We start from the raw sequence: 72089 nt of genomic DNA on the forward strand, positions 1-72089 counted from the left end.
ATTTAAATGATCATATCGCATTTTAGAGATATGATTACGGCAAGCATTTGATATGTTTTTTCTTTCATAGCGAACACACAGTTGTGCATAAAAAATAAATGTTTACAATGTCAGTATAACTACTCTAGCCTATGTATTGTTGAATATAATCTGATAATGGCAAATGTCTGATTTTACCTGTAAATAAAATTGTGTAATATGACAGATTGCAAGCATATATCTCAAACCTAATAGTTCAACATCAGAATTATAAGTAGAATAGAATTATTTATAAAAACCAGTAGACCTACACATAACATTATTATCGAAGTTGTGCCATATGTTTGTTTTTACTATACCTTTATTTTACATATACAGAATCGTGAGAAAATCGTGATCTTTATTTTAAGCAAATAAATCGCGATTCTCATTTTAGCCAGAATCGTGCAGCTCTACTCTAAACTTTAGAAGATTCAGTCCGATTGGTGGCACGGGTTAATCAAATTCACTAAAATAAACTACTAGTGAACTGTGTATGTGAAGTCTTCTCTGTAAACATTCGTGACATACTCAGTGTGAGTTTGAACTAGATCTTCATCCCTTCAGAACAAAAGCGTCTGTGTGTCTATATGGTCTGAAGAATGAAAAAAGGTCATCCGAGTCGAACTAGGCGCTCTTCGTCACGGTAAAATGTGTTTATGGAAATAAATAAATGATTGATGGTTTATTGTTCAAGCTGTCCCAAAGATGTTAAAGGAGTCGTCCGCCGAAAAAAAATTAATCCCTTATGTCATTTTCTTGCGTTACTTTTTCAGTTCTCCCTGTAAATCTACTAACTCCCAATGCATTTTCTCCCCGTCCTGCTCCTTGCATCTGTCAACCTTTGACCTTTGACCCTACAGGAGTGAAAAGAAGCATGTGTCGAGCGTGAAACCGATACCATCACTATTTTCTCTCTCTTATTTTCTCCTCCTATATAAAGGTCAACTGTTTTGACCTCTCCAGCTTCATCTTATCGCCTTCTCCATCTGCTTTCTATCTCTGCGCTGATGTTTATCTGTCTCGCTTTCTGTCGTTTCGTTCTTTTTTTCCTGGATGAACCCCCCCCTCCCCCCATATGTCTACATGACCGAGTGTCCTCAGTGTTTGCTTGTTTGTCACATCTCTTTTTGTCCTTGATTCATTCTGTGTCCTCGTGTCCATTCAGTGTAGTGATGTATGCACAGCTGTTCTTGACAGAGCGAGCTTGAACAAAAAAAAAAAAAACATGTGTTTTCTTTACAAACCCCCTGTTGACGGTGTCTCACCTCGCCTTTTCACTTTTTATGGGATCTGGAATTTTAACAGCCACGGTGTGTTTGACAAGGGCTCAGAATAATGCTGAAATGTGTGGTCAGATAAGGAGAAGACATCAAACACAATCAATTCTGTACTTGATGGTAGATCTAATTAGATTTCTGACTTTTTAATTGCGTATGTTTTTAAATTATACAAGTAAAATCATCTGCCAAAAGATCAAATGCAAAAATAAAAATAATAATAATTTAAATAAGATATTACATGAAATATACAGTAAATAGATACAGTGTATACAGTTCTGTCCGGTTCTCAAAGCTGACTGGCTGATAGCCATGCAATATTGCTGTAATAACAGCACTCATACAGCCTCATCACCCTTGTGTATTACTCCGCCCATATAGAGTGGCAGCAAATGAATAAACTCACTACCGTTTGACAAATATTGCAGCTGTTGGACAACATACTGTACTTTTGAGGCTTTTCAGATGAGCATGTTTAGATTGCAATTCTGCAGTTTATTTATATGGATAGTTTGGTTGGCTGTCTGTTTTGTTTCTAATGCGTGTTCTGTTTTTGCTACTGTAGACTACTTCAGTAGAAAGAAGAAATGCCCGCATGTGTTTAGTGTTTTTCCTTATCGCAAACACAACAGTAATCTGCTAGGGTTTGCAGTGATTTGACTTTTTCGAGGTCAATTACTGTGACCTCCCGGTTGTAACAGAGAAATACTGGGAAATCTCTGTAGACTGATTAGCCTTATAATCTTAAAATGTGAGCAAAATCCTCATTTTAGACATTACGCTAGAGAAGCAATTAAATACTAGCTCTGAAATGACGTTGGTGAATTAATAACGGCTTCTTCTGTTCAGACGTCAACTGCAGATGTAAATGAACAGCGGAAGAAAGTAGTTTCTCATACAAAAGGATTTTTAGACTACATATATATATATATATATATATATATATATATATATATATATATATATATATATATATATATATATGTATATGTGTGTGTGTGTGTGTGTGTGTGTGTGTGTGTGTGTGTGTGTGTGTGTATTATATAACATTTTAATATTTTATTGCTAAAATATACAAATAAAAACATTTACTAAATGTTTTAATAGAAAAATAATCCATTTTAATAAAATAAGAATAATATTATATTAATTACATATTAAAAACTATTAAAATAAAGTACTAATTTATTATATGTAACTTTTTATTTTATTTTATAGCAAAATTATTAATAAAATCTTTTATCAAATGAATAAATCCAACAAAAAACGGTTCTACAATAAAAAATGAACATTACACACACCCACATTATAAATTATATATAATTATTATAAATAATAACACATTTGTAAAGAAGGTCAGATAAATATGTTTAATATTATTAACATAGAAAATGCATAGGAGGGTAATAGAATTTGAAGGACAGATCAAGTATTTTATTTATTTATTATTTTATTTATTATTATTATTATTTTCTATTTATTTATTCTTCTTTTTCATTACAACCATTTCTCATGTCTACAGTTGTGAGCAGGTGAACTCGACTAAACGATTGTGGTTATTTTATCTTACACCATGGGAACAATATTAACCTCCTCATAGTGAGTTATGGGCTCACATCAGACGTCTGTCTGAGGTTACACCTTTACTCCATCAACAACTAAAATCCACATTTAACTCTCTGAGCTGACTGTTTGACAAAACACAAACAGCAATGCAGATCAGCCTATAAATAATTAAATGTATCTCGTCTCAGTGGGTCTCTTTACTAATTGTGAATTCAGCTCTCTGCTTCAGCATCTGATGAAGGTTTATCAGCGAACCCAGCTAAAAATAAAACAGATGCGCAGCTGAAACATAACTTCAGACTCGATGCTTCCAGATGTGATCCAAGACATTAGGAACAGACTGGAAACAGCGGCCAGATGCTGGTCAAGTTCCACGGGGAAGCATTATCCTGTATATTTGAGATGATGTAAAACTTACTTTCGCTAGACAGTGAATCAAGGGGGTGGTTGACACAAATGACAGAATGACGAACATGATATTCCCATTAAATCTGGTTACGCTTGCTCAGAATGTTTACTAGTGTGTGGATTGAGCTTCTGGTCTATTAAATACTCCTTAAGGGAAAGCCAGCAAAACACAGCTAATTATAATCCCTGATTCATATGTTTGATATTCACATTAACGCACCAATCATGCTGTTTTTTAATGTTGTTTTGGAGGACACCTAAACAATAGGTTTACATCTGTCCAAGGTTAATAGAAAACAAAACTTTCATTTTTCTCATCAAGTCTACTCTGCTCTGACAAAGTCCCTTTAAAGCAAGTAATTTCACTTGGCAGCCATTTTAGAAACGCCTCTTGGGCAGTATGCTCAAAGGTATCTCACAGCAATTTGTAACCTTTTGATTTAGTGGCTAATTTGTATTAATTTTAATCTTATTCGTACAAATCAGTTTGATTTGCTTATCCCCCAATGACGGTTTTGTTTAGGGGTGGGGTTTCAAAACATAGAAACATCAAAACATCAAAGTCTCCAAAATTGTTTGCCAAGCTTATGATTAAATTTCAGATTAGGAATCACCAATAAAATTAAACAACTGTCTCCTTAGTGTCATTTCTAAATGTTCAAATCCCACACAATCTGCAGAAACTCCTGTCAGAGCCCCTTCCTCGGAGAAGTCTTTTGTGATCGATGATTAGCTCCTGTATTAGTAGGCGGGGCTTCATTTGCCATATCCTCCTGAGACCCCGCCCATTGACTTGTGTCCTCTGTAGTGGACATTGTGTGTCAGTGAATTTTCCTTGAATTTATGAGCTACTCTGTCAAGTCAAGAGGACATCCTGGACTTTCTAGTGATATGTCAATTGATTGGCTGGCATGCTATGAACCACTTCTTACACTGCATCCAAAATGGCTGACATACACATTTTATGGGAAAGTGAGAGGTTTGTAAAATTTAGCTTTTTAAATGTTTTTTTTTAACTATTATTATTATTACATATAAATGTTGATTAAAGTGTCAGGAACAATACATTTAGCTTTCAAAGCTGTTAACTTGTTTGTGTTTCAAAATATCATCCTTTTTTCAATGTCCACTATAGTGGACACCAGGACCATCTTCATGTGATTAATGACTCCATGTTGTAGGGGCAGAACTGAAGCAGAGAAGATTCTTCATAAGATAGTTGAGGGAGACTCTGATTTAGAGTCTGACAATCAGAAAATTAGAGAGTTAAAGACAATTAGAGAATGACAATCAGTTTTAAATCACTTTTGTGTTCAATTTGTTTTGGCTTAACATCACTTCTTTTTTTCTTGAGTTGGGCTCTCTTTCAGACTGAACTGTTTCAGGAATTTCACTACAAAAGGAAAAAAATGCTTTTGTTCTGTTTTTGTTACATTAATATTGGATTATTATCCCTTTAAGCCACAGGTGTCAAACTCAGTTCCAAAAGGGCCGCAGCTCTGCACAGTTTAGTTCCAACCCTAGTTAAACACACCTGATCAAACTAATTGAGTCCTTCAGGCTTGTTTGAAACCTACAGGTAAGTGTGTTGGAGCAGGGTTGGAACTAAACTGTGCAGGGCTTCGACCCTGCAGGAATTGAGTTTGACACCCCTGCTTTAAGCCATTTCCTGTAGAGTTTTGTGATCGGAGTGGCGGTCATTTTGAAATAAAATGGTCCTGTGGTCCACTACAGTAGACATGCTGTAAAATTGAAAAATAACAACAAAATGTAAAAACTTTAAATTGTAGGATTTTTAACCCAAAGGATGTAGGAATTCACAGATCAAAAGAAAAAAAAAAGTCTTCGGGTCTCAGGAGGATAATGACCGTTACACTTTTCCCCATTCAAACGCAAACAAGTGACACGTCTTGTGTATTCTGTAGTCTTTGGTTCTGATTGGTCAGATGGACCACTCTGTTGTGATTGGTCCAAACATCCATAAAGGGTGTACTCACACTATCCTATCCGAACCAAGCCCAGGCGCGTTTCCCGGTTCGTTTGATAAGTGTGAGTGCTCCGAATCAAGCCCAGGCGTTGTTCAGTTGGCCGGCCCTGGCCTGAAAGATGTGTGCCAGAACACGCTTTGGTGCGGCATGTTTGTGGTGTGAGTGCAAAGCACGTATGAGCTTGAATCTAAACACGCAACATCACTTTTAAGAGACTGTTTCATATAGATTTATTAAGCATTCTTACTTTTCAATGAACGTGAACTGCCATAGTTTAATAAAAATGCAAACCAATCGTTGCACGTAAGTGTGATGTAGAAGTGTGGTTTCCACACCCACTAAACTGATTGTCAGATGCGTATTGACATGTCTAATATATCAATTAACAGTAAGGAGAGTTTTAGTAAGGGAGATCTGCTTCATTCTTGTCTGTCACTGTGCTGTTTATCTACATGAAGGCTACACACACTGACAAGCATGTGGGAATGGTGGGCGGGGAGAACCAGCTCATTTGCATTAAAGCCACAGGCAACAAAAACAGCTACAATGTCATAAGAGCTCAATTGTTCCAGGTTTATAAAGTTATAATAAATAATCTGATGTTGTGTTGAGCTGAAAGTTTACAGACACGTTCTTGAGGCACAAAAGACTTATATTAAATCTTGAAAATGGGTAAAATAGGTGCCTTTAAATGATTTTTAATGCCAAAAAGTGAAAAAACATTATAAACCCATGTCACCTAACATTTTACATTTACCTAAAAGTCACAGCGGCACATAAAATATCGATGGATTATAAAAAATATCAATAGATGAATATGAAATTGCTAAATGTGCTCGTTTAGGGTGACTTACTGTAAGACCCAAAGTAAAATACAAACCCAAAATAATCCCGCACAGAGAAGCAGACTTGAAATCAATGATTGATGCTTCATATGTGATCATAAAACCAAGGTTATTCCGGAGCCTGCAGCGTGTTTTAACATTCATGCTGTATCCAGACCATGCGTATAGCTCATTTTCAGATGTTTGAAATGGTTTATTCAGAGGAGAGAACACCTGGAAGGCTCCACACATGCTGGTATACCTGGACTTCTCTCGTACTATATGATCTAAAATTGATGATTAACCATGGGTCGCTTGTGTTGCAGAACCAAACAGGTGCTCTTTGAAAATGACTTTCATATGATGTGCCGTGTGGCTAATTCGCCAGCAATTAGTTGCTCAGATGTTCTTCTAATATTAGCGTGCAAGTCGTTATTGCATGAGATGAAGCGAGGAGAATTACTTTTGCACATACTCAGGCCTAGGAGTGAGAAGGTTCCTTTTAAATCGTTTTTTAATTTATTTATATTCCCTTTAATCCAGTTTGTAATATAATCTTTAACATTACTCGAGTGTAACTTTTAATACTTTGAAATAAGATAAGTAGGGTTTTCTAAATAAAAATGACATCCACAAAACTTTGGACTTTTAATTCATATATATATATATATATATATATATATATATATATATATATATATATATATATATATATATATATATATATATATATATATATAATATCTCGATTTTAGCATCCATCCTATTTCTATAAGGAAAAAATCCAGACAGTTTTCAATACTCAAAAAGACAATGAAATTAGCTTTTTGAGGTGAATGATCGGGGTACATTGTTCTAGTTTTTTGTGTCTTCCTGGAAACATGTATAAGCTGCTGATAAGCAGAATTAAATAATGCCTGTCATGATTTTGCCAAGTATGATACAATCCTAAATTAACATAATTTTTGTTCGAAAATGTAATCCATACCACTAAACCCAACCATAACTGTAAATTATTCCCAAAATCAGAGGGGAATAATTGTTGAATAACAACAATCATGTAGAAGTGCATAATCGTAAGCCTAAACTTAAAATAAACTGGAAACATATCCCTTAATTCTAATTGGCTGATTGGAATGTTGTTCCAGGACCAACATAAATGTTAATCCAGAATACTCTGAGAAATCAGGTTGGCGACTAAATAATAAAATGTCATCTTTAAACAGAATAGGGTAAATGTCATCTTTTTCAAAAGTTTACACCCCCTGCACTTAGTGCATCGTGTTTCTTCGCTGAGTATCTGTGAATGTTTTTACTTTTAGTAAATGTTATGTTTGAGTCCCTCAATTATCCTGTGTGTGAAAAAAATGGATGTCAAAATAACCATCATTGTTAGAAAATGGTCAAATATAGGCTGTAAACATCAAAATTTGCAAGAGCTGTGGACTTTCCTGAATTCAATTTTCACCTTGTCTTAATGGGTATATGTAAACATTTGTTATGTGAAATAGCTTATAGCAGATAGCGGAGTATTAATAAACAAAATAATATGCTTGTTACATTATTGAAGAGTATGTACTATTACGAGCAGAATTTTACTTACCTTATGATTTTTAACATTGAGACAGAGTCAAACTACTTCAATTGTACTTTAACTGGAGTTTCAAGAAGAAAGTCCTTAATTGGCAATACCGTTTACATTAATGTCTAAATTAAATAAATTAGTTTAAAATTGAGTGAAATACAGCTTCCCTTATAGGGTCACACTTTATGTTGATGTTTTGTTTATTGAATTTAAGTTGCATTGCATCTGTGTAACTGTCATTAGATTATAAGTAGACTGTTAGGTTAGGGTTAGGGTTTGTGTAAGTTGACGTACTTGTAAAGTTTCTCATAGTCAGTTAAATGTCTGTTGAAGCAGTATCAACAGATATTAAGCGGACTGTCTGATAATTCTCAAATGGACCATCAAAACAAAGTGTTCCCATAGTTTGTTTTTCCTCATAAAAATACTCTAATACAGTAGAAATACTTATAATAATAATAATAATAGTGGTGAGGTAAAAATAGTTACTGTCTTTCCACCATTGTTCAAAAAATCCTCACGTTGGGCATCTAAAATACTTTTCGAGTGTAACTATAATCTGATTCCTATCCATTTCAAATGTAACTGTAATGAGATAAATAAGGGACTAAGCCGAAAGAAAATGAATGAACTGTAATGAGATACACTTACTAATATATTGTATTTTAAATATGTTATTAAATGAACATATTCCGTTACTCTCCAAAACTGCTTGGCTAAATGCGAAATGTAGTGCAGATCTGACAAATGAAACATTTCAGTCGAGGTCAGCCACACTTAGCTTTGCTCAGACCGCTGAAAACCTGCCTGGGCAATGATCCTCAAAAGCTTGTATTTATCTGTGGGGATTTACTAATAGCGGGACAGATGGGATGGCTGTGAGGGAGGGTGAAGAGTTGAAACAGTTAAACATGGCTGTCCGGCACACGAGAGGATCCATATGGAGACAGGAGAGTATTAGTGTAGCGTTCGTGTATACAGAGTGGGGGGGTAGGGAGTCGGGTGAAGGCTTTACCTCTCAAATCCTCTTAGCAATGAAACGGGTTGATTTTGATCACCCTGCTTCCCGTTTCGTGTGGGATGAGGATCTGTCTGAAGTTAATAGCAATGCATTTTTTTAATGCGTTGTTTCCTGTTTGATGATTGCGGGAGGGTTTAAAATTTGAGATTTACTGCTTAAAAAGTATTTCAGGAAGGGTTTTCCATTGGGAGGTTATATGAGAGATAGTCTACTGTATGTTTAAGTTTTCATAATTTTAATTGGTTTATTTTTGATCCATTTCTGTATAGAGAACAATATTAATTTAACAAAAATAAAATAAATTTATTCATTCATTAATTTTCGTTGGGCTTGGTCCAACGCAATCTCATGGCAATTCGTAACTTTTTGATTTGGTGGCTAATTCGTATGAATTCGTACAATTTATTTTGTACAATGTAGAACGATTTGCTCATTACCCAATGATGGTTGGGGTTAGGGGTGGGCTTGGGTGCCACGCCTCCTTTTTAATATCGTACATTTTTGTACGACTGAACTCATACAAATTCGTACGAATTTGCCACTAATCCTGCAAAACGTAAAATACTTATGTTTCCTTGTGAGATTAGGCTGGCTTGGTCCCAGTGATAAGCACAGTTACTCAGCAAAATTAACGTTAAAGTGAGCGGCGTTCGTCTGACCAGTCCATTTGCGTTAGCACCCTCCCAATGAAGATTGGACGAAATAGCCAACCATCCAGCCCGAAATATACAACTATACTATACATTTATGCAACTAAATATACATCTCATTGAAACTTTAAGTGTTTTTACAAGAAAGAAGTTCTACATGTCTTTGGAGGCCAACACTTTTTCTGTGTGGTCATGTGCAAGTAATAATGTTCCATGATAACCAAAACTTTGCAGTGCTAAAAACTGAGGTTCTGCCTAGCCAAAGACAAGGAAAGAAGACGTATCTATACAAGGCCTGGGTAATTATCAACAAGCAAAACAACTACATTCTGACAGCGAACTGCACCTGTACGACAGGGTATGTGAACGACATGTTTACATTTCTTAGGATTCAGTGTCTGCAGTTTAATTCACCATATTTAACTGTTTTTGCCGAAATCATTGCTGTAATCAAAAACGAGTAATGAATAAGATTCAGCATAGTGTGAACTTACCTGATATGAAATGAGAACTGCAAAGTCGAGCATTTTTAGCACCCGGGCTTATTGTGGAAATGTAGCCCCGCGGACGTTTCTGCAGACTGTGAGATATGTCCCGGGAGGTACATATTCGAGCGTTTTTTGTTTTCGCGGATCTGCGAGAGGCCGCTGTGCGCGCTTTTTCGCGTCTCGGCCGCCTCTCGGGAGCGCGCGGTGTTCGCGTCCGCGCTGTTCTCGCGCGAAAAGCCGCTGGATCGGCCGACCCGGCCGCCCTCCTCTTCCTCCTCTTTTTCCTCCTTCCCTAAACCCGAGCGACGGTTTGCAAAAGCCGTCCAGAAAAAAAACTAAAAAGCAAAAGCCCTTGTCTTCGATTAAGACCGTGTTTTCGGATCCCGCCGCGTTCTCGCCCTTATTTTTCGGATTCTATTTTTCGTCTTACCTGATTTCTGGAACCGCTGTTCCCTGGACTCGATCCCGGTCGTCGTTCCCGTGGCCGGCTCCTCCTCCTCCGCTCCTTCGACGCAACGCTGTGAGCTAAGCGGACAAACTGGTTGCATCGGGAAAGCCCTCCACTCGGAGGCGAGCCGTCAGCTCCAACTCATCCATAATGAGTGTATGGATGTTTCCCAGTACTGGGTTGCAGCTGGAAGGGTATCTGCTGTGTAAAAAATATGCTGGATAAGTTGGCGGTTCATTCCGTTGTGGCTACCCCAGATGAATAAAAGGACTAAGCTGAAGGACAATGAATGAATTAATATTAATTTAGAAAACTTTACTGGCCATTAACAGTTTAGGCAAACATTACAATTTCTCACCCTCCTGTTATTTCAAACCTTTGAGACGAACCTTTGGGTGAATTGGGTGAACTACATTGGCTATAGTGTGTTCAGGGGTTTTGCAGTACTGAGTTGAGGCTGGTAGGGCACCCGCTGCGTAAAACAAATGCCGGAATAGTCGGTGGTTCATTCCGCTGTGGCAACCTCTGAATAACCAAAAACTGAACCAAAGGAAAAAAAATGAATGAATGATTTTAGGCACTCAAACCAAGAGCATTTTAGTTGACATGCTACAATAGTTTGAAATCAGTTTTGATGCGAATGTCTAAAGAAAACAATATTTAACATCTCTTGATTAAAACCCTATTTGTGTAATAGGGTTTTAGCCAATGTATACACATCTGTACATCACTATCCTTTTTATCTTTCGTTTTTTTTTTTTTTTAGAAACAAACAGTTCAACCGCTCTTTGATAGCATTTTTAGATCCATCCACACACTCCATGAAACTCAATCCTACAATTAGTCAATACACACTGCGGCGAGTGAAATCAAAATATGAGCCTGCCGTGGTCTTTACCCTACAATAACGGAGTATAACCACCGTCTAGCCCTCCCTTCTAGTCTAGTCAGCTAGAGGAGGGCGCAGATGGCAGCAACCAGGATATAGACCTTCAACAGCTGGTACGGGTCTAAGCTCATAACGAAACGGATCAACGGGTACGACCAGCCACCGCGACTACGGACACTTTACAAATATTCTAGTCTGTGGTGCTTTGGGGAAATGGCTGGTCTTATTAAATGAAAATCACTGAAGGTTAAGCAGCTGCAAAGCTTCTGAGGTATTTAAAAATCCCCCCCCCCCCTGACTGCGCATAAGACTTCCTGGTGCGGATTAGAGGCTGCAGCTACATGTGGTGTTGTGGCTACATACCTTCAGTCAGTCAAAACCCAATCTGGTGCTGAGTTTTCCCTCTCTTCCCAGCCTGAAGAAAAGTGGATGATGGAGAGTGGGAGGAAAGAGAAAGAAAGAGATCAACATGAAGATAGCAAAGAGAGAACTTTTGGAGAATGATGGGACAGATCAGCAGTTTAGATGAAAGCAGAGATGAAAGAAGGAGGAAATCAAGTTAGAAGACGCACAATCTTTAAGACGTATCACCCTGAGCTCTTATTGAGCATCACACACACAAAGGCAGCGATTTTACTGTAGGCAGAAAAGGTGTGAGTGTATGCTTGTGTTACTTACATTGTGGGGACCAAATTTCGGATCTTCTGAGGACATTTTTTCAACCCCCACAAAAAAAATGTACACAGAATAAAGTGTTTTAAATGTTTAAATAGACATTATCTTCTTTGAGGGATAGATTTAGGAGTAGGTAGATAGAATATACAGTTTCTATACAAATCATTATCATTACGTCTATAAAGATAGCTGTACAAGTATGTGTGTGAATGCTAAAGAGAGAGAGGTGACATTCTTTTCCATTTCTGTCACCAGAAACGTGAGCCAAAAGAGAAATCTGTGCTTTTAAAACTGAAATATTACTGCGACGTTACATTCCACCGGAGGAACACATTGGCTAACCCCTCCTTTGGCTCATAGTCTCTCAAAGGGTCTGTCTAAGCTGAAACATACCTAACCACTCCACTTTCTGGTTTCTAACCAATATGGCAGCAATTAAAGACATATGTGGATTTTCATATATGAAGCTCTCCGAAGCAGCATTTACCAATGTGCATATCTGCATTGCATCAAAACTCACATGGGCCTGTTTGGCTCATTTGAATTCTGACTAATATGATATTGAAAGTAAAATTGGGTCAGATAGCATGCATGTGAAATGAAAAGCGGTGATTTAGAAGCCTCATTAGTGCTCTGTCTAAAAGTGCTCAACTGTTTCGACCCAAATTTGGATAAATACGATTGGGTTAAAAGCTGACTTCAAAAATTTAAATCAACCACTGGGTTTGTCTATATTTTACTCGAGTTTGTGCTAAAATGACCTAGCGTGTTCTTAGGTTTGGAACCACTTAAGGGTGTGTAAACTGACGTCTGCTATACTAAATAAAGAGTGGGTTATATTAGCCCAACATAGGGTCAAATATTGACAAACTTAAAATCTGGGTTAAAAAATAGATATTTTTAATCGTATTGAAAAAACGCCTCACAGCAAGAAGGTTGCTGGTTCGAGTCCCGGCTGGTTGCCATTTCTGTGTGGAGTTTGCATGTTCTCCCTGTGTTCGCGTGGGTTTCCTCCGGGTGCTCTGGTTTTCCCCCACAGTCCAGATACATGTGGTATGGGTGAATTGGGTAGGCTAAATTGTCCGTTATGTATGTGTGTAAACGGGAGTGTATGGGTGTTTCCCAGTGATGGGTTGCAGCTGAAAGGGTATCCGCTCCATATAACATGATTGATAAGTTGGCGGTTCATTCTGCTGTGGCGACCCCAGATTAGTAAAGGGACTAAGCCAAAATGAATGAATGAATGAATGAACTAACCCAGTAATTGGGTTAAAAATTTCTTAATTGTAACCCAGAAGTTTGTCCATAATAAATTCAAAATACACTCTAATTAGAATGTTGGGTTGTATTATCTTAACAATGGCTTATATATTCACTAACCCAGCAGCTGGGTTAAAAATGCATATTTTTTTATTTAAACAAGTTGGATTTGTCTATGTTAAAACAACCCAGCAAGTTTTAAGGCTTGAAATAATTCAAGTAAAGTAAATCAAGAGTGAACCTGCAGTCTACACTCTAAAGAGAATATTGGGTTGTATTATCTTAACAATAGGTCTTATATTCACAAACCCAACAGCTGGGTTAAAAACAATTCATTTAAACCAATGGTTGGATTTGTCCATAATCGACCCAATGAGTTTTGAGAGAAATGTTTCGCTAATATTCTAATTACAGTTGACATCTAGTTGCAATGTTACAGTCATTATGATTTCTAAAGGGTAGCACCACAATAAAGTGTAACCCAACACTGTACAATTCTGAAATTCCTGATTCTGATTGGTTGGAAGGTGCACTTTAAAAATGCTGGGTTATTTCAACCAAATTTTGGGTGTACTGAACCAACGGCTGTGTCATTCATTCATTCATTCATTTTCCTTCGGCTTAGCCCCTTTTTACCCAAGCTTGGAACCACTTAAGAGTGTGTAAACCAACGTCTACCACACTCTGATAAAAGAGTTTGTTATATTAGCCCAACACTGGGTCAAATATGGACAAACAAATATTGAAAAAAACGCCTCACAGCAAGAAAGTTTCTGGTTCGAGTCCCTGGGCTGGTTGCCATTTCAGTGTGAAGTTTGCATGTTCTCCCTGTGTTCGCATGGGTTTCCTCTGGGTGCTCTGGTTTCCCCCCATAGTGCAAAGACATGTATAGGGGAATTTGATAATCTAAATAGTCCGTAGTGCATGTGTGTAAATGGGAGTTTATGGGTGATTCCCAGTGATAGGTTGCAGCTGGAAGGGCATCCGCTGTGTAAAACATGCTGGACAAGTTGGCGGTTCATTCCGCTGTGAAGACCCCAGAATAATAAAGGGACTAACCTGAAAACTTTTCACTGAGCTTGTCCATAATTTAGCAGAATGTGTGCAAAAACAACCCAGCATGTTTTGGGGTTTGAAACCATTTTAGTGTAAGTAAGCCATGAGTAAACCTACAGTCTCCACTCTAAAGAGAATGTTGGGTTGTATTATCTTAACAATGGGTCTTATATTCACTAATCCAAAAGCTGGGTTTAAAAATGTGTATTTTTCATTTAAACCAAGCGTTGGATTTGTCCATAATCGACCCAATGAGTTTTTAGAGTCGAATATTACACTAATATTCTAAATAAGGTTAGTTGACATCTAGTTGCAATGTTACTTACAGTCAGTAGAATTTCTGAATTATAGCATCACAATAAAGTGCAACCCAACACTGCACAATGCGGAAATTCCTGATTGTGATTGGATGGAAGGTGCACTGTAAAAATGCTGGGTTATTTCAACTAAACTGTGTTATTCATTCATTCATTCAATCATTTTCCTTCGGCTTAGTCCCTTATTTATCAGGGGTCACACAGCAGAATGAATCACCAACTATTCCAGCATTATGTTTTATGCAGCGGATGCCCTTACAGTGGCATTTCTGTGTGGAGTTTGCATGTTCTTCCATTGTTTGCATGAATTTCCTCCAGGTACTCCGGATTCCCTCACAAGTCCAAAGACATGTGCTATAGGTGAATTGGGGAAATAGTCTATAAAGTGTATAAGTGTGTGTATGTGTGTTTCCCAGTTATTGGTTGCAGCTGGAAGGTAAAACATATGTTGGATAAGTTGGCGGTTCATTCCGCTGTGGCGACCCTTGATTAATAAAAGGAAAAGAAAATTAATGAATGAATAACTCACTGGTTGGATTTGTCCATAACTGACCCAACGTTGGGTTAATACAACCCACAAACATCTAGTTGCAGTGTTGCTTCTGAAGAATAGCATCAACCCAATGCTTTTGTGATAAATATTATACATGGTCTGTTAAATTGTTTCATTCTGATTGGTTGGAAGGTGTGCAGTAGAGTATGTAATGCATGTGTCATTTTTGATCACAGTTCAAAATAACTGCGATTCCCTTTAACATTCGTAGTAACCACAGTAACTCAATGATAGCTATTAGAGGTAGCTACTGCATGTTACTATGAGTTATTAGTAGGGACATTTTTTGCTATTTCTGCACAGAATATTGTAAAATTAAAATCTGCAGATTTATACGGAATGATTTTGGGTGTATTGTAAGGCAGTTCAATAGCATCACAACATTAAAACAGCTGTCATAACATTGTTTATCAAAAAGGTGGGGGATTAGGATTCTCAGGAGCTATGGAAAATTAAAGTGTGAAACAGGAAACACAATAGGACCGTTGATTGTTTACATCCCTCAAAATGGTCTATAATTAAGGAGCTCAAATTGTGCAAAGAAAAATAATCTTAAATTCTACTACACCACAACTTTTTTGAACTGAACTAAGCCTAAACCATTACAATGTATTCAAACTGATACAAGACAGGACAGGCTCATGCTTTCATGTTGTTTCCTCCAAAATCTGACCAGCCCATAACTGTCAACCTTCCCGTTACAGTTCTATCCCGCTATCATCCCGTAAAGATATTTCCCCGTATTTCTCCTGTATTTTCAGTGAAAAGGGTGTCAAATAAAAATTAAAGAGCCGATCTTCCTTATACACAGCCCATACCGCCGAACCACCAGGGGCCGCCCCTTGCTCTTAAATAAGAGTCTGTTCTGTGCTTTCGCTTTGTTTAGGCGAGAAAACACTTTGAAATAAATATAAAACCAGTGCAATTCCCTTTCCTTTTCAGTACAGGTGCCGTCACCACTCCTATGTAATCCGGTTCAGTCATATAGCGGTGCGTGACAGTAAGCTGTCAAGCTGACGCACTCCATAGAGATAAATAGACGCTATTTCCCAAACAGATTCTGTACACGCAATGTGAAGCGGAGAGAAAGTCTGGATTTTGGGTGCGTGTTTAAAAGACATATACACATAATTAACAATAATAACATCTAAAGATGTCAATCTTGGTGGGTTTTTTTTTTTTTTTTTTTCAAACACAACTAATTTCGTCTTAAATGAGCATAAACAGTTAGGAAAGCAATCGAATGCTTTCATTATATAGTTAGATGTGTGCATTTTTAAAGTGAAACCTGTTAAATAATGTAATCACATGAAAAAAAATCTAAATAAATAAGAGATTAATTTGTCGCTCTAATCAAAATGTTTAAGTTATACAGTGAAGAAAAGGCTGAAGAGATTTGAGATTCTGTTTCATTATAAACTGTTTGCTAATGTATTTGTTGCTAATGTATGTATTTATTTTTTTTCTTTTGTAAATAATAATAAAACATATTACTGACCTTTTAACTGTTCATTCACAATGAAACAGCTCCAAATAAACATATATTTAGTAATTTCGGGATTTTTTTAAAAGGGTGAGGGGGTGAGGGGGGGGGGGGGTCCCTTATTATGGTGGGCATATCCCTTATTTTCCAATGTTGACAGGTATGGCAGCAGAAACAGAGACTCATCAGACTTTTGTTGTTCAATTCTGGTGAGCCTGAATGAATTGTGACCTCCTCTAGGGGGTTTAAGCTTTAAACATTTACATCGAGGTCTGATGGACATGGGCTCTCTGCTTAATGAAAATTTAACTAAAGTAATGGAAATCCCACATATAGTGTCGCTTTTTTTTTTTTTTTTTTTTCATAAATGACCTGAATTCCTTTGATAGTCAAATGTTTTGCTAAACCGGGGCATTTGCTATAGTCTAATAATCCACCTTGCAGGAGGACCAGCGTTCTCATGTTTCAATAAGATGCTGCCCCCTACTGATAAAAAAAAAAACAACAGCACACCTTAGTATATTATTTTAAGTGACATTAAGACTAGAATGGGATTCATTTTCAGAGAAGTATTATTTATTAGAATTATTTATCACCAGCAGGCGAAAGCCATCATTCTCTCCAGCCAAACTGCACTCTTTTAAAGCCATTCCAAGGGAAGCGCACGAGTCAAACTCTTAAAAAATAGTCTCTACAAAGCTTTAGTGTGAATTTGCATAAGGTGATTTATAATGTTGGGATTAGTGCACACATACACACACATTCGATGGCGTTAATATTGAGCCAAGCGGTGCACTTTCAATCTATTGCATTGAAGATTTCTGTTCTTCACTTATTTTAAGCTTTCAATATTTTCCTAGCATATGGGAATTCAAAACAACAGTTTGTGTAAGCTATACAGGTGAGTTTGTCTTAATAAATTACTCAAAGTAAAGTATCAACTGCAGCCTTAAAGCCACTTTTTTCAACAAATCAAAAATTCTTCCTAACCATCTAAGGCAAAGCAGCAGCGAGAAGCATTTGGTCTGGCATGAGACGCATGTTGAGTAAATATCTTTGTAAATGCTCCACTTGACAGCTGAAAGAGTTTGACAGATCTGTCCTGAAAGCACATGGCTAGAGGTTTAAAGAGCAGATGTTTACAATAGTATTGTGGGTTATAAAATTAGGCCTTGTATAACAGTCTGGAATTTCTGCTCTGTTTAGAGATTAATAAACAAAAATCACTTTAATACAAGGTATATTATATCACTATAATATACATCAAGTGGGAGGAATCTAGTATGAAAAAACTTTGAGGCACAATTTCCTACACTGGAACACAGATGTCACTGCTTATGAATTGGGAAATATATAATTTTGCATATAGTGTGTGTGTTTATATAAGTGAGTATGCTGTTTAAATAGTTTTCATGGGTATATACACTCGCCGGCCACTTTATTAGGTACACCTTATTAGTACCGGGTTGGACCCCCTTTTGCCTTCAGAACTGCCTAAATACTTCGTGGCATAGATTCAACACAGTACTGGAAATGTTCCTCGGAGATTTTGCTCCATATTGATATGATAGCATCACACAGTTGCTGCAGATTTGTCGGCTGCACATCTACTGTATGATGTGAATCTCCCATTCCCCTACATCCCAAAGGTGCTCTATTGGATTGAGGTCTAGTGACTGTGGAGGCCATTTCAGTACAGTTAGCTCTGTCATGTTCAAGAAGCCAGTCTGAGATGATTGACGTATTATGACATGGTGCATTATCCTGCTGGAAGAGCCGTCAAATGATGGGTACACTGTAGTCATAAAGCGAAGGACATGGTCAGCAACAATACTCAGGTAGGCTGTGTTATTGACACAATGCTCAATTGGTAATAATGGGCCCAAACTGTGCCAGGAAAATATCCCTCACACCATTAAACCACCACCACCAGCCTGAACTGTTGATGCAAGGCATGTTAGATCCATGCTTTCATGTTGTTGACACCATATTCTGACCCTACCATCCTTATGTATCACCTGAAATCGAAACTCATCAGACCAGGCAACATTTTTCCAATCTTCTATTGTCTAATTTTGGTGAGCCAGTGCAAATTGTAGCCTCGGTTTCCTGTTCTTAGCTGAAAGGAGTGGCACCCGGTGTTGTCTTCTGCTGCTGTAGCCCATCTGTCTCAAGGTTGGATGTGTTGTGCATTCAGAGATGCTCTTCTGCCTTTCTCTGTTGTAATGAGTTTTGAGCTACTGTTGTATTTCTATCAGCTGTAACCAGTCTGGCCATTCTCCTCTGACCTCTGGCATCAACAAGGCATTTGCGCTCACAGAACTGCCGCTCACTGGATATTTTCTCTTTTTCAAACCATTCTCTGTAGACCCTAGAGATGGTTGTGCGTAAAAAATCCAGTAGATCAGCAGTTTCTGAAATACTCAGACCAGCCCGTCTAGCATCAACAACCATGCCACGTTAAAAGTCATTTAAATAACTCTAATAATAATAAGTCTTCCCAACTCTGATGCTCGTTTTGAACTGCAACATGTCTACATGTGTACATGCATTGAGTTGCTGCAACTTGCGTTTACGAGTAGTTGGACGGGTGTACCTAATAAAGTGGCCGGTAAGTGTGTAGGTGACAGCAAATTAATTGTATTCTTTTTTAAAGTTTTAAAATTCAGCAAGCAGTGCCACAATAAAGGCCTCTCAATACCAAAAGAAACACCAGCAGAGGTTTTTACGTTGGGTGCAATTAAAAACTTAAAATCGAGTCTCTTAAAATCGAATTATAAAAACGAAGGTCAGTTCAGTTTTGTGACACGTGATTGTATGGTGACTCGTCTCACAGGGGTTTGATTTGCGTTACGATTGGCTACCAGCTCCTGTAGCTGCAGAGCCCCGCCTCCGATGAAACAGAACGCAGGGCACACTGGGGCGGAGCAGTCCACAGGCCCCTCCCATAGTGGGCGGAGCGAATGGGCATCGTAAAATGTGACACGCCCCTTCTCAAAGTCGAGACACACTCCTAGTCTCGGTGGCAACGGATAAGTGACGCCGGTTGGCGAGGAAGGGCCGTTGCCATTAGTGAAGCCAGACTCTCTGTAATTAGCGTTGCAGTGATGGGAGTTGACAGAAGAAGGCAGGTAGATCTTTCCCATGCCCATTGTGAGGAAAGCAAAAGGGGGAGGAGAATCTGATGAATCTTCAGCTCCACTGTCATGACCGCTGTCTGGATCAAATCTGTAAAATGTAGATATGAATTTAGTGAGGTTACACATTTTACTAAAAAGTTGAGTCTTGTCTTTTTTCAATTTTTTTTTATCTGTATAATCTAAAATTAGTATAATCTGTTTAGTTCACTTCTAAAATATTATGAAATTATATTATTTAATAAACTAATCATAACTATTACAAAGTATTTTTGGTTTTGGTTTTCGGCCAAGTGCATCCAGAATTTTTGGGTTTCAGTTTTGGTCCAGAATTTTCATTTTGGTGTATCCCTACACATACCATATCAAATTAGTTATTAGTTATTTGGAAATGCCAGACAAACACCGGTTGCACAGCCCTTCTTTTAGCACTGTGCGACCCCTAAACATCAGAATTCAGAAGATTTGGGTAAATGACCCATGACTCCCATGACCCTTAAGATTGAGATTCCAAACATCAGATACAGTGCCTATTAAATATCCCCATACCCTGTGAAAATCTATACATTTACTCACATAAAACCCTGCTTTCAGAAGACCTTCAGGATAAAGTAGAACGGCACAGGTTAAGAGAAGGCTACAAAAACATTTCAAAGGCTGGAAAAGTTATTTGGATTATATTTGATTTCAGGCTTTATGACAGATAAAGTAATCATTTCAAAGAGGTATGGTGGTTTTATATAGGCACAGTATCTGTCTCTGAACAGACATGATAGTGTGTGTAACTGCAACTCCTTCATTATGGAAGCATAAAGAGCTACAGTGTTTTTTTTTTTTTGGTTGCAGCAAACTTTTTCTTTCTTACAGATAATTCTTGTCCCTTTATTATTAGAGTGGGTCTTTTCTATCTCCTTCCTGTTTTCATTTCTGAAATGTAGTTAGTACCTTGGACTTGCCATGTCTTGAGGAAGATGAAACCACTCTTGAAGTTTTGACTCCAGGCCTACGCCAACCTGAGGGAAACCCAAAGACAAATAAAACATTTAAACAGAGGAGATGTTTATACGTACAGCTGAAGTCAGAATTATTAGCTCTCCAGAATTATTAGCCCCCCTGTATAATTTCTTCCCCAATTTCTGTTTAACGGAGAGATTTTTTTCAACACATTTCTAAACATAACAGTTTTAATAACTCATCTCTAATAACTGAATTATTCTATCTTTGCTATTAGTAGTATTCTGCTTAAAGTGCAATGTAAAGGCTTAATTAGGCAAGTTAGGATAATTAGCAGTGCTGCCAACTACTTTCAATGAAAAGGCGCTAAGCTCTGCTCGAAAAGTCACTAAATGTTGCTAGATTATGTCATACATTATTTAGCATATAACTGACGTCATCACGTCCAGCAGTTTTTGTTTGTTTAACAGCCAATGGTCAATAAAGGGGTGTTTATATTTGCACTACACGTTATATATGCAGGTCAATTTGATTAAATGTATTGTTGTTTGAATACATTATATTAGTTGTCATGGTCACGAGCGATCCAACCTGTGCAGATTACTGGTAAACACAGATCACATAGAACTACAAATCCGCCATTTTATAGACTACAATTCCAGTCTGAAGCTGCACATGGACTGATTTCAGGACTATATACATAGCTCACAAACACACATACTTTGCCGAGTCTTGTAGAACTGTAAGTAAATATTACGACGCGTTTTCCTTGCCTTGCCGTGTTTTTGACCCTCGCTTTGTTTTGTTTGTTTATGTTGTATGCTGCCTGCCTTTTTGACCATCTGCCTGTTATTTTGACTACGACTCTGGATTGCCCTTAGACATCTGTTTGCTGCTGTATTGAATGTTGCTTGCCTGACCAATCTCTGTTCTGTGCATCACTTCACATTACATTATTATAGATGTATAATGAATATGTAGTAATCTCCCAGACCAAATAAACTCAGACAAGTTCCAAAACTTGCCACTAAATTATCTCTGATTGTAAACCAAGAAAATTTTAATTTAAAACAAAGGAGAAGCTGATCAGCTTGACTGTAATGTTACAAGGAAAATACCTGACGCTCGCAGGTGCAAAATCATTTGCTGTCGGCATGCAGAGGATCGATCTCTTCTCAGGTATGGAACTAATAATATGCCAAAACAATCTGTATTTGAATTGTGTTCATTTGAAATATTGATAGGCGAAGCAGTGGCGCAGTGGGTAGTGCTGTCGCCTCACAGCAAGAAGGTCGCTGGTTCGAGCCTCGGCTTAGTTGCCGTTGTGTGGAGTTTGCATGTTCTCCCTGCGTTTGCGTGGGTTTCCTCCGGGTGCTCCGGTTTCCCCCACAGTCCAAAGACATGCGGTACAGGTGAATTGGGTAGGCTAAATTGTCCGTAGTGTATGAATGTGTGTGTGAATGTGTGTGTGGATGTTTCCCAGAGATGGGTTGCAGCTGGAAGGGCATCCACTGCTTAAAAACTTGCTGGATAAGTTGGCGGTTCATTCCATTGTGGCGACCACAGATTAATAAAGGGACTAAGCTGACAAGAAAATGAATGAATGAATGAATTATTGACAATGGTAATTTAATAAATCTGAATTTTATATACTGTTTTGAATTTGAATTTCTTAATTTTAATTTCATAACCTGAATACTGAACATCTGACATTTTTCAAGGCTGAATTTTTTATAGATGTATTTTCAAACTTCAGATTTTTTGTGTTCTGAATTATTAGACTGCAGATATTTGGTTTGTAAAAATACAGTTTCAAGTTTTTGAACATAAAGAAATTCGGAACATCTGTGATTTTCAACTCTTCCCTGTTGATCACCCCTGACCTACTTTCTGCTGAATCTGAATTTCACAATCTGAATTTCTGGTTTTGAATTTTAGTATATTGAATTTGATGTTCTGAATTTTTTCATCTTGAAAAATTGAAACTGTATTTTTACAAACTGGATTTCTGCAGTCTAAATTCAGAACACAAAAAAACTGAAGTTTGAAAATGTCTAAAAAATTCAGCCTTGAAAAGTTCAGTTGTCTTAAATTTTTTAAGATGTTCAGTATTCAAGTTAAGAAATTCAAATTTAAATTAAGAAATTCAAATATTTTTATGGCATACAAAAATTCAGATTTATTAAATTACAATTGTCAATATTTCAGATTAACACAATTCAAATTCAGACTGTTTTGGCATATTATTAGCTCCATACTCAGGCTGCATGTACAGTTTGAGTGACTGACTGCTGTACGAGGAGTGGGCTGTCTATGAGTGCTCTGAGGCGGGGGAGGAACTGACAAAATCACCCACAGCTCATTGAGAGGAGTAGAAACAGTACAGTACGGACACATTAGAGTCTATAAAAATCTACAGTAACACTAAAAAAGTTGCTAGATTTGACGCTAGTCGCTTTTTGAAAATGTGTCGCTAAGGGGGTGTCAAAAGTCGCTAAATATAGTAACAAAGCCGCTAGGTTGGCGACACAGGTAATTAAGCAAGTCATTGTATAATGATGGTTTGTTCTGTAGACAATCTAAAAAAATATTGTTTAAGGGGCTGATAATATTGACCCTAAAATGGTTTTAGAAAAAAATATTCTGCTTTTAAAATAAAGACTTCACCAGAATAGAAATATTATTGAATTTATACCATATATATATTCAACATTATACAATATTTCTTGCTCTGTTAAACATAATAAAAAAGAAAAAAAAAAGAAAATAATAATAATAATTTTGACTTCAACTGTATATATTTTTCCTCTTCCAGAACTTGCCTTGACCAGATATGAGCCGGGCTCCACTGAGCATGCCCAGTAGTGTCGTCCCTGTGTTATGGCCACATCTCCCACCAGCAGATCCGCTGTCAGGTGGCAGGAGGTCAGTGCCCGATCAGCGGCCTGCAGCAGAGACAGACCGGGCACACTGCGGGCGCATCGCTGCTCCTTACTCACCACCAGTCTGTCCGCGTGCAGACCCCAGCGAGAGTCCAGGTAAAAATTCAAAACTGTCGAAGAGGCCAAGGGAGACAACAGCAAAGGGAACATGGGAGAAATTTGGAGGAGGACAGAAGAAGAGGGGAAAGAGGGACATAGAATTAAGGCACCAAACAAAAGGAGTTAAGGGTGGGTGGAAAAGGGACAAGAGAAGTATAGAATAGGAGATATACTGTATATGCAGAAGGAAGACATAGCATATAAAACAGCAATCAGGAAAACAGTAAACAAAGAAAGAAGACAAAGAAATGCAGTAGGGCTGGGCCGATAAAAGATATGATATTGAATCGCGATACAATTTATGTCATTAATAATGATAAGCTCTGGACTTTTTTACTCTATATTGATCTAAAAGCCAATCCACCGCAGAAATGTAAAATAATGGGATATCGATGTGTTGATATTAGAGATATTTAATGGACCTTCTCATTTTGTGGCTTCAGCCAATGATGGGATACTCTTGTAAATCTAAATAAATAAATAAATATAATTCTCATTCAATATGGAAAATAATGAATCGAGATTGCATTATTTCCGTACCGCCCAGCCCTAAAATGCAGTCTGGGAATAGCAGGGAGAATCAAGACTGCAAAGAGGGAAACGATTTGCATTCCAGCAGAAAGGCAGATTTTTTTCAAAACTAAATGTTCACATCATCTTAAAAATATAGTTACTATTAAATAATATATTGTTTGTAAGAATATTTTTTAATCCCTAAAATTAATAATCCTGTTTTTGATGGTATTTTGAATACAAAGTTAATAACAGCGTAAAAATCTATTAATCTTATCATAATTTCATTTACAGAAACATTTAAAAATCACAGATCTTTGAATAATTATGTATATATTCAGTAATGCTATTTTTAAGTGTTTTCATCTAATAACTTATGATTCTGTGTAATATAAATAAATTAATAAAGTTATCTACTCTTAAAAAATGTTTTGGAATAAGCTAATATTGACATTTAATTTGGGGAACATCTGCCTTCTGTTCGGAAGCTGCAAACCCTGGATTATTATTTGTAACAAGGGCCTCTATTTAATGTGTTAAAAAGCATTATGCAGCGTTAAAGATGCTTCTGGCCACATTTACAAAGTGAGTAGACATTCACATCAGAACAGAATATTTCACTACATCAAGGGTTTTGCATGGAAAATAAACAGAGTAAGTGGTGTAAATAATAAATGGCTCAAAGAATGTAAACATTAGGGAAATATACTCACCGGCCACTTTATTAGGTACACCCCCTTTTGCCTTCAGAACTGCCTTAATCCTTTGTGGCATAAATTCAACACGGTACTGGAAATATTCCTCATAGATTTTTGTCCATATTGACATTATAGCATCACGCAGTTGCTGCAGATTTGTCAGCTGCACATCTATGATGTGAATCTCCCATTCCACCACATCCCAAATATGCTCTATTGGATTGAGACCTGATGACTGTTGACGGCAAATTCTGACGCTACCATCCGAAAGTCGAAGCATAAATCGAGACTCATCAGACCAGGCAACGTTTTCTCAATCTTTTATTATCCAATTTTGGTGAACCTGTATGGATTGTAGCCTTAGTTTCCTGTTCTTAGCTGACAGGAGAGGCTGTCGGTGTGTTCTTCTGCTGCTGTAGCCCATCTGCCACAAGGTTCAGCATCTTTTGCATACCTCGGTTGTAACGAGTGGTTATTTGAGCTACTGTTGCCTTTCTATCAGCTTGAACCAGTCTGGCCATTCTCCTCTGACCTCTGGCATCAACAAGGCATTTTCACCCACAGAACTGCCGCTCACTGGATATTTTCTTTTTTCAGATCATTCTCTGTAGACCCTAGAGATGGCTGTGCGTGGCACCAACAACCATGCATCATTCAAAGTCAATGAACTAACCTTTCTTCCCCATTCTGATGCTCGGTTTGAACTGCAGCAGATCGTCTTGGCCATGTCAACATGCCTAAATGCATTGAGTTGTTGTAATGTGATAGGCTGATTAGAAATTGGCATTAACGAGCAGTTGGACAGGTGTACCTAATAAAGTGGACAGTGAGTGTATGAACAAGAACAAAGCTACGTTAACAGAAAGAGTTTTAAGGGCTATAAAAATGGAACAGGGAAGTTGGCAGTTTAGCACTGCTGTCATTAAAGCTGGGAAACAAAACATGGAAAAACAGAAAGCTTTGGAGACAGAAGAGAAGATGGGAATGGATAAAAATAAGAAAAAAAAAGAGAGAATAGAAGAAAGATGAGCAGATGAGTATCATTTGGAAATGAGTTTTGCTTCTACTATGTCTTGTGTTGAAGAGAAATATCTTACCTGGAGCTGGTGGTGTGTGTAAATATACTTCCTCGCTGTATTCTCCAAAGCCGGCCTTATTGCAGCCTCTCACTCTGAGCACATACACACTGTCCATCTCCAGCCTGTCAATCACAGCGCAGGTCCCGGTTACCTCCTCCAATCTCTGCCAGCCCCAGCGAGCGGCAGCCAATCCCCCGCGAATACCCCCTCTTGCCCCGCCCCCTGGCACTACCCCTCGTCGGCGAAATTCCACAGAGAAATGCCAGGCTGGAGTGGAGTCTTGGGGCAACCGCCAGCACAGGAAGAGCTGGTCATAGGCGAGGGTCCGCTGGGTGTCAATTACAGGTGCGAAAGGGGCTGATGGGATAGGTCATATTGATTAGTTTGCAAACAGAGTTGGTGATAAATAAGATTACATTTTGCAGGTAAAACCTTACTTTCAACATATCTTATTGCCTACTTTTCAATTTATATAATCACTGATAAATACAACTGAAACATTGTGGGGTGTATGGAATCTCATACTTTTTGGACATTATACTAATACCTACATCTGCAGAGTCTAATTTAAATCCTATTTAAGATTTGCATTATTAAATGAATGTAAATAAAATTACACTGAGTGTTCCTATAGAATAAATAAAAATAGAATAAACTGGATAAAGTTAATCAAGACAAACCTGGTTGAATTAAAAACAACCAGTGTGTTTCTATAAAGCTGTAACACCGAATAAATAAAAATAAAATAAACTGGATAAAGTTAATTAAGATGAACCTGGTTGAATTAAAAACTACTGCAAGTACTGCAATCTATTTGCATGTTGTTAGCATGTTAACACATTTTTAACACGTTACTAGCATATTTTAACACATTGCTAATGTATGTTAGCATTTTGTTATCAAGTTTCTATGAGATTTCAACACATTGGTAATGTATTGCTAGCCAACTTTTGCATGTTTTTAGCATTCACACGTTTGCATGTTAGCATTGTTAAAAGGCTTCTGTCTTCAGCATACTGATTATGTGTTGCTAGCTTGTTTTGCATTTGTGATGCTAGCTTGCTATGCATGGTGTTAGCATGTTAAGACATTGTTAACGTGTTTCTAGCATATTTCAACACATTGGTAATCATGTTAGCATATTGTTATCAGCTTTCTATCATATTTCAACACATTGGTATTGTGTTGCTGACCTAGTTTTGCATTGTAGCATTCGCACATTGTTAGCATCTTTCTAGCATATTTCAACACATTGGTAATGTGTTACTGTTTTGTTTTTTACATGTTAACATGTTGTCATTAGGGTTTCTATCATATTTCAACATACTGATAATGTGTTGCTAGCTTGTTTTGCATGTTGTTAGCATGTTAACACATTATTAACACATTTCTAGCATTTTTCAACACATTGGTAATGTATGTTAGCATATTGTTGTCAGGTTTCGATCATATATCAACACATTGGTATTGTGTTGCTAGCCTAGTTTTGCATGTTTTTAGCATTCGCACATTATTACCATCTTTCAACACATCAGTAATGTGTTACTGTCTTGTTTTTTGCGTGTTGTTGTTATCAGGTTTCTATCATATTTCAACATGCTGATAATGTGTTTCTAGCTTGTTTGCATGTTGTTAGCATGTTAACACATTGTTAGCATCTTTCTAGACTATTTCGACACATTAGTAATGTGTTACTAGTTTTGTTTGTTGTTAGCATTAGCACATTGTTGACATGTTTCTAGCATATTTCAACACATTGGTAATGCATTGAGGCGACACAGTGGCACAGTAGCTAGTCCTGTCGTCTCACAGCAAGAAGGTTGCTGGTTCTCCCTGCGTTTGCATGGGTTTCCTCCGGGTGCTCCGGTTTCCTGCACAGTCCAAAGACATGTGGTACGGGTGAATTGGGTAGGCTAAATTGTCCGTAGTGTATGAGTGTGAATGAGGGTGTGTGGATGTTTCCCAGAGATGGGTTGCGGCTGGAAGGGCACCCGCTGCATAAAAACGAGCTGGATATGTTGGCGGTTCATTCCGCTGTTGCGACCTCGGATTAATAAAGGGACTAAGCCAACAAGAAAATCAATGAATGAATGAATTAATGAATTAATTAATTAATGATAATGTATTGCTAGCTTGTTTTGCATGTTGTTAGCATTAACACACTGTTAGCATGTTTCTAGCATATATCAACACATCAGTAATGTGTTGCTAGCTTGTTAGCATGTTTCTTGCTTCACATTGGTAATATGTAGGTAGCTATTTCAGCATGTCAATATAATGTTTAACATATTACTATCATGCTTAAGATACCCCAGATTGCAAAATGTTAACATGTAGTTAACTCATTTCCACATGGTGCTGACATCTTATCACATTATTCGAATGTTTCTAACATGTTTCAGCACAATCTTAACATGTAGCTAGAAGGATTTAGCATGATGCTACAATATGACATTGTTATACCAACATAACGTTGGTATAATTCTAGTATCAGCACATGGTAAAACATCCTATTAGCTTGTTTTGGCATTAATGCTAAGGTTTTCCAGCACATTGTTAGCATGTTTCTAATAAGCTACAATACTTTGCTATTTTCTTGCTAACGAGTTTTAATATGTTGCTTGCATGTTTTAGCATACAGCGAGCTTTGCCTACACAGCACTCATACATTGTGAAGATGTTTATTTCATGTGCTTCTTTATACAGTATAACACCTTGTAGATTCACAGATTTTGAGTGGTTTTTATAAACTGTTCATGTGTATTTGTTTCTTTTCCTACCCTGAATGAAGTTCAGGTCAGTGAGGAGTTTGAGCTCTCTGGAAATATCAAGCTGGAAGTGACGAAACGAGGGATCGGCAGAGAGAGCAAAATGCTGCATAGATTCAATAGACTGGGCCAATCTGTGCAAAAGACAGACGACAGTCCAGCATTCTCAGAATCGGGGAACAGACACCAGTATTATCAGCAGACAGTGAGGCAGTCAGTGGGGGACGCACCTGTTGTGTGTTATTCTAGCTGCGTGAACAAAGCTCGATGGGTCATTTTCTTTGAGCAGCTCTTGGGTGAAAGCCATCAGTCCAGCATGCTCCAGCAGGCTGCGTTTTTCGGCCACCTGACTGGACAAAGCATCTGCCCTTCTCTGCCGTGAACCTTCCAGAGCCTGCGCCAGCATTGTCTGCCTCTCGGTTAGCAGCGCCATTATCTCCTTCACACAGTGAGAGAGCTGCTCTTTGGCCGATACGCTGTTCACCTGCGTTCATGCATACAGACAAGAGCACAGTGCATCAAACATCTGCTTTGCTTTTGTGTGAGATGATGGAAAAGGTGGCTGTACCTCAGTTTGAGTGACAGCGCTCTCCAGTTGTGTGATCTGAGTCAACACCATGTCCTGATTGGACAGGATGTAGTTCAGCTCCTTGGTGATCTTGTCCTGGAGTTTACAAAAATATACAATTTTAGACATAGCATTTGTGTGTGTGTCTACATTTTTTTAATGAATTTACAAAACATATTAAATTATCTGGTGGCGCAGTGGGTAACACTGTCGCTTCACAGCAAGAAGGTCACTGGTTTGAGCCTTGGCAAACAAAGAGTTTGCATGTTCTCCCCGTGTTGGCGTGGGTTTCCTCCAGGTGCTCCCGTTTCCTCCACAAGTCCGAAAGCATGCACTATAGGTGAATTGGGTAGACAAAAATTGTCCGTAGTGTATGTGTGTGAATGAGGGTGTAATGAGAGTGTTTCCCAGTGAAGGGCATCCGCTGAGTAAAACATGTGCTGGATAGATTGGCAGTTCATTCTGCTGTGGTGACCCCTGATAAATAAAGGGACTAAGCCGAAAAGAAAATGAATGAATTAATTAATTAAATTATCTTAATGGTAGAGTTGACCCAACAATGCTGCCATCGTTTACTCACCCTTCACTCTTTCCAAAAGTAATTTAGTATCTTTTTTCTGTTGGTCACTCAAGAACATATTTTAAAGAATGTTGGAAAACAGTAGTCATTGACTTTCACTGTACTTTTCCTCCTTCTACAGAAGTCAGTGGTAACCGGTTTACAACATTCTTCAAAATATCTTCTTCCAAGAGTTCACACTTAGCTAAAGATTGATAATAAAGCGTGTTTGCCAAACTGTCACGGGAGAAAGACTCAGGCAGGTCTCGAGAGCTCCCCCAAATTTGTTCGCTCAGCCTATTCCTTGATTATTAGGGGTTGACACGGTGGAATGATCCGCCAACTATATCAGCATATGGCTATGTTGTAAAGGTAAAGTACTAAAACACTTTAATACTGTGCCAATTTGCTTTATACAATTCCCTTATACTCCATGTCTTTGGACTGTGGGAGGAGACCGATGTACCCGGGAAAAAACACTGCGATCAAGGGGAGAACATGTAAACTCCGCACAGAAACATCAACTGGCCCAGCCAGGACTCAAATCAGTGACCTTCCTGCTGTGAGGTGGCTGTGCTAACCGTTGAGACCCCATGCCACCCTGTCCTAGATTCATCTAGGAAAGAGGAGGAGAAATAGGGATGAATGGGGGATTCTTTGGAGTGATGATGACTGAAGGCCGGTTAGGGCCTATGTAGCATGTTAGGGCCTACTCACACTATGCTATCCGAACTGTGCCCAGGCTCGTTTCCCAGATCATTTGAGAAGTGTGAGTGCTCTGAATCGGGCTCTGGCACAGTTCACTTGGGCTTTGGCGTGGTACGCTTGTGTGTGAGCAAAATGTGCCTGAGTCTAAAACTGACAGCGAGATGTGACTTTTAGGGGACTGTTTGATACGGATTTATTAATCATTCTTACTGTTCAATGAACGCAAACTGTCGTAATTTATTAAAGACACAAACCCCTTACTGCAGGACAGCAGCACCTTCAGCAAACCTCCTAATTCCTGCAGCACAAGGATTTTATGATTGTTTATGAGCGTCAACAGTGGCGGATCTGTTCGGCAAAATATTTAGCTGCTGTTTCAACCTAGGCGGCCGCCTAGGGCAACAGAATAGAGAGGGTGGCGTCCCCGAAACTAGCCTCGCCACCTGCATCCTCAGTTATATCTGTGTCTAGGGCGGCAGATAAGAGAGAGCGGCGTCCCCTAAACTACCTTCACCACCCGCGCCCTCAGTTATATCCACGTCTAGTGTGGCAGAATAGAGAGAGCGGTGTCCCCGACACTACCCTCACCCCCCGCGCCCACAATTATATCCGCGTCTAGGGTGGCAGAATAGAGAGCACCCCACCCCCACCCGGCAGTTCAGCTTGCTCCGGCCCTGCTGGTCATTGCATATCAAACAACTTAAACGATATAACTAAAGAAATCTCCACTGTGTTGAGCGAGAGTGCTTCTTACTAAACAGCTAATCATCAATGACTTAAGCGTGCCCAGGCCAGAATGTAATGTGAGTGCGGGGTGTCGGGGGAGACGGTAGGGGGGACAAACGTTCCTTGGCCTGATTCAGGGCAACTGTACATAGTGTTAAGCCTGGTTTATACTTCTGCTTCAAGTGACCGGCGTAGCCCACGGCGCATGCAACGCGCGTAGCTGTGCATTTATACTACTGCGCGCTGTCTGTTGGTCTGCATTAACACTTCTGAAACGCTAGTTGGCAGTGAGGTGTAAATGTTCCTCTGTGTCGAGTTTCTTTGTTGCTGTTTTGGTTTTCCTGAACACTTCCGGGATGTACAAGTGGCTCAAACTCGCTCATTTTGAGGCAGGAACCGGCGGACGTGCAGCAACTTTAACTATGAGGTAAACACAAAACAAAACTTTCCATCTGGAGCTCCTTTACAGGACTCCACACTTGTAAACAATGGCTCCATCATGTTCGCACCATTCATGCGGCTCTCGGTCCCGCCCAGACTCGTCAGCGCTACCAAGCCGACCAATCACAAAGCTTGCGCTACGCGTCATTGCAATGTGTAGTTACATTTTTTGAGAGGTGCCCGTCAGCGACGACGATGGCCACGGTGAAGGGCTATGCGTCAGCGCCGTAGCATACGCCGGCGTTTGATACAGAAGTATAAATCAGCCTTTAGACTGCACGAACATGGCTCCCATGTCACACTGTAAGATCTCAGCTGTAAAGTCAGACTGAACGACAAAGAAGACACGCCAAACACAACAGAAAAGTTCGACGTCAACCACCGTGACACTTTCACTATCCTGCGTTCTGATAGCTAATTTGGGACCCGCCGTGGTCAATCATAAGCACGTGATCCTCTTGAAATTAGTTTGTAAATAAATTACACTTTGTGATCATAACTCATAAAGGCTTGGGACCACTTCAAGGTGAATAAATGTTAAATGCATTTTCATTTTCGGGTGAACTGTCCCTTTAAATGCAAATGATTTATCTACCTTAATTGTTGTGAATATAAAATATGGCTGAAATAATGTTCCATGGTCATTTAGTGTGCAATATACTCTGAAACATACTCAAGTATGAATATATTTTTTAATAAGTGATCATAAAAATATTACTTATAATTTATATTATTGCTTTCAAATGGGTAAAATCACATGTGTAAAATGCATCATACTTGTTGCCATTTGCAACAGATTTCAAAAGCCATTGTGAATGTAAATATTTTTATGCTCATCAGATTAAAGAAAAAAAACATCTTCATAGAGAAACATACCTCACTTACATAAAGTTAACCCACAACTGAGCGTGTTTACCTGTAATGTCCAAGTTTTCAGTCGTAAACTAAGTAGTAGTACTGAATAATACTGATATATTGCACTGTTTCATACAATTGTTGCCATTGTTTCATACTGCTTGTGTATTGCTTTGGTCCAGCCAAAAGGTGGCAGTGTTGTAGCATTTAAAAGAAAATCTGAAACATCTTTCACTACATTTTCTCCACATTTGCCAACACAAGCAAAATTACATTAATTTTGATGCAAGATTAAAACAGAGGTAAAATGATAAACAAACCTTGAGAGTCTGGTAGGCTTGGGTGACGGGTGCAATTTTGTGACCCGCATGGACTCGACGCAGTTTACAGAGAGAGCAGAGAAGCATCTGACATGACTTACAGTAATACTGCAGCCTCTCCTGATCGTGTTCTGGGCATGTCAGCACCTACAGACAGACACAATTCATGATCATCTGTTGATAATAACGTCTCATCTGCATATGCAACTGACTCAAATAAAGGGCCCTCAAATAAATACCTAGAAGTATAAATGATACTATAAATTATATATAATATTGTTTTCAATCATATTTTGTATGGTGAGGGTGTAAAAATGTTAAGTTTAACGTAATTATTACATCTGCGCAAATATGTCCCCCACCTTCAATCATGGACCAGTCCAGCAGTCAAATCAGTAAAGATCAAACGAAATAGTTTATATATTATGTTTAGTTGTGAATTCCTCTTAAGAAAATTAATCATTTCAAAACTTTTACAAGGTGTTTAACATGTTATTATTTTGCATTAAGATAAAATGTAGAACAAGAGATCGAATGATATAAGAAAAAAACTAAATAATAATAAAAAAATGTAAGTACAAAAAGTAGATTTTAGATCTTTTGGACCCCTTGGCTGGAATTGTTTAGGGCCCCAAAATCAATAAATTCGCCCCAGGGTAAGCCCCTCTGCCATGAATGCAGATGGAAGTTAAGTATCAGTAGCATTGAAAACAGAACTGGGACGTCTTTTTATGGCTAAAATCAACAAGATGGTGGTCCTTATATGTCAAAAATTTCAACAACAGAAAAATCATGTTTTTTATATTTGCTGGATTTCCCTCATCCTGTGTTAATGCCTATTTTAAAGTGACTCAGGAAAAACGAGTGATGTAAATGCCAAATTTTAAATAAAAATCTGTTAATTTACATTTAAAAAAAAGCTTTTACACTCGCATGAGGTGATTTTAGACTTGCCAAAGAAGGCTAAATGCAAATAATGGGAGATGGAAATGCATTTGCCAAATAAACTCTGGTGTAGCATAATCAGCTGTTTCCATTATGCTTGACTTGTTTACTGTTGGTTACTAGGTTACCAATACTACATTCAGCCACTCTAACTACTTTACTTTACATTTGGGATTTTTTATATTTGTGCAAACTTCACTTAGCAACAGTAACTACCCACATAGCAAAATTTCTCTGGCCCGGCTCTGGCCCACACAATCAGGCTTTGCTTGGCCCACATGCCGCAGTGAATTACGGTATATGACTGGACCAAGTCTGGCTTCCACACAAGGGCCAAACATGGACCACAACTGGGTCTCAGCCAAGGTAATAACTCATAACTGGGCCAGATAGGTTGGTGTGTCTTGATGTGGTGTGCTTTTTCTCAAAGCGACCTCATTGGTAGAATTTTTTTCATTCATTAATTTTCTTTTCGACTTAGTCCTTTTATTTATCTGGGGTCGCCACAGCAGATACCACCACCAACTTATCCAGCATATGTTTTATGCAGAGGATGCCCTTCCAACTGCAACCCATCATTGGGAAACACCCATACACTCTCATTCATACACATACACTACGGACAATTTTAGCTTATCCAGTTCACCTGTACCGCATGTCTTTGGACTTGTGGGGAAAACTGGAGCACCCGGAGGAAACCCACGGCAACACGGGGAGAACATGCAAAATAGCGACCTTCTTGCTGTGTGGCGACAGCACTATCTACTGTGTCACCATGTCGCCCAGAATTTCTTTCTTATATCAAAAATAATTTTAATGTATGTTAAATGTGGGTCAAGACAGGCCAAAAAGAGTGACATATTAATTTTTACCATTTGGCCCAAATACTAAATTTTACATCTGACCCAAATCTTGTGTGCCGCCTTAAAGACAGTGCCACCTCTGCCAAACCCAGGCCATGTTTGGCCCACATGCTGTATACAAGTTCCGGATGAATGCCTCCTGTGCCAGCCTTATGCCAAATCTGGGCCAGATTTCTTTGCTACCTGGGTAGGGGCTTACAGATTATGATTATCTTGTTTCTTGCAGAAATACATCATATTTTTGGAAGTAAATACAGTTTCATGTAGAATCATTTGTCATCGGATCCTGGACCTCAAGGAATGAGAGGTAATTGGGTATAAATGGTGGATGCTCACCTTTGGCCTGAAGTTGAGTGTGGGCTGAACATGTTCGTGCTGGGCTCGAGGAGTGCCCCAGGGGTGGTAGAGTTTGAAGCACTCATTGCAGAAGCTGGCTCTGCAGTCTGCGCAGCCTTTAGTGGCCTCCAGGGCCTGTGGGGGTTTACAAAACTGACACATCACTGCCACACTGCCCAGACTCACTGTGTGTCTATACCTATAGTCAGCAGGAGAAACAGAGAGAGAGAGATCCTTTAGCAAGGCATTCTTTTGTTTTGTTTTTCGTCTGCAAGTACTGTATGTGGTTTTAATCAGACTAAATATATTTTATTTTTTTATTATCGTTTTATTTTTATTTTTAAGATTTTATTCAGATTAAAATAACCTAAATGGATTTATTGTGTTTTTAATATTTTATTTACAAATATAATGTCTGTAATCAAATGTGTAAAAATTTTATAAGAATGTTGACAGTAAGTAATATAAACAAGTATAAACTGAAGATTTTATATTATATTATATTATATTAAAATTCTCTTAGAATAAATTAAACAATTAGGTTATTAAATTTGGAAATTAATTTAAAGACAAAAAAAATAATTTTATATTTATTGCATTGTATTATTTATTTACAGACAAACATAATGCAACATTATAATAACATTGAACACTAAACATTGTGTTTTTAAGAAGCAATAAATAAATAAATAAAAAGTTAATGATAAAATTATAATATAATATAATATAATATAATATAATATAATATAATATAATATAATATAATATAATATAATATAATTTATGCCTGAATGTATTTGGATATGTATTATTACCTTTCCACAATCCTCTCCAGTGCCAGGTTTCTCATGCACTCAGCCAGTCCTCTCTCACCTAGTTCTACATCTCGCCCACAGGGGGCGCAAGGAAACAGCATAAGAGGTGGGGGGCCGTCCTTTCGCCTGCGACCCGGGTATGTCCCAGAGCCTAAACAAAAACACCCACAGTCACATTACTTGAACATATCAACCTGTTTACATGGAACTAATCATGCGCATATCCAAAGTTGCAAATTTATACAGAAGTCTACGCTGCAAAAATAATCTTGCTGCCTCAGTTGAATCAAATGAACTTTTCTAGTCATCTCAACTCATAATAAAACTGACTAAAAATATCAAGGTAAACTTTGTATAACTTCAATTTGTTTGTTGAAACCTGATTAATTTATTACAATAAGTTAAAGCAGCCTAAAAAAAATTTGTTTTCTTGACTTTTTGTATTATAAAATGTTTCACAGTGCAGTTATCCAAACACATCAGCAGGCAAAATCACTTTTTAATCACAATTTATTTGATAAATTTGCTTCCATATTAGTTTATATGCATATCTTTTTTTCTGATGAAGATTTTGAGCACATGACCTTATCATGCACATTTCCTTTGAGAGTTTTTTTCATGTAGTATCCTACTAAAATAATTGGGCGAAGCATAGCTGCTGAAGACACTTTTTACACACCTGAGCGCAACAGGCGGTCCACGCGGTCAGATTTAGGCATGGGTCTGCGCATCTGTCTTGGTGAGCGCATGTTTGGGGTGGAAGCGGGTGAGTTGGGCTCCGGCGGGAGCTCGGGTTGAGGATACCCGCTTTGAATCAGCACCTCTGAGGCACACATCAGGCACACGCTGTGCAGACACGGAAGTACAATGGGCTGCTTGACAATGTCCTTGCAGACGGGACACTGCAGCTCCTGCTCCATACTCTTCATAGTGAACTGAAAACAAAGAAAGAGGATGAGGGAGAGGAGGAAAGATCACAGTTGGGTAAACTTAGAGCGCAGTAAATGGGAGAGCACAATATTTTGTAACAATCCTATTTGCTGAAATTATGATAGAAAAACTCAACAATTGTGTTCTCAAGACTTTCAGAAAAAGGAATAAAATAGTGTGAGACTGATAATGAGGAAGAAGGAATAACGTCAAATACTCTCCTGCCTATACACACTGCATTTCAAACGCTCTGCACAAGCTGTAATTAGTTTTATTCAATTTGATGCAAAGATGATATGAAACATACATAAATATAAACGTTCATACATTGTTTTTATCAAAATATTAAACATTTTTAAGGATTTAAGATGTTGATGATCATTAAACATGTCTAAACAGTCTTGTGAATTGGGATGCGAAGATTAACCGGTTTCACTAATAACTGCGATTTAATTCGTCACAGTTAATTATTCGTAAAGGCTTCTCAACATTGCATTTCTGCATGGAAAAAATATGCAGCAACTAAAAGTTATGCCAACTGTGCAGTAGTTAGTACACCAAGAACAATAACCACACACACTAGACTAACTATGACTGGGGCTATTAAATAAGGCAAGCTTGTGCAAGTTCGTTATTTCCAATGAAGGGACGCGACGAACATGCTCACGATTTTCAGGCACACCTAGTTGAGATGACAGGTGGCTTTTGTGACCGCGGGAATTGCAAAGGGCTAAAGTTTAAGGAAGAAGCAATGGAAAGTACACAAATTTGCAACCCCACTTAAAGTTAAAAATAATGGCACTGATGAGAGCGATCACGTGGCGAATGCCAGCCTAGATCAATCGAGTGTTTTTGGAGAGAGTGCTGAAAGACTCAAGCCTGTTTCACATCGCAAGCGAGAGCAGAGCGTGTGGTTTTTTTTTTTGGCGTCCATGTTAACAGATTAGAGCTTTCATACTGCACGCAGAAGCAGTGTGTCAACCTGAGGCGTGAGCATCGTTGAAGCAGCAGTGGCACGACAGTTTCGCCGTTGGATCTATTTTTGTCGGTGCATTGATAATGACCAAAAACACATTGAATGAGCAATTTTACCCAATAAAGGCATCGATAATATCCACTTATTTTTATATATTCAATTAAATTAACTTAAACAGCTAGAAAAGCAACAAATATTTAGTTGGGTCTTAACTACAAAACGAAATTGAAAACAATCTTAAACTAGTTTTAAACTAGTGGGGTATTGAAATCAATTAATGCAGTTAATCGAGTTAACCGTGAAACTGTGATTATTTCTTAGACTATAATCGTACAACCAAAATTCATAATCGTTGCATCCCTACTTGTGAAAAGGGTCTATTAATGTTCTTGACTTTAGTCAAAGAATTACTGTAATGTTATCTTCAAAATATTAACTACAGCATGGGCTGCAGCTATTTTATTTTTTTCTATTATCATGAAATAAAATATAACAGTGAAGCAAATATAACTGATTAAAAGTCCTAAAAGGTTATTAAAAATAATTTTGTGATTCACATTTATTTGATCTAAAGCCTCATAATTACAATTGAATATAACTTTATTTTTATTTATTTATTTCCTTTATATTCATTCATTCATTTTCCTTCAGCTTAGACCCTGATTTATCAAAGGTCACCACAGCCGAATGATCCACCAACTATTCCAGCACATGTTTCGTATAATCGTTCTAATATGCTTATTTGCTGCTCAAGAAACAATAGTTTTAGTTCTCTGTGGTGCATTATATGTAAGACAAATATTTTTTCATGATTATCTGATGAACAGAACTCTTTTATGTGTCATTGTCAAAGTATTTAATGACAGTTCTAAAACAAAAACTGGCAAAACACATACTCCCTTATATGAAGAAGGTAATCTCTAAATTTAAAGGTGTTTACATTCAGTTAAAAATGCTAAACTTTTATGTATTTTTACTGTTCATTAACAAAACAGTGGTACAGTATTTGGGGGTCTGGGTACATTAAAATGATTAAAAATGGGTTTCAAAGAGCAAGTTTTTAAAAATTATACCATTATGGTTTTGCAAATTAGATTTTAAATCTATTTGCGGCATAAGTACTTGTCAGCATATTGATTGCTTGTATTTACCACGTTAGTTTTTCCGTTTAGTTTTTACCAGCCTGATCTCACGTGAAAAAAGTATTTTACGTTTTAATATTTTAGTGGCTAATTCGTACGAGTTCAGTCGTACAAACTTGTAAGAATTTAAAAAGGAGGCATGGCACCTAACCCCACCCCTAAACCCAACCGTCATTGGGGGATGAGCAAATCGTACTGAATTGTGCGAATTAGATAGTACAAATTCATACGAAATAGCCACTAAATCTAAAAGTTATGAATTGCCATGAGATTGTGTTGGTTTTTACGAATCCATCTGACAACATTGTCAACTGAATGTGATTTTTTTAAAAGTTGAAATTTAGTACATTATTGTCAGTTTAAATGTACTCTTTAAGTGTTTAAGTCATATTTTGCACAGGATTTCTGAGCTCCATGATTGATGAATGATAGTTATTTCTGGGTATGATGACGATGAGTTTATTTTGTGTCATCTATTTTCCAAGAGTCATGTCATCCACTAATGTTGTTTAGGTGAATTTTTACACATCTGTAGAATAAACATGAAACATATATATGGGTAACGTCATCATCATTTTCACAAAATAATGTCTTTTACAGTTTCTATAAATATAATTATCAGAAAATTGCACTTTAAAAAAGAATTGATGTTTTTCTCAAGCCACTAAAATGCATTGAAAATGGTGTCATGTAAATGCACCCTCTGTTGCACATAAAGAGGAAGGCGGTATACGATGAGTAAAGAAATGAAACTTTCATGCTGTCTGCATGGTTGCTATGAGAGATTCGCACACCTTTTATAAATAGCTGTCTCTGGTGCACATACTGCGACTCTCTTTAAAAATGGATAGTGACCTGTTAATGATTTAAACGGACAGCTGGGTGACATTGGACACTCTGCGAAGGCCACATCAGCTAAAGAATGACCTTGTCCATCACACAAACACAACATGACATGTTTCTGGTGACTCCTTTATGCACTAAGCAACGGATCTCACACCTGTTTTTTCTAAGTTTGTTTTTACAGACGCACAAACACAGCACAGTGCAAATACAGTAGGCTGGTTATAAATATTAAAACGCTAGTTATTATAAGGACTTATACAATGGCTTTGCAGTCCTGTATCTTGGCATTAAACAAGCAGTTTACCCCCTATATGCTGTAAACGCATGCGTTAGCAAGGCCTTCGTTAGCTCGTAAAACATTATTGTTTTTTTTTTCATGTCGCGGTCATTCAGCAATGTCAACCAGCCCTACACGTCACCCCATCCAACAAAAAAACAGATTTAACGTTAATTCACATCCTATAAACGCGACGAAAGGTTTGACCTACAGACAGGACTGTGTACCCGGTCAAAACGAGCTGTGTTCGGCAGCGCCCTAGCTTACCTTCACCTGAAATCTGGGCGCCATTACGTGATGCTGCTGCATGTGTTTAATCTATACGACACTGAGAACTGCTGCACGTTGCACGCGTTTAATTGCAACAAATGCAGAACCTGCTTGCAGTTTTGCAGCCAGCTACATTAATTACATCAATAAAACACCGCACACCATCGAAGCTCCACGTTACGACGCGGATTTACATTCATTCTGTTCTAATCTCGCAACACCTACCGTTTATGTTCCGCTTCGCCGCAGTAGATCATCATATGTCAGTGGAGAAATGTTCCTTTGGCCGCCATTGCGTGTTTCAGGTTGGTATGTAGGTTAGTAGGATGTCGCTGCATCCGCACGCAGCTGGAGATGCTTTTAAACGCTCTCCGTCTCCAGCCCGCATCCCGTTTCCGTGGAAACGAGCACGTCCGCTTCATCAGCAGCACGCCGCACCATTACTGCTGCCAGTGGACAATATCACAACACAGGTGGTAGTTAACAGTGTTTAAATCAAACTGACTGACTTTTTCAATTAGTGTGCAAGGACATAAAACAAAACACGAACGTAAAATGTTACCTTAAAGTGACAGTACACCTAAAAATACATTTTTAACCCAATGCATTGGGTTATTATGATTAAATTTTATTTTTCCCATTCTGGTAATACTATTGCTACTATTATTAGTACTACTATTAATTTTATAATTATGGCTGTGTAAATAAATAACATACATATTTTAAAAATATTGAAAATGCTTTATTTCTATTACATTTTAGTTCCAGACACTTAATAAAAGAATCACTAACAATGAGGAAACAGAACAAAGTCCAGACAGTTAAAAACTGTGCAAGCAGAAAATCATGTGTTGATTGAGCAGAATATGGAGCTCCGTGTGCTGTAGAGACTGCCCAGCAGCTGCAGCAGGCTTCACTCAGTGTCCACAATGTACAATACATTTTAACCACATCCAAACACTTCTAAAAGATGGTCTTGGATGGTGAAATAGCCATCAAAAACAAGTAAAAACCAAGACATGGGGAGGTAATCAGATTTACAAAAATATATATATATATATTATTGCGTTATAGCTTAAATTAACTTTATAACAGAAAAACAACAAACACATATTAATACAGCTGTTTTGTGTCAGTTAAATCAGTTCACTGTTGAAATTCAAATTTGTAACCCAACTGGTTGAGTTATTAATAAAAAAACCTAATAAAGGTTAAAAATAACCCAACAAAGCAGCAAATAAGTTTGGGTAAATTAAATAACTCAACGTTTTTTAGAGTGTATAGTTTTGAGCAAAATCAAGGCTTGTGATTTATTTATTTTTTAATGAATAATTTATACTAAATGTGCATTTTTATTATTAAGTATTTAATATCATCTTTAATAAAAGTAGTTTATCTCAGAATGGATTAAATCAAAATGTGATTGGACTGTTGGTTACAAGTCTAAATAAACTGTGCTAAGGGAGAAATTGCATCAAGTTCCAAAAAAGATAATTTACTCCCTTCAATCATTGATTTTCTTGTCGGCTTAGTCCCTTTAATAATCTGGGGTCACCACAGCGGAATGAACCGCCAATTTATCCAGCGTATGTTTTACACAGCGGATGCCCATCCAGCTGCAACCCGATTGCTGTGAGGTAATCGTGCTACCTTCTGAGCCACCGTGACGCCCTCATTTACTTCCTTAAGCCATCAAATCAGTAAAAAAAAATCTAGATTTTAACTTAAACTGGTCCTTGGTGAATCATAAAATGCAAGTCTGCTTTGAGGTTTGGTTAAAAAACATGAATTAAGATCCATGGCTCATGACAATATATTGAGGTAATTGGGTGAAATGGTGTCCTACAATAAATGGTGTCTATAGTGTCCGCAAATGCAGCAGCATGAATGGAGCACAAGCTCCCTGTGCAGTTGTCCTCGTCACTTGTTTATAGCTGAATTCACATTTATATTACATGAAGATCGCATGGTTTAAAAAAGTAATAACCAATGGTGAATAATGTACAAGAGCAATGGTCCTGTAGGCTCAGACACAACTTAGTTTGCACATAGGTAGGACCAGTACAGTTTAGAGATGCTCCCGTGTTACATGTTTAAATCAAATAACTGTTGCTTTTCTCTTCATTTGAACAAGTCTGGACATCTACAATAGATGACATCTACATCTATTTTCAACCTCAAAGATTAATACATTGTGCTGTAAATATTTTCTCTCTCTCTCTCTCTTTTGTACTGTTCTCTGTAAACCCTGAACATGTTTGTGTGTGAAAATCCCAAAAGATCAGCAGTTTCAGAAATATTCAAACCAGCCAAAACCATACCATCTTTAAAGTCAATTAAATCACTTTTCCAATGCTCTGTTTGACCTTCAGCTGATCAACTTGACTACTTCTAAATGTCTAAATGCATTGAGTAGAGCCTTGTTAATGCCAGAGGTCAGATGAGAATGCACAACACCTTGAGGCAGATGGGCTACAGCAGCAGAAGACAACATCCACTGCCACTCCTGTCAGCTAAGAACAGGAAACGGTGGCTACGATTTGCACAGGCTCACCAAAATTGGACAGTAGAATATTGGAAAAACGTTGCCTGGTCTTATGAGTCTCGATTTCTGCTGCCACATGCATCAACGGTTCAGGGTGGTGTAATGGTGTGGGGGATATTTTCTTGCCACACTGGCCCCGTTAGTACTAATATTTCCAGTACCTTGTTGAATTTATGCCATGAAGGATTAGGGCAGTTCTGAGGGCAATAGTGGTTTCCTAACAAAGGTGTACCTAATAATGTGGCCGGTGAGTGCATTGTGCAATTTCTGACGATACATTGGTGTGCATCATTTTGAGTTCATCAATCTGTGTTTAACAGACAAAGTCCGAGTAATTCATACACTATGGTATGCTGTGCTTAAAACAGTTGCTCAATATCCCTGATAAGACTCCTGGGTGCGGCTTTAGCCTATAAAGTCTTCAGAGAGATAACCAGCATTTCTCAAATATTTCACTCAGTCGCCCAAACGGTAAGCCTTCATTCTAATGTATCTTTTAGCGTTTGTAAAGCCTGTTTTGTTAATATTAGATTCATATTGATTTTCTATAGTGCTTGACCTGAGCATCGCGCAGCCATGCCATCCGAACTAGAGACCGCCATGGAGTCCCTCATCATGGTTTTCCACCGATATGCTGGAAAGGAGGGCAGGAGCGGCACCCTGACCCGACGGGAACTCCGAATACTAATGGAGAACGAGCTCTCTGGGTTCCTTAAGGTGAAGATCTTCTCGGAGATACTCGACTCTTATTTAAAAGCTTTTTTCTAAAGAGATACTGTAGTTCACTCAAAAATGAAAATCCTGTCATCATTTACTCAGCCTTCACTTATTTCAAACCTTTCAAATCGTTAGTTGAACACAAAAGAAGATATTTTGAAGAATGCTGAAAACCACTGACTTCCAGAGATTCTGTTTTTCCTACTATGGAAGTCCGTGGATGTCAGCATTCTTCAAAATATCTTCTCTTGTGTTCAACAGATGAAAGAAACTCGTAAATGTTTGGATCCAATCAGGGGTAAATATATAGAGAGTAAATTTTCATATTTTGGGTGAACTATATCTCAAGAAACAGACTCTTACATTTCTTCAACTTAGTTTAACCCTTCTCTTCCTGCAGTCTCAGAAGGATCCGACATTCGTCGACAGAATTATGAAAGATCTGGATGCCAATGGAGACGGCGAGGTTGACTTTGAGGAGTTTGTGTCTTTGGTCTTGGGTTTGTCCATCGCCTGCGAGGCTTGCTACAGGGTGGATTTAAGGAAGTCACAAAGCTGGAACCTTTGAGTTTGTGTATATGTGTGTGCTTGTTTGTGTGTGTGTGTGTGTGTGTGTGTTAGTATCGAATGAACGCCATAAAAACGTCTTTTGCTGCGAGGTTAAAGTACAGTGGGTGTGTTTGACGGGTCTTGACATTCTTTGGCCTACAAACAGTATTTTTTCTTGAGCTTGTCCTAAAAACAGAGGATGTTTTTATTTGAAATAAAGCTTTAATATTTGAAAGTCTTCATGTGTAGGGTTTTATTATTAAAGACAGAATTATTAGCCCTGCTGTCAACTATTTATTCCATTTCAAATATTTTTAACAGAGCAAGAAGATTTCTCTAATAGTTTTATAATGTTGTTTTAAGCTGTACATGAATATTCATACACGCAGTGTATTATTCATTATTCAGTGTGTTATTCTCTCTCTTTTCCTCATTAAAACTATAGTTAATGATTAATACAAAACCCAGCCTGCCTTCTTAGTAATTAGTGGAGTTAGAATGTAATAAAAATGTTTCTGACACAATAAACATTGTAATACAAAATAAAAATATATGTTAAAATCGGCATGAAGTGAGAGTTGTGATGGTGTTTTCTAATCCTATTATTGGTTTTATTTAAGTTAAATTGCTTCCTGAACAAGAAACAATGTATAGGACTGTATAATGTACAATTCTGTGTATTTTATGTGAGTGACAAAATTGCCCCAAAGAAATAGCTATATTCAAAATACTTGATGGTTTATTAATTCAGTCTTAACCCACTACATTTACCATGCTGTTACTGTTAAATGACTTTAGGGTGCCAGTTACATGTACACCTATTCAAAATCATCCTCTTCTGTGGCCTCATGGGGAAATATATATATATATATATATATATTGTAGTGCACTTCAGAATTTATCAGGATTATTTTTTCCATCACAGAACTCTACCATTTTTGTGATTTTTGAGTTATTTATTTTTAATTATGTGCGCAGAGACACATTCATTTGTTTTCTTTTTTAGTTACATAACATGTTGTCATTAGTCAAAGCAAGGAAAGCTCCAGAAACTATTTCTTGCTTATGTTTAAAGAAACCTGCAATTTCATTTTGTGGTATAATCCCGGTGGTGATGCTATTTTCTACTCACGTGTGTAATATACTCATGTTAAACTCAGTTTAACATCCATAATATTACATAATCCATATAATATCTACTAATACTACTTCTATTATTAGCGTACTAATGAAGATCAATTAAAAAGATTCAAATGAAAGGAATTAATAGTTCAGTCATAATATAATATATAGTTTGAAATAGATGGCTAAAGAAGATATAAAGAACAAACGCTGTCACTTGGGTAGTACCTTTTCAAAAGGTAAACTTTTGAACTTAAAAGGCCCACAAAGACCTTTTGGTTACCAATATGGACCTGTTAGGTATACAAAAATCCAAGTTTTGGAAAGGTAAGCACCACGTTACAGCTTCTGTATCTTTATTTCTGTGAGTGTTCCTTTATTTTTTCAGGTTGTAACATTGGTAAGTACCATGATAAGTACCATTTTAATGTAATATTCAACAAAAGCTCACTTCCTCAGCTCAGGGGTGAGAACCTGTGCATGCATATTTATTGGAGATGGGCAAAAAAATTATTGTGATTTAATCGTATGAAAAATAAAAGTTTGCTTTGGCATAATATGTGTGTGTGCTGTGCATGTTTATTATGTGTATATAAATACACACGTATGCATATATTTGAGAAAATTTCAGGCCCTATGATATATATATATATATATATATATATATATATATATATATATATATATATATATATATATATATATATATATATATATATATATATATATATTCATTCATTTTCTTGTCGGCTTAGTCCCTTTACTAATTCGGGGTCGCCACAGCGGAATGAACTGCCAACTTTCCAGCAGGTTTTTACACAGCGGATGCCCTTCCAGCCGCAACCCATCTCTGGGAAACATCCACACACACATTCACACACACACTCACACACAACTGACAATTTATCCTACTAAATTCACCTGTAGCGCATGTCTTTGGACTGTGGGGGAAACCGGAGCACCCGGAGGAAATCCACACGAAGGCAGGGAGAACATGCAAACTCCACACAGAAACGCCAACTGAGCCGAGGTTCGAACCAGCGACCCAGCGACCTTCTTATATATGTGTGTGTGTGTGTGTGTGTGTGTGTGTGTGTGTGTGTGTGTGTGTGTGTGTGTGTGTGTGTGTGTGTGTATATATGTGATAAAAATTATATTTCATTTACAAAATCTATGTAACAAAATTGTGTAGTATTTTGGTTTTGTTTTCTCTGTATGTGTCTACACATACATGCGTTTTATATATATATATATATATATATATATATATATATATATATATATATATATATATATATATATATATAACACACACATATATTATGTCAAAAAAATATATATAAATATTTTGCCGAGCACTAATCTTTTTGTTTTGATTCTCAAAGTACTCATAGTTGTTGACTTGCATATTTTCAGTCAAAGAGCCCTCAAATCTTCTTTAATGTTTTACTATAAATGAAATCACTTCTTGCACAGCTTTGAGGATGAAAATGTAACAGCAAATCTCCAGCTTTTAGTAAATCTGTTCCTTTAAGTCTTCACTTGTAAGAAAAGCATGTACGATAAGCTCTTAAGCGCACCGTTTGTTTTCGCAGGTGAAGCACATTGCCTTATTATCACAGGTTTCGGTTACACAGGGCTTTGCCAGTGTTTCTAAAATTAACACATGTATCTGCCTCGTTTGCACTGCTGAAAAAACAAACTGCAAACCAGGCCATCAGCAAAAGAAATATTCCCTTTGGCAAACAGTTGTGTGCTTTGTGACACAAGGGGGCGGAAATACTGAATAAGATACAAACTGCATCATTGACACAGAGTGTGCAAGAAATAGAAATGCATTCATTCATTTTCCTTCGGCTTAGAGCCTTATTTCAAAAATAAAAATTAATACATACATTAAACTAATAAAATTAGACACAAATGATTTCATTTAATTAAGAAAGAACTCATACTATTTGAGCGTCGCTAACAAATCCACTAGATGTCGCTGTAGATTTATATTTAAGTGTGTTGACCAGCCTTATGTTCTTGTCAATTAATGTTTAAATAATTAATGTTATTTAATGTTACAGTATATCATTTTTCAGATCTCCCATACATTTCTTAATAAATGATCAACTGGCCATATATGGCTGGCCATAAAGTATAGAAATGCTGTAGGGCTGGTTGCTTCACTTCGGTGAAAATTCGTTAAAACATAGAAAGAAACGATACTAAAGTTTAAATGTATAAATAACGTCAAATAAGTGAATACCTTAATACATTATTAAATATGTTACAAATTTAATAAATTTGTGTGTGTGTGTGTGTGTGTGTGTGTGTGTGTGTGTGTGTGTGTGTGTGTGTGTATATATATATATATATATATATATATATATATACACATTCTTGTTAATTATATATTTAGAATATATTAAAAATAAAACATAAAAAGCATTGTAAATGCATTGTAATATAATACACTGTATATAATATAATATAATATAATATAATATAACATAATATAATATAATATAATATAATATAATATAATATAATATAATATAATATAATATAATATAATATAATATAATATAATATAATATAACATAATATAATATAATATAATATAATAATAATCATCATCATTATTATTATTATTATTATTATAGCAATAGTATGTCACATCATACATTATCACATTAATTTCTTAATGAACAAATGCACAGCTTATTCTGGTCATAAAGTATAGGAGCACTATAGGACTGGTTGTTTTGCAGTATAAATAGATAGAAACAATGTTAAACTTTAAATGTATAAATAACGCAAAAAATAAGTGAATACCCTAATACATTATTAAATACATTAAGCATATTTAATAAATATATACAAATTTTTTATATATTTTTTATATTTCCCAAATTATGTTTAACACAGCAAGGAAATGTTCACAGTATGTCTGATAATATTTTTTCTTCTGGTAAAAGTCTTATTTGTTTTATTTTGGTTATATAAAAGCTGTTTTTAATTAAATAAAAATACATTTTAAGGTCAAAATTATTAGCCCCTTTAAGCTATATTTTTTCAATAGTCTACAGAGCAAACCATTATTATACAATAACTTGCCTAATTACCCTAACCTGCCTAGTTAACCTAATTAACCTATTAAGCTTTTAAATGTCACTTTAAGCTGTATAGAAGTGTCTTGAAAAAACATCTAGTTAAATATTATTTACTGTCATCATGGCAAAGATAAAATAAATCTGTTATTAGAAATGAGTTATTAAAACTATTATGTTTAGAAATGTTTTGAAACAAAAGATTTCTCCGTTAAACAGAAATTGGGGAAAATAAGCAGGGGGGCTAATAATTCTGACTTCAACTGTATTTACTATCAATACATTGTTACTAATTATATATTTTAGAATATATAATAAATAAAACTTAAAATGCATCGTAAATGCATTGTAATGTAATACACTGTATATAACTATAAAATTATAATACTTTTGTTGTTTTGTGGTTATTGAAACAAAAATAAATAAATCATGAAAAATATTCTGTGAGACAAATTGTGAAAATATATTAAAATCTGAACGTGAAAGTTGACTATGGTCAAAATGTAGCGATAAACAATTTTTTTAATGATGAGCTTTTTAAACCAACATGAAGAAAAGAAATCTGAAAAAGCAAAATTTTCTAATATTAAAAGATAAAAGATTGAGTTTACACAAACAATTGTTTGGATTAATTTTAAAAAAAGCTTGAACAAATTTTAAGTAAAATTAAAAACAAAAAAACGAATATTATGCGGACAGAAGGTTTTCCAAACAACCATTTATTTCACTTTTTCATAATTAGCTGAAATCACCAGTAATTGCGGCTTTTATTCAGTCATCATTCAATTGTGTCTTGTCTAGCAACAGGATATCCTGTTACATAATTCACCAAAACAAAGTGACAGTCTCTACATTGGCTCTCCAGAGACCCCGCACACACTCTCGGAGAAAGTGAAAGAAGTCTTGTGATGGTTGGGCGGGTCGAGCGTATTTCTGGCTTGTTGTTTTGAAGGCCTACGGGAGGAGAGAGGGGAAAAAAACCGAGTTAAAGATGGCGGAGATCGAAGGAGATGAGACCGTTCGGCCCGCTCCTCCGTCTGTGCTCCCCGCCGCGCCTCGCGTTAACGGCTCGGGGATGCTCGGTTCCGGGAGCCAAACCCCGACCATGGTAGCTTCTGGACCGCGTGTGGTTCGGATAATAAAGTCAGAATCGGGATATGGATTCAACGTCCGCGGACAAGTGAGCGAAGGCGGCCAGCTGCGGAGCATTAACGGGGAACTGTACGCTCCTCTCCAGCATGTCAGCGCGGTGTTACCCGGCGGAGCTGCGGACCGGGCCGGTATCGTAAAAGGAGACAGAATACTAGAAGTGTAAGTCATTTATTTTCCACTTTATCTTTCCTTTTAACCCTGGGAATTAGGCGTGCTGTGCTGTCAGTCTGTTTGACGTACAGTTTTCCAGGCGCTCTGTTTACAGGACGTTTATTTTTACACATTAGCACTTGTTTAAGCTTTCGCATGCCAGCACATCCCCGCTAATGCAATAAACGGAGCGCTATTATGTAAGACCGGAGCAGATAACGCCGAGTTCTCGAACGCCGAATGCGTGTTGTGCAACAGGATCATCGATTCGGTGTTCAATAATTTGTGTTGAGAGAGCGTTGAGCTTTAGATGTGTCTCATCTGAAAGAGTCTGGCTTCGGTGACTTGTTGAAACATGACAGCTGCATGATCACATGTTGTCCTATTGATCTCCTATCATCGATGCTGCTGATAAATGAGGTGCTTGACAAGTTAACGTCCTAAATTATGCATGATCTGAGTGAGAGGAATATGCTACGTTGCTTGGGATGTGCATATGATTTGTTGGTTTTGAAAGATTTAGCCTAAAATGATATTGATCAATGTTTTTTTTTTTTTGTAAACAGTAGATTGTAGGGCTGGGCAATATGGCAAAAATGCAATCTCGATAATTATTTTCCATACTGAACGATAAATATATTAAAGTCAGAATTATTAGCCCCCCCTTTGGATTTTTTTTTCTTTATTTTTCAAATATTTCCCAAATTATGTTTAACAGAGCAATTTTCACAGTATGTCAGATAATATTTTTTTCTTCTGGAGAAAGTCTTATTTGTTTTATTTCGGCTAGAATAAAAGCAGTTTTTAATTTTTTAAATGCCATTTTAAGGACAAAATTGTTGGCCCCTTTAAGCTATTTTTTCTAGTAAAATATTATTTGCTGTCATCATGGCAAAGATAAAATAATCAGTTTTTAATTCTGTTATGTTTAGAAATATGTTCAAAAAATCTTCTCTCCGTTAAACAGAAATTGGAGAAAAATAAACAAGTGGGCGAATAATTCAGGAGGTTTAATAATTCTGACGTTAACTGTATTTTGATATAAGTTAACACTTCCAGGTTAACGCTTTACTTTTTTACAAAAGTATCCCAACAATGACTGAAGCCACATAGATTAGACGCTTCATTAAATTACATTTTAAAGTATTGTTTATTAACACCAACAGTTTACACATTACCAGGCCTGTAGCCAGGGGGGGTTCGGGTGGTTCGAAAGACCCCCCACCCCCCACCCCCACTGACAAAGGTCCAGAATTTGTCCCAAACATGAGCTCATTTGTCCTATTTTGACTGCTAAGCCATCATAAACTGTGAAAATAACCCATCAAAGGCTTTAAAGAGCCCATATTATGGGTTTTTGAAAATTCCCCTCCATGTAGTGTGTAACACAGCTCTAAGTGAAGTGAAGTATCCAGCTAAGGCTTAAATCTGTAAGAATACAGTGTTTAAAACTGTTGATTCATCTATAAAAGAGTCGAATCATAGTGCTTCAAACGAGTCGCCTTGATACCGACTCATTAGGTGTTTCGCCATGACGTACGAACGAAACAAAGTTTTTCACGTGCACGCGCAAACCCGGGAGATTTCAAACCTGAGGCCCCGCCCTCTGACGCAGTAACCCAGACACACACACACACACACACCCCCACAAACACACGCACACCCACAAACACACGCACACAAACATGCCGGTCGATTGAAGTCACACTGCAGATGGATATATTGAGTCTCTACCCAAAGATGAAACATCAGCATTATAACCAAGCAGTTGGAAACTTCTGGAAGCTACATGCTACAAAGAATACTTCATCTGAGTTTGTTAAAGGAAGGATCAGTAAAGAGTAACTGATGGACGTCAGGATGGGTTTCTTCCTACATTTCTCAAGTGTAAGTACATGCGGTTAAAGTTGCCTCGTTGACTCTAGCTTGCAAATGTATTTAGTTGTGATTTGTTACTTGTAACCGCTTGTACTGTATCAGGTTAACTGGATATATTATCTTATCGCGTGCAAAGTCACGTTAAAAACGCGACGCGTGCTGTTTGTTTATGGAGCTCCGTGCTAGAGTTCTGCTCCCGCGATTTATTCGGAAATGTATTCCCGCGCCGCAGAAATCTGGCGCGGGGAGAGAGAGGGAGAGAGAGAGAGAGAGAGAGCGAGAGAGAGAGCGAACGAACGAACGAGCTTTGTGTACTTTGTGCTTTGTGCAGCTTGGCTGTCTGGACTGTATACTGGGTGATTTTTGGTTGTGTTCTCCGCTCTAGCGGGACCGGGCGCGGCGGGCAGAAAACGGAGCGGGTTCTCAGGCTAAAACCAGGCGGGTGCGGGCTGAAGCGGGAGCGTTGTCATCCGGAGGTGTGTGTGTGTTTGTGTGTGTGTGTGGTATGGCGAGTACACGACTGTCTCCTTCGTTCGGTTATCCGTGGCACTATCCACTCGCCATAGTGTGGCAGCTAAAGTCCACGCCTACACTATCGAGCGTGTATGAACTGTGATTACTTTTTAAATTGCTGATTAGCTATTGGCCATTTCCCTCTCTGACTGAAGGCAGTCGACCAATCGCGACAGACTGTCATCGGCCCAATCAGCGCAGATTAGCTTCGCGCTAAGGAGGGGTTTGGGAACAAATGAATCACTGGACGATTCATACAGGAGTCGCTGGGATAATTAGATAAAAATAAATGCAGATTATAAGACCATGAAAGTGTTTTTTGACCTTGCATGCATATTAGACTGTTGTTGGAGACCCTTACAACCAAGATATGACCTTATTTCATGTATAATATGGGCTCTTTAAGACCAAGCCGAAGTTGACGAAAGTGAAGTCATCTCTCACTACTGACCTAATGTATTGTATTTAAATAGAGTTTGCGCTTTGCAAGGAACTTTTATTTCAAAATATTTTAAAGAAAAAAAAAAGATACTAATTGTTGTTATCCATAAATTTTGAAATGTATTGTTTACAAGAAAGGCTAAAAATCGTTAAGCTCTACATTATTTATTATTTAATTATTGTTATAATTGTTCAATATTCAAATGGGCAAATTCTGACTGAAGAAAGTTGAATGTGCCATGTGCTGTTGTTATTTGCCTAATAAAACACAATAGGCTACAGTTTTTAATTCAGAACTTTAACATATTTAATCTTTTATAATGATATATAGTTATTAAATTTGTATTTTAAAAATAAGTATTTTTTTCTTCATATTTCTTTATTCTTAATCTTTAAGAAATATTTTTAGCACATCCGACAATCTAATCCAGCTACAGATAGTGCTTAAAATGTCACTAAATGCAGTATTTAAACCTCCTAATTAAACACAAAATTAAAGGAATAACTGCAATAAGCTCCACTTTTTGAGAAAAAAGAACCACCCCTTTCACCAGGCTGGCTACGGGCCTGATTACTGTTTTTCTGTAATATACTTATGATATACAATATAAATGTAATATTCTGAAGAACTGTAACTGACAGAATATCTACACTACACAAACAAAAATATACGTATTGCATTTTCTAAAAAATAATTAATTGCAGAAATATTTAAATAAATGTTCTACCTAATTAAAAATGTTTAAAAAAAATAGTCATCATTAAAATAAACAACAGTTTCACAGCTAATACTACTGACAGGAAGGTGAATCGAGCTTCCAAAACAATACTGGGTGATATAGCATATCTCTAATAGCAACACAATTTCGAATTCCTGTCGTTGTATGTCTGCTGTGTGATTGAATCTTAGGTCATCGAGTAAAAATGGCCATAGCTTATCATCGTTAATGACATCAATTTTATCGCGATTCGATATGATATCATTTATCAGCCCAGCCCTACCTCTTAGTGACCTGTATAGTGTGTAGCAGTGAGATTGAGGTAAAGTTGGCTTTATATTCGCACATTCTGACTTTCTTCTTAATATAATTCAAAAAAAGTTTTCTTTGAAAATTGGTGGTTCATTCCGCTGTGGTGACCCCTGATAAATAAAGAGACTAAGCCAAAGGAAAATAAATAAATAAATTACTTGAAAATTCAAGACAGTGAATTTGTGCTAACTAGGGCTAATATTATTTTGATGTTGTACTTCCATGTGATTTCAGACCGAATATTCAAAGTACTATAATAAACAATGTAAGGAGCATGGTGTCAGTTCAATGTACATTGTCACTGAATGAATGCACAAATATAAAACCAACTTAACTTCAGTATCAGTGAGTAAAACTGTAAAATTGGTCAATTTAAAGAAAAATTTTAGTTTTTTCCATTATATTATGAACTTTTCAGACATTTGGTCACAGTTTTAGATTTATTTTGCTTAATATCACTGCATTGCTTGTATCATTTCCAACAGCTTCAATGACGGATATATATGCATAGTTACCCTTTTCTGATTTTTAGTAAGTACTGTATAAATATATAATTTCTTTTTGTTTATAATTTTGGGTAGTTAGAAATAAGGGAAGTGCCTTAAGCTTGACAAAACTGCCTTGATCTGATAAAACAATACAGTGAAACTGTGAAATATTATTGCAATTTATAATTACTGTTTTCAATTTTAGCTTGTTTAAAAAAAAAAATCCTCTGATGTCAAAGCTGATTTTTCAGCATTATAACTCTGGTCTTAAGTCTTAAACGAGCCTTCAGAAATCATTTTAATATGCTGGATTGCTGTTCAACAAACATTTATTATCGATGTCAGTATGAAATGTGACCCTGGACTGGGGCTGCACAATATATCGTTTTAGCATCAATATCGCAATGTGCATGTCTGCAATAGTCACATCGCAGAATATGCATTATTGAGTTTATATGTTGGGATTATATTTGAGCAAGAGCCTTAATTTCGGAAACATGAGATTTGTGGAGTTTAACTATAAAAGTTGATGATGTAAAAGATTTACAGAGCACTTTAAATTTCTTTTTCTTTTTTTGCTTTATTGTATTTATATATGCTTTAAAATTGTTTATTATATTTTATGCATGGTTTACACCCAGAAAACTCCAAAATATAAATTATTAAATTCTTTCCAAATGCTATTTAAGATATTATATTCATATTCATGGTGAAATATCGCAATAAATGTTGCAGAAAAACAAAATATAGCAATGTCATATTTTTCCAATATCATGCAGCTTTATCCTGGACCACAAAACCTAATGCTACACAGGTATATTTTTTTCCACAAATACATGGTATGGGTCAAAATTTGATTTTTTTTTTTTTTATTTCAAAAGTTTTTAGCATATTGCCTAAAGGTCACGTTCTATCCATGAAGGAATAGAAATAGGATGATTCTAAGGGCTCATACATTTAAGGGGGCCCCAGAGACATTATCAAGTGCCTGCGCCAACCCCCCATCCCCCCACCCCCTCTTCACTTTAATCTGTGATAACCCAACCACAGCAGAATGAACCGCCAACTTATCTAGCAAATGTTTTACGCAGTAGATGCCTTTCCAGCCGCAATCCAACACCGCGAAACACCTTTATTTTATTTTATTTTATTTTATTTTATTATGAGTTTTAAATTTTTATAAAATCAAATTTGGAGATTGAAGGCTAAACATATATTTTATATTTATTACATTGTATTATTTCTTTACAGACATATATAATGCAACATTTCTATAACATTAACTATTGCTTTTAAGATTTCTAAGAAGCACTTTTTTTAACCAATCTATAAAACTTAAACTTTAGCAGAGAATATTTGAAACTGTGTGTTTGTCAAGGTTGTAAGTCATTTTAAAATGAGACAATTTATTAATCATGAATTTCTAAAAATGTTCGATTTCAAAATATTGAATAATTAGTCATTTTTTACAAAATAATAAATAGTATATACATATAACTGCTGGTAAAATGTACAATTTACTCCATTGCAACTGTGCTTGAGCTCTGAAAACGGTTATTAGAAAGTTTTTCCTTCTCGGGGAATATTTTGCAGGTGCTTTGTGTTGCATGTTAATTCCTAAGCTGCATTATGCATGTACAGAGCCACGCCGCTGGCCATAATGAGTCATTTGGAAGTGTGACGGGTAACATAATCAGCATGTTAAAAATGAGACATATCAGGGTCACTGCTTTATCTAATGGGAAAATCAGGGGTCGAACAAAAGATTCACAAGGGCCACAGGATGTGCTGTTATGCTTCATAAGGTCACTTTCAGTCAACAGCTCACGCTGGTGGTGTGATGTTGATGGTTTCGCTCTTTTCTCAGACTGAACTCAAATGATGGTCGTTTGTGTGTATTAAATAAGATAATATGTATATGTAAACACAGAAATTCTTCATGTACTGCATGCTATAGAGTCGGCTGGGATAACAAATGAATTTATGACAACCATAGGGTTTTTTAATATGCATTGTTTTCTTTTAATCTATTCACAAAGACCTTGATCTGATTCAGTAATTCTCTAGCTAAATTTATCCAGTGTTGTCGTTCGTAATGTTCATTGGAAATGTCATGAAACACAAACCCCTCCCTGAAAGGAAGGAAATTCAGAGGGTTATTAAGGACACAAAGGTTGTTGCTAATTTAGCCCCAGTCAGGTTTACTTTAACAGGATTGTTTAAACAACATTTCAACACCTGATATAAACTTGATTTTTATCTGCAATAATCTTTTGGTAAATGTTGAATGTTCCGGAAGTTGGCTGAACAAGTCTATACAGACTATATATATATTAGTGCTGAATGATATATCGACATAAATAGATTTAGCAAAAGCTGCGATTGTCTTGCACATCATGTGAGTAAAGTACGGTGATGTGAACAGTGGTAAATTTCCTCTGAAGGTCAGAGGGCGATCTCATGAGTCGCACGGTAAAAAAAACAAATATGCCCTGAAGAAAACCAGGAAAAACATAGGAAGATATAACTGCTTTCTTTTGATTCAACGGGATAAATAAACACATGACCATGACAACATCCGAGTTCATCTTATTATAATTTGCCTGATAATAAAAGTATGTAATGATGCAACACGTTTGTCACTGCTTAGAATGCTATGTTGTAATATGTTGCCTGCTTTTTTATGTGTAAAAAGATGCATCATTTTACATAAGGACTTAAATTAAACACTCAACTGAAACGATGAAGTAAGTTTTGAACACAAACTTTATCGTATGTGGTACTTGCATGTCTCCCTGCCTTCGCGTGGGTTTCCTCCGGGTGCTACGGTTTCCCCCACAGTCCAAAGACTTGCGGTACAGGTGAATTGGTTGGGCTAAATTGTCCGTAGTGTGTGTGAATGTGTGGATATTTCCCTGAGGTGGGTTGCGGCTGGTAGGGCATCCGCTGCGTAAAAAACTTGCTGGATAAGTTGGCGGTTCATTCCGGTGTGGCGACCCCGGATTAATAAAGGGACTAAGCCGACAAGAAAATGAATGAATGAATGGTACTTGCATGTGCTTTCAGGTTTAACATGTCAAAGTCACAGATTATTTGCGTTTTGACTCGCATGTTGACATCGCATGTGATCTTTTGCGAAGATTTGCAGAGAAACTTGGCAGTTTGTGTAGTAAACGCTGCTTCAGCTGAACACAGATCCTGGAGATTCACAGCTGATTACAGCCGGCTTTATAGAATAATGCAATCAATATCATGTGATTTATCATTCAGCCCTATATATATATATATATATATATATATATATATATATATATATATATATATATATATATATGTGGCAAAATATTTAGCCTTATGTGCCAAAATTGTTAGCCCTGATTTTTTTTCTTTATTAACATAATTAAGAAATGATGAATAATAAACATAATAATAAATAATTTTTTAAAGTTTTCGGACAATAATTTTGCCTTCAATTGTAAATTTTGTATATACTGTATGTTAAAGTAAAGGTGTCACTATTTCGATTTTAAATCGAAATCTATCGAAATTCATGCATTGCTTAATCTCGACTATAGAATCAAAAAATGGAATCGTCGATGCTGTCACACCCCCATGTCATGTAAAAAAAGAAAAGAAAAGAAAAAACACGCTTGTTGAAGTGCTGCAAGTCAAACTAACAGCTACAACAAACAGCCAAGAGATAGCATGGCAACTGCAGACGCAGTCCCCAATGTGGAAGTATTTTGGATTTCCAGTAAGTTATGTTGTTTGCAAGCTCTGCTATGGACGTATACCACATTATTCCACCGGCAGCATGACTAGCATGGCAGGGCATCTCCGCAGGCATCACAAAAATGTAGATTTATCTGTTAAACCGACAAGTGTGACACAAACTACTCTCCTGTCTTCATTTGGAATAAAACTTCCAAGTAACTCAACCCGTGAAAAGGCAATTAAAAGCGCGGTGACTGTATTTATAGCCACGGACATACAACCTTATTTAGTGGTGGAAAACTCTGTTTTTTAAGGCATTTAATTAGCGTGCTAGAACTGTGTTACAAAATCCCTAGTAGAACGCATCCTCACAGCTACGGTGATACAATCCATGTACAATAATGTAAAGGAGAGAGTTGTTGAAGGTCTTAGTAGTGTGCACATTTAGTCTTGGCTAGATTGAAGGACCTCCAGAGCAACACAGAGCTTCATGACTGTCACAGCGCACGATCAGATATTATTATGTTGTTTGAAAGTCTTAAAATGTCATAGCTTATGCTTTCAAATTTTTCTAAATCGGAAGTCGAATCAAACCATGACTTTATAATTGTAAATGTCATCAAATGGAGGATTTGGAGTATTGTGACATCTTTATGTTAAAGATGCAGTATGTAAGTTTGACACCCAGTGCATGAACTAGGTATTGCATGCCTGGTTTAATACACGCAAGTGCAGGTTGCCAGATTGACGACACCAACAGTAGCCTAAAGACTTATTTGTGTTGCGTCTTAATAAAAGTAACGGCGCGATAGGAGTATTTTCCATATTAAAAAGAGTTTTTGTTCTAAACAACAACTGAAATGACAATGATCACCTCAGGTACACCACATATGCTTTAATCAGTGTTAAATAATATTTATAAAATAAAATATGTGAGTTTGAATGCCGTTTCACATGACATTTATTGCCATATACTGAAAGCAGCAGCACCTCAGATCTTAAAAATAAATTAAAATGTTTGAAATTGAACTTTAGAACTGTAACTCAGTGCAAGCCAACACATATCAGTGATTCAGCATGTACATTTAATAATGTTAAAGTGGTTTAATATGTATTAATTAGATTAGTAACATTATCATTTTGCTGGAGTGCAGTAAGTGCACTATTCTGTGCTTCTGAATGGCTGTATTTAAATTTCTGTGTTTCATCTGGTGCAAACAGCAAAATTGCTGACTGCAAATCTCATCATGTAGCATGTTGTTAGGACTCGAGGTTACAATGTAACCTGCTCACCTGATGTTTACGTTAGTAATTTTTATGGTATTTTGGTAATTAATAACCACCTCATGTGGAACTCTGAATCTGCGTCTTATTTCGGAGTCTACCAGAAATAAGATTATTGCTATTGTCCACCAGAAGTCGCATTTCAGTTGTGGACGCACTCTTTGAGAGCCTTTCTGACTGAATGAATAAAATATGCTGTTCCACAAAGGCAACCCGGGGTGCTGAAATTAAATATAGTTTGCTAAACTTGCAGTGGTCGCGTTATCAAAAAAAAGACATTGCTCCAGCACGTAACGCACATTATCAAAGCATAATATCTGACTTCAGCATTGTTTTTCAGATAAACAAGAATGTTCACTGAGCATGTTTCTTAAATATCTGCTAACATGTTATGGTATTTTTATGCGTTAGAAGAGTCAAAAACTTGCATACAGCACCTTTAAAGAACCCACTGGTCATTTGTGATTTAATATTTAGGATATACCCTTTCTTTTTCTGAATTTGGAAATGGTCCTAATACGTAAAAGGATTCATGAGCCCATGGCCGGTTTCCTGAGGAACTCCTTTGAGGAAGAAGGAGTGGGTTCACAAACCTCAGCTCAGTTTATTTATCAGCCTTGAGCTGTTTTTTCCTTTTACAGACTTTGCTGAACGTCTCCTCAATCCTTGGTTCAATTTTGTAAACATTAATGCATGTAGGAAGACAAAGAAAATCAATATGGCATGTTAATAAACAGTTCAACTAGTTGTTTTGAAACAGCAGTCAGAATGAGGAAGTTCGGACAGTAAGGAGTCATTGCAGGCATTAACTGGTCATGTGAATGTCATGTTACACAACAGTTTGTTCCCGTTCCAAACTCATTATTCAGCATGTTCAAGCCGTCCAGCACCTGATTTTATATGGAACTGGATTAAAGTATAACATATTAGCGTCGAGTTTTGGCTTTGATCGTTGTGGGGTCAGACATTATTAATACTGATCTCCTGGGGCATTTTGTTACCTTCATAAGGACATATTTTATAATCACCCTTTTAAATGGGTGTGTGTTTTTCTGTTATGCAAACAATTTATTAACAATTTAACTGTCTTTTTAATAAATTATATATCTCTGAAAAAATTTAAGAGACCAGTTGAACTGTTATTTAGATTTTTTCGGTATGAGTTTGAGTAAAATGTTAATATTTGTTTTATTCTTTAAAGGTCTAAGAACTTTTCTCCCAAATATCAAATTAAAATTTTCTCATTTTCTCAGAAATTGTTTTTTTCTGGAAAATCCCAAATGGACATCATGTTCATTTGTTGTGATTTGGAAATCATTATTATTCAGCCATATTGCTGGTATTATTATTATTTGTTTATTATTATTATTATTTTAAATTCTGAAGTTGGTATTGTGATATTTATAAATCAAAATAAACATGTCTGATTTTTTTTCAGCAAAAAAAAAAAAAATGTAAAAAAACAAAATTTCTGTTTTAAAATTAGGAAAAGGCATCAGTAATCAGGAGTTTAAAAATCAGTAATTAAAAAAAACTTTAAGTTGTATCCTGAGAAAATATTGTCTATAAAGTGGTCTTATTTTATAGCTGTACCTAAACAGGAAAGTTTTAAATAGTAGAACAGCAATCGTATAATGAAAGTATTGTTGAATGTTGCTCTTGATATTGTAATTATTATTATTGTCAATAAATAGAACACATATAAATGCATATGGGGAAATGAATGGTATCTCGTTATCTGGTTACACAGATAAACATGTCTCTTCATCAAATTAGTCTCTCCAAGCTTCCCACAGGTCATTTCTGGAAGATCATCGGATTTTAAAAGACATTCTTTTTGTTATGAATTTTTCATTTAGCCCTCCATCAAAATGTTTTTTTTAGTGTAGCCTTTATTTGGTGCAGGCATAAATAGTCACTGACAAAATAAAATCAAAGCTTTTTAGGTTGCTAATTAGGTAATGTTTTTGCCTCTGCAACTGGTATTTAGTCACATATTTAAATACTTAGATTGGTGTAAAAGAATATATATTTTTAATTTCTTAATCAATGTTGTAAAAATGTTATCATCTAATTAAAAACATGAACAAGCCCCTTGAATTAAATACAACAGTTCAATCTAACCTGCAGTCCAACTTTGTTTTGGGCTTTAGCAAAGTATATAAATATTTTTACAGATTGATATTTTTCTGATCCCATAACTCTGTGGTTAGTTGTTTTGGAAAATACAAACAGACGTTTTAATATAATGTTAACCAGTACTTTCTATGTGAATTTATGTTTTAAGATTTTACTGCAAATCTCACATCCATAAAGCTTTAATTGCTCATATATATATATATATATATATATATATATATATATATATATATATATATATATATATATATATATATATATATATATATATATATATGTATATTAGTTCTCGAAATTTTGCATCCTCAAATTTTATCTATGCGACTTCAAAATATATTTAGGAGCATTTGTGCGAGTGCATATAATTGTTGTTGTGCAACCAATTTTCACCGCAAAATGTTCACCACATGCGCGGAATTAGGAGGTATTCATGCATTAAGCATCTTTGCACCTAAAAACACCCAACGCAGCACGTCAGGAATGGTTTAAAACAGATGACTTGTCAACTTGCTGCTGTAAACGAAGCCCGCAATGCTTGTCCTGCCTTCAAGCTCTTCTTATTGGCCCACTGCGCTAGAACAGAACGCGAATGGAATGGTTAATATTAAGTTAACATAACAAGTTGGGGGATATTTAACTGTCCATGAGGTAGATGGCCTGAGGAAAGAAACTTTTCCTGTGTCTGGCTGTTTTTGTGCTTGGTGCTCTGAAGCGCCGACCAGACGGTAACAGTTCGAACAGGTAGTGTGCTGGGTGTGATTCATCCAGAGTGATTTTGTGAGCCCTTTTACTCACTCTGGACGAGTACAGTTCTTGAAGTGTAGGAAGGGTAGTGCCTGTGGTTCAAACAATTACATATATAAACAAACGCACCATTACTAGAGCAACTGGATTTATTTAGATGTTTTCCTCCTATTGAGGATGTCAATTATTTCGCAAAAGTCTTTAATGTTTAATGTCTTTCTCCTTTTTTGAAACATCAAATCATTAATTGATTAATTCTGTAGTGTATAGTAGGCTGGTCTGTCACCTCTGTTTAACCTCATTTCTGCGCCTCATCCTGAAATATGTCTCCTCGTTACTGTGTCTCCATCTGTCAGCTGCTTTATGAATTAGTGATGGAGGTGATAGGCGACGAGCAGGTAGAGTGTGCTGTCTGTGCCATTGGTCAGCTGATATCTGTGTCAGTGGTGCAGAAACTGTTGTGTACACCATGATTTTATATAGAATTCCCTTTAATGTGCGATATGACTATAAAGTGATCATAAACGAATATTTTCAGAATTCAAATAAGCAGTATTCCATACGTCGGGACCTAACAAGTGGATACTATTATCGCAATAACAATAAATTTGTGATATATGGTGCAGATTTAGTCTGTGGCTATGAATGCCTGTCTGACTTTTGTCAAAAGATGGAGGGGGTTAAAAATGCACTATACAGGAAAAACCCTGTTTGTTAATAGAATTTTCTTTTTAAGAAGTTGTTTTCTAAATGAAATGTAACCCTTTGCTTAGTTGACTAGTTTGGGTTTCATTTCTGCAAACTGTATTATGGTAATTACATCTGAAAGAAAATGACTCCTTCCTTCTTTCTTTATGATTTAAAGTGAGAAACCCTCATTGTTTTGCATTGCATTTTGCATGCACATCATAATTAAAGGGAAAGTTCACACAAAAAAAATGCTCACAATTTACGCAAACTCAAGTGGTTCTTAATGTCTATGAACTGCTTTCTTCTGTTGAACACAAAATAATATTTTCCAAGGAATGTTGGGAAAAAGCAGCCATTGACATCCATATAGGAGCGCATATGAAAGTTAATGGTTGTTTTTTATAAACGTTTTTCAGAATGTCTTCTTTGGTGTTCAACAGAAGAATGAAACTTAAACGGGTTGGAACAAGTGGACAATTTGGACAATTTTCATTTTTGGGTGCACTATCCCTTTAAAGGTTTACATTAAGTCACATTTTTGGAGTGGTCCAATCCTGTAAGCTTATTTATATCTAGATGTATTCATCTTATTCTAAAATGTGGAAGTGCGCTCGTTTTTCTGATTTGTTTTAGAACTTCTGATTCAGTCGCATATGGGAAAAATGGCTAGGAATAATAAACAGCTGAAAACAGTCAATTAAATTGCTCTACAAACAAGTGTGTCCATGACTATACAGACAAAGTAGAATAACATAAGAATAAAATATTAGTTTTCAACGTCAAGCTGCCAATTTTTTAATGTTTGATAATAAATGTTTCTTGACCAACAAGTCATCATATTTGAATAATTTTTAAAGGATAATATAACAAAGAATACATTTCACAAAAAAACAGTTATTATTTTAATTTTTAATCATGTTTTTCAATATAAAGGGCACCTATTTTACCCTTTTACAAGATGTAAGATAAGCCTTTGGTGTCTCCAGAATGTATCTGTAAAGTTTCAGCTCAAAATACCCATCTTCTAGAATTTGCCCATTTTGGTGTCTGAATACAGTGTAGCTGTTTTTGTCGCCTTTGGCTTTAAATGCAAATGAGCTGCTTCTCCCTACCCACCGTTCCAATGTACGTGTCTGCTTCTCATCATGCGTTACGTCAGATAAACAGCAGTCAGTGACATTACAGCACATTAGTCAAAAATACCAATTAAGTTTATTTCATGTACTTGTGGTAGAGTTTATTCAAGCCTTTCTGAAATGATGAGTCTCAAAGAAATGCGGTTTGCAGTACACGCACACACATATATGCGCGTTTACTGACACCACGCAGCTGTGGTGATGGTATCGTATATCTTGGTGATTTGTATTGCGTGTATCTTGGTGATTGTAATACATAGCAATTTTACGTCTTTATTACAAACATGCTATGTTTTTAAAACGTTTTATTTATGGAGTTTATAAAAACCACAGAAAGTGGTAACAAATGATTTAATCCCAGTTTATTTGAAGAAAAAAATACATATATATATATATGTATATGTATATATATATATATATATATATATATATATATATATATATATATATATATATATATATATACACACACACACACACACGTGTTATTATAGAAACATGGCACCTGTTAATCAATTCAGTGGGCGGGGAAAACCGCACTCCTATGTCACGTTGTGGTGGGCCTCAAAATCACTGGGATTTGGCTCCTATTTTAACAATAGGATATTTTTAAAAAAAGAGACTTGTTGGGTTCATATCACTCCAATATGACAGTGGACACACTATATTTACAAACAGTTTAGTCCAAACAGCTAACAAAACTTGATTTTCATCATAGGTGCCCTTTCATGCATTTGTGGTCTGCTAGAATGTGCATAAGAGATGTATTTTAAAGCCCGAAGTCATCCTACAACGTTACCCATTTTTTTCCCCGGTTTGTCCTGCAGGAATGGGGTGAGCGTGGAGGGGGCGACACACAAGCAGGTGGTGGACCTGATCCGGGCTGGAGAGAGGGAGCTGGTGCTGACCGTGCTCTCCATCCCGGCGCAAGAAGCAGATGGACTCGACACCAGCGAAGAAGGTGCAGTTCAGCCCAATTACGACTACAGCGACAAACAGGCTGTCCCCATTTCAGTCCCCACATACAAACACGTGGAGCAGCACTCGGAGAAGTTTGTGGTGAGTTGCACTGAATGATTTATTTAAAAGAACAATATGCGTTACGTAGTATTATGTTATATATATGAATCTACAAAAGCATGTACTGTTAAAGTCAAAATTATTAGTCCTCCTGTGATTTTTATTTACATTTTTTCTTTTTTTTTTAATATTTCCCAAATGATCTTTAACAGAGCATTTTTCATAGTATTTTCTATCAGTTTTTTTTTCTTTTGGAGAAATACTTATTTGTTTTATTTCAGATAGAATAAAAAAGTTTTAAATTGTTTAAAAGCCACATGCATATTATGTTAATACAACCATTTATTTTGGATGTTATTAATCATGATTAATCATTTGACAATACAGATTTTTTTAAATCTTTTATCTGTTAGTGCTAATATTCTTTTTTTTTTTTTTTTTTTCTATTTTAGGTGTATAATGTGTATATGTCCGGCAGACAGCTGTGCTCGAAGCGCTATCGAGAGTTTGCGATACTTCATCAGAACCTGAAGAGAGAGTTCTCCAACTACACTTTCCCCAAGCTGCCAGGAAAGTGGCCTTTTTCGCTGTCTGAACAGCAGCTGGACGCTCGCAGGAGAGGATTAGAGGAATACATGGAGAGAGGTGAAAATACTCCAAAATACCTGAATTAACACTAAACATTTCAACATAAAATCATTTAAGTGAGGTGTTCTGTGTTTAAAAGTCTTTCTGCGTTAAGTACAACTAATTAAGATTCACTAAAACGTGTTATTTCAGAGTTTTTTTGTTAAATCCGTAAGTTTGTCATAACTTTAAGATTTGTTTTAGCATTTAAACTATATATATACAGCTTATGTGCATTTATAGTGTGTGTGTGTGGTCCTGCTAACTATATAAACACCAAAATGAAAATGATGTTATTAATTGCTCACTCAAATTTAGTTTTACTTGAAACTGATGTTGTGTTCACACAAAACTTAAAAAGCACTGCCTCACTTGTTTAAGTTTTTTGCCTCACAAATTTTCCACTCAAGTTCATTTTTTGAAGATTAAGGCGAATTCATGTAATAAGAGTTTATGGCAAAAGTGACAGTGTGACACAAAAGTCAGCTCACTTAGGGGCGCTCAATATTGACAAAATTAGTTATACTTTATTATTTTAGGTGCAGATACTTTTTTATCGTTTATGCTGATTTTCGTTGATACACCAATCCACCAGTAGGTGGCGACAAGTCATCCTTAATTATAATTTATTTTTTAATAAACAAGCAAGGGGCGGCTGAGTGGTTAGCACTGTCGCCTTGCAGCAAAAAGGTTGCTGGTTTTAGTCCTAGCAGGGCCAGTTGGCATTTCTGTGTGGAGTTTGCATGTTCATCCTGTGTACCGGTGCTCTGGTTTCCCCCACAGTTCAAAGACATGTGCTATAGGTGAATTCGATTAACTAAATTGCCCATAGTGTATGAGTGTGCATGTGAATGAGAGAGTGTATAGGTGTTTTCCAGTACTGGGTTGTGGCTGGAAGGGCATCCGCTGCGTAAAACATATGCTGGAATAGTTGGCGGTTAATTCCGCAGTGGTAACCCCTGATGAATAAAGGACTAAGCTGAAGGAAAATGAATGAATGAATAAACAAAGCAAGTGACGCTTCATAAATGGGACATTGAATTGCAGACTCACTCAATTTGGTCAAAATTAGATTCATTCAGTAACAGAACAATGTGGCGATGTTCAACGAATGTTCTGCCCTGTCTGGAACTCTTTTCATTACCAAAACAGACAATATTTTATCTAAAATGTAACTCGCAGAATATTAACTTCTTGTTGTTTTATTTTTTATCTTGATCCCTTCAACAAAATACACTGAAAACTAAACTTGGTTGTAATACCAGTTATAGAAGTAATTTGTCCAATTAGTGTTTTTATATTTGAATGTTTTAAGTTACATTTGAGATTAATTTTATTTACTGAAAATGTTTTTAAATCAAAATAAATAGATTATAAGGATGCACCGTATTTTGTAGCAGCTTTCACACCAGACTTGGAAAGCGATGCGCTATGAAACCCATTCATTTGATTTATACATCATGATACATTTTCACGTCCGTTCACCAAGGCTGCATTTATTTTGATTATATCACACAAGAAAAAAAAATGTGACCATGGACCACAAAACCAGCCTTAAGTGTCATTGTTTTTTTGAAAGTTGCGTTCAGGGTGTTTTGTTCAGTGGTCTGTGCAGTGAACCACCAGGAAATGTTTTGGGTTTTTTGACACTTGTTCACAGTCAGTTTGTGGTACATGCATCAGATATCATCATATACTTCTAACAAACTCTTTACTAAACCCCCCCACCCTCTTTCTCTCTTCTCAGTGTGCTCAGTGCGGATCATAGGTGAGAGTGACATTATGCAAGAATTCCTGTCTGAATCAAATGAGGTAAGTACATATTGGCAAACACTGTAATTCTGTGTGAATGTGGTTTTGCTTAACAATGCTTTCTACGCGTGTCTTCTATTAAAGAACCACAACGGCATAACGGATGTGGAGCTGCGAATAGCACTGCCTGATAAAACTACAGCCTCAGTGAGGGTTCAGAAGAACAGCACCACTGATCAGGTTTACCAGGTAAAACTTCATGCAAGTCGTTCTTTACTTGACTTTTATGGTCTGAAATTCATATTTGACACTGGCATATAACATATAGTTACAATTTACATACACTTAAAGTTGTTAGCCCTCCTGAATTATTAGCCCATGTATATTTCCCCCCATTTTCTGTTTATTGAATGTATTAGTTTTATTAACTAATTTCAAATATTTTTTTCAGGGTGTCCGCAGGGTCTTAAAAAGATCTAAAATCACAGATATATAGTGAATATCTGAATAATATCTAGTTAAAATATTATGTAGTGTCATCATGGTAAAGATAAATTCAAGACTTTTAAAGACTCTTTTAAGGCCATTAAGAATTACATTTTAGACTTACACATGGCTAAACACTAAGGATTTTTGATAATGACCCAATTGGGCAAAAGTAATAGGAAATAAATCAAACATACTTTTTTTTTTTATCACATATTTGAATATGTTGAAACGAGAGATTTCCAGTGAGTGGTACAGTACGGTATGGTGTGGGTCACCTTTATCAGGCTTGTGTTGCCACTGCTAAAAGGGTACCAATGGTACTTTCTGGTGTGGTGTACGACAGAAAGGTTCAGTCAACGTCATTTTCGCTCGAGAAAATGTCTACAGTAAAGCTGTACGGGTCATTCACATATCATGAGAGGCACTTCTCACAAGACAGATGCTTTATACACATAAATACTTCTGTATAAATGTTTATTACTAACTTTTCTATTAACATAATTTTATTATAGCTTCAGATCAATGACAGTGCGAAATAGCCTACTGTAACGTCTGCAACTATATAAAATAAATTAATAAATGCAACATATATGATCACATACAGACTCTTACGATCTCTGATTTGTGGCGCAGTAGGTAGTGCTATCACCTCATAGCAAGAAGGTCGCTGGGTCGCTGGTTCGACCCTCGGCTCAGTTGGCGTTTCTGTGTGGAGTTTGCATGCTCTCCCTGCATTAATAAAGGGACTAAACCAACAAGAAAATGAATGAATGCATTATTCAAGATGCTAGTATTCAACTTAAAGTGAAATTTAAAGGCTTGATTACGTTTATTAGGCAAGTTAGGGTAATTGGGCAAGTCACTATTTAAAGACGGTTTGTTCTGCAGACTGTCGAAAAAAAATATAGCTTAATAGGGCTAATAATATTAAATTAAAATATTGTAATTATATTCAAATGTTTTTTAAAAAACTGCTTTCATTCTAGCTGAAATAAAACAAGTCTTTTTTCTAGAAGAAAAAATATTATAGGTAATACTGTGAAAAATGTCTTGCTTTTTTAAGAATAATTTGGGAAATATAAAAAAATAAGGAAAAAAATCAAAGGTGGGCGAATCATTTCGACTTTTGACTACAGTACATGTCTCTAAAACATATGAAATACACTTTACCCCACTTTGTCCAAGGTAAAAACAGGGTTCCCACTGGTCATGGATTTTTTGATTATCATGGATTTTTAAAAGGTCTATTACAGACATTAGAAGTAATGAATTTTACAGGCTTTTTTGTCATGTAAAAATTTGAACTTTTCTTCTTTTGTCAAAATGTCTTTCTGCGCATTTATTTACATTGCTATAGTTGATCCATTTTTTTCGAGCTAATTTATCACTTTCCTGCTTGACAAACAAATTTATTTAAAAATATATGATTTTATGCTTAAATGTAATGGAAGTAAATGAGACTGGAAGACACATTTAAATTACAATGCTACATGAGATATAGGATAGAAAGGGTAATGAAATTTAGCTTTTTAGTCTTTAGAAAGTTTGGGTAAAGTCAGTGAATTTGGCATTCGGATTAGAATTAAAAGTCAAATGAGGCACAATATACAGTCCTAAGCATAAAGGAATATTTTCAATGAATAAATAAATATTTTTATCCATTTCTTCAATTCAATATATTGTTGCGCATTTAAACCAGGGTTCACCAAACTTGTTCCTGGAGGTCCGGCGTCCTTTAGATTTTAGCTCCAACCCTAATCAAACACACCTGAACAAGCTAATCAAGGTCTTACTAGGTATACTTGAAACACCCAGGCAGGGGTGTTGAGGCAAGTTGGAGCTAAACCCTGCAGTGACACCAGACCTCCAGGAACGAGATTGGTGACCCCTAATTTAAACAAAACGGTTTTATTAAACAGTTATATCTATTAAAATAAGAGTTTGAAGAATAGAAACATTATCAATTTAAATTCAACTAGTTATTACAAGAAATCAATCAACAAAATTTTATATCTCTCTTTTTTTTTTCTCCTCTTTATTAACATTTTATTTAATATTTATCGCTAACATATTAATTTGGCTGTACTCCTTTTTGAATTGTAATAATATTGTTCATTAGTTCCGGTTTTGCTTTTGGTACTGATTTGTGCTGAGCATTGTTTATATGTTTATGCCTATATATGTGCTCAGATTTAGTCTTCATTATGTTCATACCACATTCATACCAACTCATTCATACCATTCATATGTTCATACCAACTCTTTTGATCTGTTTTTCAGGCTCTTGTTGTGAAGGTTGGGATGGACAGCATGATGGCCAGTTATTTTGCTCTTTTTGAAGTTATTAACCATTCGTTTGGTGAGCACTCGCTTGGTTTATATTGTGTATATACATATCAAATGTATAGCAATGCCACAATGTTTACTTCCACATACACTAATGTATTTGTTGATGGTATAGATAACACCACTTAACTATGAACAACACATTTATTCAGCAATACTATATCTCATATGTAAACTAAACATGCAGTATATTAATGTGTTAATAAATGAATTAGTTAACACTTTAGTTATCACAATACCAGTCAATTTTGACCACTGTGTGGGGACATTTTTTTGGTCCCCATGAGGGAAAACGGCTCATAAATGACATAATGGGGTATTTTTTAAATTTGAAGATAATTTCCTGTGAGTGTGGGTTTATGGGTAGAGGGATATAATATACTGTATTAAAATCATAATGTCTATGGGAAGTCCCCATAAAGACAGCTGTACGTGAGTATGCGCTTGTGTGTTATGAATCAGTTTATGGCTTGAAGGGAAGAAAGCATTTTTACATTCACTGAGGAAAGCGTTTGACCTTGTTATGAAGTCAAAAGTAATTGAGCTTATTATTCTTATTAAGGACGATTAAACTGCTGTTTTGTGAGTCCTTTTTAATCAAACGAATAATGTTTGACTCGGCTGCCAAGCTCTGATAAGGTGCTGCTGAACCCAGTAAAGACATTTTTCCTTGTTAATAGCAAATTTCTGTGTAAATCTTTAGTAAAACTGTTCTTGGCTATTTTATAGAAGAATGTTTTTGTTTGTAGTTTTGTAACGGCTGAATGGTGAATAAATATTCACTGTGAATAAATATTCAGTGCCTTTTAACTTTCGTACATGGAAGGAGTTGTAGCAGAAGAGTTAAATGTGTGAATTCTGCACTATCCTTTTGATAGTAGACTAAAGAAATCTACTGTAAGTTGACCTGATCATTAAGTCAATGAGTGAGTTCAAACTCATCAGATGAATCATTTAATCAAGAGCAGTTGATTCTTTGAAAATATTCAAGGAATGAGTTTTTAATTTTTGAAATATCGGTGCTTAAATATACACCATTGTTCTGAAGCTTAGGTTTGGTAGGTTATTTATTATTAGAGATGTATTGATACTAACCGGCTGCACAATATATTGTTTCAGCATCGATATCACAATGTACACATCCACAGTAGTCACTTCGTGGCATGCCCAATGTCCAGTTATGATTAGTTGATCAGTTACAATAGTTTGTCATTGCGAAGTTTGGTAACGCTTTAGAATAACTATCCGTTATAACGAGTAGATCAGTAATGAACTGTTAGTTAATGGTTTATAAATCACTTGTTAAATAATAGTTAATAGTTTGTTAATTATTTATAACTGTGCCTTATAGATAGCCAGTAGACTACTTACAAGCTGTTAGTTAACAAGTTATAAATGACTTGTTAACTGTATTTTAATGGTTTCTAACTGTACCTGATAAATTAGTAATAGATCATCAACAATCAGTAAATTACTTACTAAAGACTTGTTAAGTGTCAGTTTATAGTTTATAGATGCTATTGGGATGTTATTCTAGTTGCAACTATTCTTCATTTATTATTGGTCGGAGCACTCGCTCTGATCCCCTGGGCTCTGCGTTGGTTGGGGAAATTCCAAATTGAACCAAAACAAACCATTTCAATTATCTTAAAATTAGCAATGAAAATTTAGGAAATGCAACCTGCAGAATCAGCGAATTAAAAAAATACATTTTTATTCTTTGAACAATATTTTGAATGTAAATTTTAAGTGTAAGTGTACAGTAATGCCCTTTGTGGAACTGCATACTGCTTAATTTAAAATGAATGGTGCTTCAAGTCCTTGAATCTGCTGTTCGTGAAAGCGTGGGCACCCTGTAAAAATTTCTCAGCTGATACAATCTGCCTTTTTATACTTCATTCCTATTTAATAATTATTTTTGAAAGAACTGAAGGTTACACTTTCTTTAAGGTGCCCTTTTCACAGTGTAACTATTCATTTAACTACTGAGTAGCATTAAATCATAACATGCACTTACTATTTGGTCAGGGTCATGTTGAAGATTAGTCGCATGTAATTATGCCTAATTAATTATATTTATGATAATAAGTACATGGAGTGTGTGTAAGTTCTACCGAAATGCACAGAACATCTCTCCATTTCAGCAAATAGTTTCAGAGTATCTGGTCTGTCATAAACAGAAAACTCA

At 36.4% G+C, this 72089-nt stretch overlaps 3 protein-coding genes across 8 annotated transcripts in view; 2 read left to right on the forward strand and 1 right to left on the reverse strand.

Moving 5' to 3' along the window:
• Nucleotides 1-17063: 17063 nt before the first annotated feature.
• On the reverse strand, nt 17064-40673 carry trim46b (tripartite motif containing 46b). 6 transcript variants are annotated; one of them, XR_012394452.1, is made up of 12 exons: nt 40502-40673; nt 36515-36770; nt 35836-35986; nt 35021-35219; nt 32877-33023; nt 29268-29363; nt 28930-29183; nt 28712-28833; nt 25950-26288; nt 23423-25810; nt 20592-20659; nt 17064-19737 (listed from the first exon to the last, which is right to left on the reverse strand). XR_012394452.1 is itself a non-coding variant. In XM_005159406.5 (12 exons), exons 2-12 carry the CDS (start codon nt 36762-36764, stop codon nt 19299-19301), a joined length of 2295 nt encoding a protein of 764 aa, XP_005159463.1. In that variant the 5' UTR covers nt 36765-36770; nt 40502-40673; the 3' UTR covers nt 17064-19298. The 6 variants fall into 6 exon arrangements, 3 of the variants coding, with proteins under 3 accessions (XP_005159463.1, XP_009292294.1, NP_001076569.1); XR_012394451.1 differs by lacking the exon at nt 40502-40673 and adding an exon at nt 40274-40479; XM_005159406.5 differs by having other exon boundaries at nt 23423-23652.
• Nucleotides 40674-43263: 2590 nt separating this feature from the next.
• On the forward strand, nt 43264-44654 carry s100a10a (S100 calcium binding protein A10a). The gene is made up of 3 exons (NM_001005961.2): nt 43264-43292; nt 43373-43538; nt 43939-44654. Exons 2-3 carry the CDS (start codon nt 43398-43400, stop codon nt 44104-44106), a joined length of 309 nt encoding a protein of 102 aa, NP_001005961.1. The 5' UTR covers nt 43264-43292; nt 43373-43397; the 3' UTR covers nt 44107-44654.
• A 4633-nt stretch (nt 44655-49287) lies between these two features.
• Nucleotides 49288-72089, forward strand: part of snx27a (sorting nexin 27a) — a 34725-nt gene continuing 11923 nt past the window's right edge. The window contains exons 1-6 of the mRNA NM_001045100.1: nt 49288-49618; nt 64495-64726; nt 65140-65332; nt 67062-67126; nt 67211-67315; nt 69836-69914. Of these exons, the coding sequence (NP_001038565.1) occupies nt 49299-49618; nt 64495-64726; nt 65140-65332; nt 67062-67126; nt 67211-67315; nt 69836-69914 (994 nt within the window). The 5' untranslated portion in view covers nt 49288-49298. The remainder of the gene's footprint in view (nt 49619-64494; nt 64727-65139; nt 65333-67061; nt 67127-67210; nt 67316-69835; nt 69915-72089) is intronic.

This window comes from Danio rerio, chromosome 19, assembly GCF_049306965.1.
Source record: "Danio rerio strain Tuebingen ecotype United States chromosome 19, GRCz12tu, whole genome shotgun sequence".
NCBI classification, from domain to species: Eukaryota; Metazoa; Chordata; class Actinopteri; order Cypriniformes; family Danionidae; genus Danio; species Danio rerio.

Bases quoted from the DNA above. Each gene is read 5' to 3' on its own strand.
- trim46b (XM_009294019.4), bottom strand. From the start codon at position 40,315: ATGCAGCAGCATCACGTAATGGCGCCCAGATTTCAGGTGAAG. The intron at 29,364-32,876 runs GTTTGTTTATCA...TGTAAACTCCAG, and splicing joins AAGCCTACCAGACTCTCAAG to GACAAGATCACCAAGGAGCT. The intron at 19,738-20,591 runs GTACTAACTACA...TACATTTTACAG, and splicing joins CAAGACATGGCAAGTCCAAG to ATTTGATCCAGACAGCGGTC.
- s100a10a (NM_001005961.2), top strand. From the start codon at position 43,398: ATGCCATCCGAACTAGAGACCGCCATGGAGTCCCTCATCATGGTTTTC. The intron at 43,539-43,938 runs GTGAAGATCTTC...CTCTTCCTGCAG, and splicing joins AGCTCTCTGGGTTCCTTAAG to TCTCAGAAGGATCCGACATT.